Genomic DNA, 69,619 nt, shown 5'->3' with positions numbered 1-69,619 from the left:
GCACCAGCAAGTGCCGCATGGCGCTTTGCAGGCTGAGAGCAGCCACAAAGACTTTGTCACACCCTATTTGTGAATTATGCTGGCCGTGGGGAGAAACTGGGAAAGGAAAAAGATGCCAGGGTCGGTCGGAGGATGCTAAACAGTGAGTCTCTGCACTTTGGCACGTGTTTCAGCCCTCCTCACCCTCACCCACCATCAAGCGAGAGGAGCACCAGGTGTTGCCCAGCTCGCAGGCTTCTCTGCCCAGCTTTGAAGTTCTTTGGATCATTCTGATTTCCATTCAGTTTACAAATAAAGCTGGCTGTGCAAAGGCAAATAGGCTAATGGCTGCAGAAAGCAGACCCTTCTGATTGCCACTGCTTTTGGGATGGAGATGTGAGCGAGCCGGGGGCCTCGCTCAGCAGTGTTTTGGTGGATGGGCAGCCTGCTGCTGGACAGAGATATCCCCTGCACTGCCTTGTGTGGGGTGGGATGGGATGGGATGGGACGAGACGGGATGGGACGGGACAGGACAGGACAGTAGGCATGCCTCCGGAGTGACTCATTGCTTCTCACACTGGAGGCTACAGAAAGATTTTGCATAAAACACCAGGACTAGGCATAAAGACCCTTTTCCTTCACTCCTGCGAAGACAGCACTCTCCAAGCACCTCCACGCCACTACAGGCAATGTGAGGCCACCTGGCCTCTGCTTGTGTCCAGCTGGTGCTGAGTCCCCAACATTTCCCATGGGAAACCAAACAGATCCTCCAAAAAAGAGCTCAACCCCAGCACCCTGAGCTGCAGGGCTTTGCTGACGGGCCATACGCAGGCCCCTTCACTCTCCCTGGCCTTCTGCATGAGTCAAGCTGGTGAGGACCTGATGCTGATGCTGTGGTGCACGGCCCCATGCTGCAGAGCTGATAGCAGTAGGAAGGGGCTGATAGCAACAGGAAGGTGGCGGAAAGCGAGGACCCTGGGGCTGCTGGAAATGCTGCATCCTCAGACCTGATGAGGAGCCAGCCCTCTGCATTCCTTTCTGCTGGAAAACATTTGCTGTACCACAGCTACATTCGTCAGGGCAAGTCTTAAAGCTGCCAGATTATTCATTGAAGTGATTCAATACTCGTAATATTAATAAATACCACTCCGAGACCCAGCTAACAAACTTCCGTCGAGGCAGGCTGGCAGCTGTCGCTTTCATAACCTCGTCACCTCCTGCTCCTTTGAAGCAACGTGCTGGAGGATGTTGGGGGCAGTTCCCAAACGTGGATTAAAGCCCTAAAATCCCATCTGCACAGGAAAATTACAGTAGCAGAGTCATTCAGCAGTCAGTGAGCTACACTAGCTTGTGACAAGCATCACCTCCTTATTTCGCCAACAGCAGTGAAGAGGTGCTGAGGCTGGTGTGAGCGAGTTGCCCACTTGTCTGTCCATGACGACATGGAGCAGAGCACAGCCAGGCTGGCCGCAGGACATGGGAAGAGCTTGCCTTGCTTCCCCAAACCAGAGCAAAGCTCTTCTTTCTCTAAATCCTGCAGAAAAAGCTCCACCATGATGGGAGACCTGCTGGTTCCTGCAACCTGCCCCAGCTCTGTGCCCCACAAGGCAGGGGGGAATCCGAGGGGTCCACACAATAAAAATTCAAAGCATCCCAATCCAATAACCAGATGGAGCTGCAGGTGCTAATGAGATTGCGCATTGTCTGTCGTTCCCCAGCTTGCATCTGTCAAGAGCTTTCTATGCCCCACCATGGCAACATTTTCTTTAATTAAAGAATCTCCACGCTGTACCAGAGGGCAGATTCACCCCAGCCAGGATTTGCTGCACTCGCCGAGCCGCTAGACAGTCTGTCTCTCGCTAGGGATTAGGCTCCAGGAAACTCCCAGGCTGCTTGGCATATAAAAACAGGACAGTTTCTGTGGGAGTTTGAAGACCAGAGTTCAATTAACTTTTCTCACTCTCCCTTTGGGCCAGACGTGGGGTATGTCTGGTGGCTCGCACCCCCGGCAGGTGACAAGGCTGGGGATTAATTACGGAGCTGACATTCCCGGGGCCATGCTCTCCCAGGAAAGCTGCCTGGCGCTAAGATCTGCTGGTTCCCAGCCACCTCCAGCTCCTTCTCCCATCATCGCCTGCCTCCGTCTCCATCACAGTGCTGGAAAATCTCATCCATCATCAGGCTTGCTGGCACAGCTGGAGAAAGCAGGCATGCTGCAGGTCAAAGAGATCCTGCTCACTCCAGGTCTCTGCTGCCAGAAAATACTAGAATAAATTATAAATAAAATACTGGAATAAAGATAGAAATGGGGAACATGTCTGCCTATATCTTGCATGTGGTTCTTCCAAAATCACTGTCCCCTGGCACCTTTGGGAGTGAGGGAGGGGGACAGGCTCTGCCCTGAGTACCCAGCTGGGGATTCCTCAGCTCCCCAAAACCTACAGCTTATCCTTTACCCACCCAAAGCTGTCTCCTGCCAGGGCTCCATCACCTGCAGCCCCCAGGGAGTGCCAGGACCTTGATAAATACCAAGGGAAAAGGCCCAAAGCCCCAGGGAGAGCCTGGGTCTGTGCCCAGCCTCCCCATGTGAACTTCTGGAGGCAGTTAGCTCCAGGGCAGGAGGTGGCGGACCCACCCGTGGGCACCCTCGGAGCCTGTCACCTGCTCTTTGGCTGCAGCATGAACAGCTTTCTCTGCGCCATCAGGACACGGCTCCTGCAGTTCATCGTTTTTGGTAGTCTCTGCTGTAATTGGCCTTGTAAAAATAGGATGTGGCTTTTACTGTGTGCTGGAAACCGGCCTCCAGCTCATCCATCACCTCTCCTTGGCAGGTTTGCCAGGCGAGCGCAGCGCTGAGCGACCCTCCTGCACCATCCAGCGATGCTATTTATCGGTGCTGCATCAGTGATGCTGCTCCTGGGGCATCCCGCCGGCCTGCAGGGCTACCCTTATCCCCCAGCCCTTTGCAATAGCAGCGTGGGAGAGTGCAGAGGGTCCAGGTCCTGGTGAGCAAGGTGCTGGGAATTGGAGGAGCTGGGGGATAAGACAGGCAAAGCAAGAGCCCGAGCTCTTCGGAGGCTGCTGGGTTTGGGCAACGATGGGGAGATTCGCTTGGATTTTTGGGGAGCAGTATTTTGAGTGTCTGCCCTCAGCTTGGCTTCCCCACTCAGCTTTTAGGATGCGAGGTGTTACGGTCAGAGCCCGCTCAGCAGCGAGTCTTAATGAGTGTTGGAAGAAAATATTGGAACAGGCACAGCAGTGGGAAATGTGTCTGCCCATATTCTGCCAGAGCACGCAGCCTGGCTTCCAAAATCACAGCACCTTGTGCAACCTGGTCAATATAACCAAAATGTCTTTCGAAAGAAATCTAGAAATAGCCTGTTGATGCTATCAAAACATCCTGTTTTGACATTTTCTGAATGAATCACTTTGATTTTTTTATTCAAAATGACCTCACTGCCTTTTTTTTTTTTTTTTTTTTTTTTTTGGTGGAGTGGAATAGATTTTAGCTATTGAAAAGTTGCAACCAAACCAAACTGATTGATCTGAGCCTCAGTGAAGTGTTTGGTCACCCCTCCCTCACAATTTCCTTCCAGGTTTTATTTCCTGCAGTGAGAATTTCTAAATATTTGAGTTTCGTTCCAACTTCAAGCCAAACTTTGCAGTCTCGGGATGAACCCATCGCTTCGGACACCCAGTTCCTGATCCGGCATCTGGTGGCTCAGCACCGGCAGGGTTTGTCCCCTCCTGTCCCCAGGGACCCCGCGTGGGGTGGCTGGGGAGTGAACGGCCACGGGCAGCCCCAACCTGGCTGGGTTGACCTGGTGATTAGTGCTATCTGACAACATGTTAGAATTAGAAAGCTCATCATAAAAATCTCCAAAATGAATGCTTTTTGGTGTGTGTGCGAGTTAAGCTTCTCTGCCCCAACCAGGAACAGATGTCTGAACTGGTTGATGAATTGGAAACATCTGAAACAACTTTCCAAGCTGAAGTACAATAAATATACCTTTCATCACAATCCCTGCAAGAGGGTTTTAGAGGCAAAAATCACTGAAGTGTTTAATATGGCCCACGGTGAAGAATCATTATAACAAATGAACCAAATTAAATGAGCATTTCTCCCCTTCTTAGTGACTTGCCTGGGACTCCAGGTGTCACCTTCTGAGCTCTGTCCTGCCGGCCTTGCCCAGGTTGCTCCTTGTTTGCTTTACACCATCCTCCTCCGTGGGCAAGGGAGCGCACCTCAAGGTGCTCCCAGGGACTTTGGGTGTTTCTGCGCCGAGTCAGGCAGCTCTCCTCTCCTGGGAAATCTGGATCTGCACCCACCAACAAAGGGAGGTGAGTGTAGGACAGGTGGCACAAGCCCTGGGTGCATTTGCAGTGCTCCGCTGGCTGCTGGTGAAGCTGGAGCTCCGCAGAGCCATCTGTGTCCTGCTGCCCATCACCTCCACACCGGGTGGGACACTCGGACATCTGCCCCCTGGGTGATGCCCAGGGCGATGCTCTTAGCAAAACTGGTGCCTGCCAAAAGGATGGAGCGCTCTGAAGGCTGTGACTGCATCCTGCACCCCACGGCCTTGGTCCTTGCACGCTGGGGCTTGCTTTCTGTCCAGGAGCAAGCGCTGTCAGGACCAGAAGCAATCAGCAAAGCATCCTCATGGGTTCATGCCAGAAACATCTGTCAAAGCCATGGAGGGCTTTCTGCCAAAGTTCAAGTGGCTGCCATTCTTGCTGTTGATCCCATGACCTGGATAGATGAGAATCTTTCAGCAGGAGTTGTCAGAAAGAGTTTATTTTTCCATGTCTCCACTTGGCTTATTCCACTGAGCAAAGTCATGTTCTATTGATTTATTCTGAAATCACATTTATTTTCCTTCAAGAAATAAAACCCAATATTTCTCCCTTCAAAATTCATGTGCCTTGCATGGGATTTGAGGGTCAAATTTTCAAGCGTGAGTACATCCATAAAAAGCTCATCCACTGGCAGGTAGCGTCATTTACACTTAGGAGCCTGATACTGAGAACATGTGCTCAGGGAGCAAAGCGAGTTACGGCCTTGCAGCAGCTCTGCATGGAGGAGAATTCGCTCCTGTTTGTGTCCTGCCGCACCTCGGGGCTTTGCACAGTGGTGGGCACCCACCCGTGGTGGGGACACACCAGTGATGGGACACACCAGAGATGGGACAAACCAGTAATGGGGTCGCCCCAGTGATGGGATACGCCAGTGATGGGGACACACAAGAGATGGGACACACCAGCCCCTGTTGTCACCTCCTCACAGACTCTACTGCCCTGGAGCACAGCTGTAGCAACCCTGCTGATGCCACCATCCCTGCCCGTGCCACCCTCCCTGTCCTGACAAGAGCAGGGGACATACGGTGCTAGATAACAGCCGGGTACTGCTTTTACACAAATACATTACCAGAAGGGCTAAAACATCCCCCAACACGTGCTCTGACCAGAATGAGTCACTCGAACATGACTCATAAATAAAGCAGACACCTTTGATGTCTCCATTTTCAAACGTGCAGCGAGCTGGCCGGCACGGCGAGGGCTGGGGAGCGCCGGGGCTATCGCGCAGATGTCCGTAATGGGATACCGATGCTCACACATCGCTTCCACGCCGTAAAACGATGGTGCCCCTTCTGGAAAGGAAGCATGTGCAGGGATTCATTTCCTCCAACTTGCTTGGCTAAAACTTCTCCGGGGCTGCTTGCTAATCCCCGGCAGCGCTCAGGGAGCAGCGTTTGCTGTTGCTGGGGATTAGGAGCGGCTCCCTGCTGGGGGCAGGACGGTGAGATGTGTGCGCAGCCGGGGTCTGGCAGGTGTTGCTGGCACATCCACGTGCTGGCCAGGCAGGGCTGCTCGGCTCTGGCTCCCTTCGTACCCCTGAATCTCTTATAACAACACTGCGATGTCCCAGCAGGAGTTTGTGAGCCAATTGGTGGGAGCTGGGCTTTAGTAGCGCATGGGGCAGGTTGCTGCTGGCACCATCTCCTGTTCCTGCACACCGACCATGGCCCTGTGCACAGCAGCAGGTCTCCGGGGCTCCATTCCCAGAGCCAAAGGATTGACCGACCAAAGCCCATCCCCACTAATCACCTGCCAGCTCCCCAGCTGCCGCAGCCCGCGGTTTGCTTTCAGGAGCCGCGCATCCCTCCCAGCCCGGCCCCTCCTGTGCCAGCAGCTGGGCTCTGGGGACACGGCGGTGACAATGCGCAGGCTGTGGTGGTGCTGGATGAAAACTAGATTTACTTCTTTTTAATTTTTCTGCTATTCTGTGTTCTATTTTTTTCTATTCTGTTTCTACATCTAGAGAACTCAAAACCCTTCCCTGTCCCTTATAATAAAAAGCCAGCAGCAGAGAGGCCATTCCAAGGCTGCCAGGCACCTTGCACTACAAGCACCCACATGCAGTTGCTTTGAAATTTGCAAAACGCAGCTCAACTGGGCAGACATTTGCTCGACTGCATGCCTGCCTAGGGATTCGTTTTCTATTTCATTGCATTTTGCTTTGTTTTCTGGAAGGTTGCACCTGAAATGGTTCAGTTGCATCTAAGAATGATACTAATGGAATAATTTTTACAATGCCTTCAAAAAAAATATTCTGGCAACCCCTTTCTTGAGAAGCTCTCATACTTCCATGCCCTGAACCGGAGGACTGAAATTTGGCAGAGAGCAGACTTCATGTCAGGGATGCAGTTTTTGCTGTCCTTTTGGAAAATAAAACAACACCCGTATTAGGCCAAAGCATAAACCTTTGAAAATATCCGCACACGCTCATCGGAGAGATGTTGTCTGCTGCACTGATCTGCTACAAACTCCGCTCCTTCGCCCATCTGCACCGACAGCATCGTGCAGCTCCTGGGCAGCACTGGGCATTGCTGGGGGGAAGCGGGGCAGGGGAGAAGCTCCTGGTCTTCCCAGTGCCTGCAAGGGCTCTGGGGGCTTCGGTCAGCACCCAGCCCCTTCCAGCACCTGCAGGGTGATGGCTGCTGCCCTGATGGGTGCTGCTGGGGCCTGGTGCTGGTTGCTTGGAGCACAGTGACCTGTCTGGGTTCAGTTTGCTGCCTGCTGGGTTCCAGGCAGGGCTGTGCAAAACCGAGCTCCTCCCCGCATGTGCTGAGCCAATTTCTCCATCGCCCCTGACCCCAGGCAGCCAGGAGGAATGGGATGGCAATGCCTGGAGCACTGTACCCTGAATCCTACACCCTAAACTCTGCATCCTGCACCCTACACTCCATACCCTGCAACCTGTATCCTGCACCTCATACCCTGCTCCCCGTATCCTGCATCCAGCACCCTGCACCTTGCACCCTACACCCTGCACTCTTTATCCTGCACTCTGCACCTTGCGCAAAGCACAACGCACAATGCACACCAAACCCTGCATCTTCCTGCCCCCTGCACCCCGCATCCTGCACCCCACGACCCTCATCCTGCCCCCTGCACCTTGCAGCCCTGCGTCCTACACCCTACACCTCTCACCCCACACAGGGACAGTCCCCTACCCCAGGCGACGAAGCCTGGGCTGCTCCCCACGTCTACCCCCCGGTGTCCCCAGCTCCCCAGTGCTCCCAGTTCCCCAGCAAGCCGGCACTGCTGGGCTGTGCTGGCTGCGGCGGAGGGCAGCGTGGCTCCTGCTGCGAGCACGGTGAGCTCAGCCCGCGGCCCAGCCTTTGTTTTCCTTCGCCTGTTCCCGTTCAGATGCAGCTCGGCCCCAGCCCAGCGCGCCTGCATGAGAACCCGCTCCATCTGAAGCCGCTTTCTCATTCAAGGAAAAAAAAATGTTTTGGAAGCCGCCACCTCCTTCCCCTTGCCAGCGAGTTTAGGGTTTCATAAAGCCCATGTGGTAATAGGTTACAAATGTACCTATCAGATTTACATTTGTTTTCATTCAGGCCTCGTGAACGCCCTGCAAACCCCGGCCGAGGCAGGGAAAGGCCGGCCCTGCCCTGCCCGCTCCTTCCCTCGCTCCTCTCAAAACAAGGCCACGAGTGAATTGTTCTTCCATAATCTAAACCAACACTCCTCCCCGGCAAATTGGATTTGGGTTAAACCCTGTGACTTATGTGCAAATCCTCGCAGCCGATCGCCTTGCGCAAAGCTCCCCGCGGGGCACGTGGGGAGATGACGGGCACGCGGAGCCGGGGCCTGCCCAGCTGCCGGCAGGCCTGCAGGTATCGCACCCCAGGGCGCTGGGCACTGCACCCATGGGTGCTGGGCACTGCAACCCCACGTCCGGCCACTGAAACCCCCAGGTCATGGGCATTGAGCTCCTGGTCCTTGGCATTGTGCCCCAGGGCCTGGGCATCGCACCCCTGGCTCAGGGGCATCGCACGCCCAGGCTGTGGGCATCGCCTCTCTGATAAGAAAAGGAAAAATAATCCTAGCGATGAGATAAATGGCAAAGTCGGAGTTCAAAGAGCCTCATTTTGATGTCAGAAATTCAAAATATTAAACTTATCACGGTAAAAATCTCAGCTCCAGCATGGCAGGCACTAGCTAGATATCATAAAAGATATCTTTCTGCTGAACGTTATTGAACTTTTGAAGATATAATAAAGTGCAGCTCCCAGATGAGTCAACCAAACAGGTCTTGTTTGGATCATGTGAAATTGAAACTAAGCAAAGTCACCCATTTCTAATTTAGTTACATGGTGATTACATGGGTTCTCGGCTGAAAAGCAACAAGGACTTTTATTTTCTATGATGAATGAACATTTTTAGTGTCTGGAGTAGCAGCTGTCACACAGCTTGTTTTTTCGCCAAGAAAGTAACTCCGAGGGGAAACATTCATTTTGGCTCTTTTTTTCTTTTTTTTTTTTTTTTTTTTTTTTTCTTCCTGATTTTCAGATTTGGGACAGGAATGTGACCGAATGAACCAGCTCTGGGTCGTGCCTTCAGAGCTGTTGCGACGTGAGCTGAGCTCGGCGCGAGCACCAGCACTTGCAGCCCTGGGAGGGGGCGTTAAAAGCGATGCAGTGCAGCTCTCTTGGGGCGTTAAAAGCCATGCAGTGCAGCCCTCTCGGGGTGTTATAAGCCATGCAGTGCAGCCCTTTTGGGGCATTACAAGCAATGCAGCGCCTGCACCATACCCCTGAGCACCACGTGTGGAAGCAGCGGGGAAGGAGCCCGTGGATGCTCAGGTAGGGACCACGGCACAGCCGGGATGTGCGAGCTCAGTGCCCGGCCACAGTTTTGGGTCTTTCTGTTTGTCACAGCTCTGCAACGCTGGGGCAAAAGCAGCAGCAATTAGTGAGACCCACTTCCTGCACAATTCTTCGGAGATATTATCGGGTCCTCCGTGATTGACTCTGCTGCGGAGAGTTCTCAGATGGAAAAAATCTATTTAATTTTGTGGTCTGTTAGCAATTTAAGTTGAAGAAGTGGTGTTCGGTTCTATTGTTTTCAGGCTGCGATGTTCGTGTGAAAGATTTCTTTGATTCGGGGTGCTGCAATATACGAAGGAAACTCCGCGCTATACAGTAACAGCACATTTGTAAAAACACAGATAATTGATCAGGGGCTGATTGGTAGCAAGATACCAATGTTGTTGTTTTTTTAAAGGGATGTCATCAACTTAAAAACCATGTTTAATTTATAAGTCACTTCGCATGCTAAGATTGGAGAGATCTTGGAGCGCTCTTACAATGACTAAATGAATGAGATCAGAAACTGGTATTTTTCTCTCTTTCACCCATCTTCTGGTGTGCTTTGCGCTGCATCTTGGCCATGCCCCGCGTTCCCCTAGCGTGCAGGCTGACACGCACAGACCTCAGGGGAAAGCCTCACCGTTGTAAAACCAAACACATGTGTGCAGCCCTGCCAGAGCGGGGCCCGTGTGCCCGGGCAGCTCCGAGGGCTTGTCCCTCACCTTGTGCCTCGCCTTTCCCTTGGGGGCACAAGGGGGGCACGCTGCTGCAGGTCTCCCAGCCTCCCCGCAAGGCTTCCAGAGGGCCACGCAGTTTAATCCCACCCCTGCCTCCTCTTTTCCCAATCCCGTATCTGGTTTGCATTAATCAGCTCCATTGTTTTAATCAGAATATCTCAAAGACGAGCAGCAGCGGCTGCAGTTGTTTCTCCGGAGCCGCTTCCCGGGTGTGGGAACGCTGGTGCTGGGCTGCTGTGGGGTCCTGTGCCCATCCTGCTGTGGGGTCCTGTGCCCGTCCTGCTGTGGGGTCCTGTGCCTGTCCCGCCATGGGAACAAACCCAGTGGGGGGCTCGTGGGGAAGCAGCAGGGCAGCAGCAGGGCTGCGGGCGGGAGCGGGCGAGCTGGGCAGGTAGAAGGAAGAAAGGCAGTGCTGCTCTGGGACGGGGCTCCCGTCCCCTGGTCCCATTCACACCAGCCCCTTGCTCCTTAACCTGGGGGTGCACAGGGCAAATTATTTCCATACTCTTCAAAATTGCGGATTTGAGGGACATCCATTGCATCTGCCCCACCCCAGACCGAACAAGCTGGGTCCTTCTCCCAGTCTCCAGACCCCGAACACTTTTCCCAGCTGGATCCATCTCATGCTGCTCCCCAGCACCCAGGCAGGGTGGGCGATGCGCTGGGACCCCCGGCTTTGTGCAAGGCGATGGGCAGCCGAGCCCCAATTCCCAGGGCTGCAATCACAGCCGCGCTGACGGGCTGTCCAGCGCACTCTGCTTTTATGAATTTGATTGAAGCAGGGAAAGATCTCACTTCATCCAGCCCCTGGTTGAATTACGAGCAGCAGTCCTGGGGCTCTACTCTCGTAAATGAAATACATGCTGCGATGACTGCTCCATTTGCCAAGAGGCTGTTAATCGGTGACCCAGCGCAGTGCTTATAATCTGGTGTTTTCCTGATTTCACCAACCTCCTCCGGCAGTTTATGAGTACCAAGCGGGACCAGAAGAGCCCCGCTAGGGGTAACCTCGCTGCTGACACGTGGTAACACAGAAAAGGCTTTTTTGTACACAGGCAGGCTCAGCTTTCACAGATCGCTCGTTGGTTTGGCTGCTCTTAGATCCCATGGCAGAAACACAGCGAAACTTCTCCCTGCTCCACCAGCCACAGACGCCACCAGGGTCCGCGTCCTGGTGACTGTGACCTGTGCCACCAGGGCTGGGGACCACACAGGGACTGCAGCCAGGACAGTCAACCCGCCAGGGAAGCACTGAGACCTGCCCAAGGATGAAATGACCGAAGTACAAACAGGACTGGGCCAAAACATCCTGGCTGCAATTTTACCTGCTCTGACAGCATCGCATCCCCGGCATTCACTAACAATTAGCATTTATTATGCTTTATTAGCATAGATGCTGATGTAGCACAGAAGGCAAATTGAACTTGGCCCACTAGCTCCACAGTGACATTAAGCAAATCTGCTTTTTATTATTATTTATTTGATTCCTTTAATGAAGCAACAGGGACAGCTGCATAATTAAGGTCAAGCTGGGTTTTGCACTCAAAGTAAAACTCTCATTGCAAACTCTCCCTGAAACTCCACCACTTTAGAAAAGAAAAGAATGCTGCTTCTGAGATTTTTACAAGCGAGCCTCTTAGGTCAGTAATTTCAGTGGGAATTCTCCTGAAGGGGAAGATTTTATATATACCAGGATCAAAGGAAAGAAAACCTCTCAAGTTGTGAAGAATAATGACTAAAAGTGTCTGTTAATGCTGAATAATAAAAATGGCTTTTTTTTTTTTTTTTTTAAGTAGTCATTCTGCTAGCTGGGGAAGCAGAGCAGGGGGTAGAGGTGAGGTGCACGTGTGTGCAAAGGCACGTGGAAGCAGAAAGGCAACGTCCAGCTCTTCCTGCATCGTCCTCCTGGCTGCGAGGAGGGGCTGAGCTGGGCTGTTGACCCCGGCCACATCACCTCAGTGTGAGTGGGTGCAGCACCTTCCACCAGGGCTTTCCAAAATGATGGGATTTGACCCAGGCCAAGCATAATCTTGATTTAATCCTTAGGAAAGGTCAGAAGAGCAGGAGGACTGCAGCACACCAGGTCCGCAGCAGGGGGTTGGACCAGGTGATTTGAAGGCCCCTTCCCACCCAAAACACGGGTGTCCCACGTCAATAAACGCAGGGAAAGAAAAGTACATTCCCTCGCCAAGCTAAATAAACGCTACCTTCTTGGTTAGGGCTGCAGCATCCCTGTGAAGCCAGCACCAAGGGGCACGGTGCTGCTGCCAGCCCCTGGTCCACCTGTGCTCCCCCATGTGCCCCATGGCAGGGATGTCACCAATGTCACCGCTGTTCTTCAGGACCATGCTGGTGCCACCACTGCCAGACCCCACGACTGTGCCAGACACCTTGCAGCAAAAAGGGAAAGGAATGGGGGAATGAACCATTTAACGACACCTTTATTAATAAAAAAAGAGCATTATATTGGCCTGAAGTCCTCCTGAAACTTTAATAAAAGCTGAATAATATTTTTTTTCTTTTCTTTTCCATTTATTTCTAATGCAGGCCGGCAATGAGGACAGACCACGACTACTTTTAACCTGGCTGGAGGCACACCAGGTGCACAGGAGGTGGCCCCAAGCTGCCTTCTGCAGCACGTGGGGATGTCCCCATGCACAGCCCCGTCACGTAGTGATGGCCCACCGGCCCCACCGGGTCCCACCACGCCGTGTCCGTGCTGCTCCTTTCAGCATGTGGCAGTGTAGCAATGGGGATGTCCCTGTGAAAGCAGCATTTTTTTCTTCTTCTTGGAATTCTGATTAGCTGCGCTTGGTAGAGATGATGAGATTTAGCACAATGCAGTTTTGTAACTTTAATGAATCACAAAGATCCACCAGCATTCTGGAAACAGATATCCAGCAATCGGCTCGGAGACTTTCAACAAGGACACACACACACACACAGCCTGGCCTCGCTCACAGCTCTGCCCTCAAGTCCAGCGCTAATTCTCCTGCCTTTCATCAAGCCCTTTTGCAACACCAGCTCCTTTTCCCTGCCTCGCTCCCCATGCCGCCACCAGACGTGTCGCAGGGCTCCCTGCTACCGCGAGCCCCGCACCGCGCCGTCCCGCTCCCGAGCAGGCGGCGCTGCCAGGAAACAATTGCATTTCGGCTTCAGATGGGATTAATCGTAATCTGTTTGCATTGGCCTTAAATTCTCTTGAGGAGCTTTAGCCCTAAATGCAAGCCAGGCGGGGGCTGCGCTGCAGACCTCTGCGGGGCCCCCCCTGCCCGGCCAGCAGCGTGGCTGCAGGAGGACCTGGCTTAGAAAGATGCTAAGGAAACGTATGCCTAAAGTACAAGGAAAAGAGTGATTTAGGCTTAGAATTGCCTGAAATTCTTTGTCACTGGGTTTCTTAAAATTCAAGTGTGCAGCTAAGCCTGCAGTCCCCAGACCTCGGGGAGTTTTCCACAAGCTTCTTTTGCCTGCCTCATCGGGTGCGCCCTGGCTCTCTGATTTATCCGACGAGAAAAAAATTTGAGCTGTCATATTAAGATAAAGAGATTTATTTTTTCCTCATATCATAGCACCTCTGTGTTTTTTCTCTCTGTCTGAGGACTGCTCTGCTCCTCCTGCCTGTGGTGTGCTGAGTGTGCTCGGGCCCCTGCTGCGCTCAGCCCTCTGGGGCTGTCACGGTTGTGTCCGACAAGCTGGGATTGTTGAGGAAAACCTCTGGGTTTTGCAGTGTGAGATCTGAGAGCAGGGAATAATGCTGCTAGGTGAGCAGGCTTCACTGAACCCTTCCTGAGGCTGTGCAGGGCTGCATCTGCTCAAGATAAGAAAAAATTCCTTAAAGTGGTTTAATAATCCACCTCACCTGCTGTGGTTGGGCAGCAGGTGAGAAGCCCTGGTCAGGAAGGAGCTTTCCTTTCCCAGAGACACGTTAAAGCTAAAATCTTGCAGCTAATTTTGAATCCAGCCTTCAGAGAGGTGTTATTTTCATACAGAGATGTCAAGAAAGTGGGACAGTCATTATTAGCAGGATGCAAAGACACTCCATTGTGCTTTTCAGATTTTTCTTTTCCATTTCACAGCACCATACTGAAGTTGCCAAAGCAAAGCATCGTTTGTAATCCTAATATCTTTTTCCCAGTGTGGGACCCTCCTCAGATGGGCCAGATCCTCAGCTGGTGTTAAAGGTGCCTTTCTGCTAAGGCCAAGAGCTTCACATCGGCACACATCGACAGCTTGTCTGGCTCAAAAATTAGGTCCTTGCAAATATCAGATTGTGCAAACCAGGAGAGGGGAGGGACAGATGCAGGCGAAGGCAGGGGAAGCTGAATGAGGCCGGGATTAGTGCATTTCTCCATGCTCTGTTCTTTTTAAGACTTAATGCCCTCAAAGCCTGGCCATGCAGCTGCATGCAGACTTCCAGATCAAATTCCACACTTACTTGGTGGAAACAGCTTGATTTGCCAAAGGATAAAGGAAAATGTTTTCCATTAACACATCTAACACCCCCATTAGTGCATTCTTGGTTGTACTCAAGTGCTAATGAGATTTCGCTCTTACACCAGAGGAGGAGAGGCAGTAATTGGGGCACGTTTCATTTGCACGGCTGGAGAGGCTGAATTAATTGACTGAGATTAACCCTTCTGCATGAGACAGCAGCTATCCTGGATGGTAGCAAGGAGGAAATTAGTGACTACTGCAGCGATTATTAGATGACTAATAACAGGTGCAAAAACAGGTGAAAATGAGCAGTTTTGCAGCAGCAGTGCTAGTTTGTGCACCCCACCAGGGAGAGGGGCACAGAGACCAGAGGTGCATGCAGGGGTGTTAAAGCAATTTTATTTCATTCTCTACAAATTTTGCACGTGCTGTGCCCTTTACCTAGGGGTAGTTTAGGGAATTTCTCTCCTAGGGCAGCTCTTCCACTGCCCAGGAATGCACCGGGAAGCTTCCCTGGTCGGATGCAGCTCTGGAGAGAGACGCGTCCCATCTTAGCAAATGAGAAAAAGGCAAAATAAGGTGAGCAAATGTTTTATTTAATGGAGGGATTAATTGCTGGCATCTGTGATAAAAGCTCAGGGTTTCTTTTGTTTTGTTTTTTGCTTTCCAAAGTGGAATTTGTTTCTATCTCAGGATGAAGCAGGGATGTGGGGGCAAATTCTTTGGAGAGTCCCTTTGAGTCCCATCCAAGGAGGATAGCGAATAAAATGTGGCACATGTTAAACATGTAAATGAGGTACTGATTTACTGATTTATCTGTTTCTCGCATGAGATCTTCTTTGGCTGCATCAAAATTACTGTATTATTTATAAGCCTTAAACATTTAAAATTAGATGTGTGGTTTTAAAACAAAACATCAAAACCTTCATGCAAACCACATTGTTTCAATAAGAAATTAGATTAAAAAAAGCAAATTCAGAATGTTTCTGTGCTGGATCAAACCTGCACCTCATGTGGTTCACATCCACGTTGGATCCATTCTGCAGGACTGGGTTCTCTTTGCAATGATTTGCAACAGTGAACTCAAAATAAACAGATCTGGTTTCATTCAGGAATATTTCCTTGTTATTGAAAAGCATCGTTTTCTACACTGTCCCCTGACATTTCACGGGGAAATACTGGAGACTCGTAACCCGTCTGAGACACCGGGACACCCCGCTGGAGCCAGCAGCGCTGCAGCTGCTGCTCGCCCCGATGTGCAGCAGAGTGCTTGGGAGCCGTGGTCGGTGTTGCTCTGTGCTGGAGCAGAGCTGCCATGGGGATGAATTTTTGCAGTGTCTCTGCTTGTTTCTTGGTACAGCATCGTCTGTGCTATCAGCTGGGTCACGGCTTGCCAGCTCCTGTTTTAGGTTGTACAGCCACCAAGAGCTGATGGTGCCAGTGTGTTGTTGGCTTTGCTGTGAAAGTCTGCTGAAGGTAAGGTGTGTTTCTGAAAGGAGCTGGTCCTTGTGGAGCTAGCTGACCAAGGATTTGGAGGAAACTGCAAACCAGGGCTTGCCATTTCCATTTCATCCCGCAGAGCATGGTCCTCACCGACCTTCTCCAAAAAAAGATGCTCTGAGCTAATGAGCCTGGCCCTGTGCTGGGGCTGGGGTCCCCTCTGGCTGTAGGAGAGCCTGTGGGGGCCACCCCATGAGGGCTCCCATGGCCATACAGAGCTGGTGGGCTCAGAGGGATGACGTGCACTGAGCTCAGCATCCATCAGCTCGAGGTTCTGATGTGCTGGTGTATGGCACCCTGAGGCTGCGTGAGAGATGTGCTGCAGCACGTACTCAGCAGACACCGTACCTGACACCATGTCTCATCCACCACATTGCACAAGCAGACGCTTGGACATCTACGTCATGGCTGGAATTGTTCACCAGAGGTGAAATAAGTCTGTGCTGGGAGGGTGAACCACGGAGCTGCGTGCTGGAACGTGAATGTGGGCAGCCTCCCAGCCCCTCTGCACGCCCCTAGGTCCGGAGGAGAGGCGTGGATGCTCGCAGTCCAGCTTAACTCTCATCTCAGTCCCCACCATCATCCCTTCCCTTTCCAAAAACAAGAGGAAGAGTAACTATTGCAAATACCTTGCTGATTTGCTTGCTTGTAAGGGGTTGGCTGTTGCATACTTCTCCCAAGCCAGGCTAGATCTGCACCTTGGTGATCAGAAGAGCGGGGCTGGGGCTGCCGTGGCCTCAGACCTTTCAGTGGAGCTGTGAGAATCACGCCTTGGAGCATCGCAGGGTCCTGGATTCACTCATAGCACAACTTCCAGCTTCTGGCTGTTCCTGCAACTTGTGCGTTCTTCAAACGGGGGGGAAACGCCGATGTCTCTCGCTTACCATCACGGGCCGTTGCCCCAGCATCATCACCCCATAAACATGTCAACAGTGAAATGCAAACCAAATTACACTGGAGAAGCACAGCCATAGTCAGAGCCACGTTAGCCGGGTTGCTGCTCAGCCTGTAATTGAAACTGCAACGAGCAAATGGTCGAGAGAGGCTGAAGGACTCCAGGGCTCCTCGTCATGGGGTGAGATGCAGCTCAGGGTGTGCTGGGACCTGTGCTGCACCTCTTCGTGGGCTTGGGTCCCATGGTAGTGATTGGTGTTCCCAGCTCATGGGGGGAAAAAGTTACTAATTTTGGGACAGACCAACACCCCCACCCAACCACGAGGCCAAGCAGCCTGGTGGCAGGCACAGAAGCGGCATGGTGCACTGCTGGCCGGGCAGCCCCTTGGCTATGGCAGCGGCAGCACTCAGCTGTCAAGACGAAGTGCCAACCCATAAAAAAAACGTCAAGCGAAGAGCCAGGCTGCTCTCCAGGCTGCCCTCTGCATACTAGTGGGTCCCGCGTGCCGCTGCCCATTGTCATCGTGGGGTCTATGTCATCCTTTCTTCGCTGACCCTGATGTATCTCCTCCACTCCGAGCCCCGCGGTGGCCGGCAGCATGAGTCACGGCTGCCCTCCGCGGCCCTTCCCCTCCATCCTTCTCAGCACCCAGAAAACCAGAAATCTTACTGGAGGACAGGAAGCATTTGCTAACACCCCATTTAATGCATTTTTTTTTTTTTTTGAAGAGCAATGGAGGAGTTGAGGGGAAAAGCAAGAATTGCAGGAATTGCTCATTCCATTTCCTGTGGTTTCATAATTTTGTTGCTTACCAATTTTGAATTTCACGAAGCTTGTGGTTTCCCAACAGCCTTCGTCTGTGGGGAGGATACATTTCAGTAGCATACTGAACTGACATGAAATTCCAAACAAAAATAATATGACAGCAATTGGCATTCTAAACTATGTGAAAAAGAAATACAAATACCCCGCTGGCTGAGTTTGGCCCAGACGAAGGAAGCAAAGCAAAACATCCCAATGTCAGCAGGTTGCTTCTGAGCCCTCAGAAACTGAGATTGTCTGAGATCCTTGGTCCCCTTCTACGTGTGAATTATGGCCAAGGGTGGGCTGGGGGCGTTGTAGCCACTCTGCCCCACAACTGAGCGCTGGCTCCCGGGAGCGGAAAGCGCCCGATTGCATGTTGGAAAACCACCGTGTGTTTCCACTGACCGTGGGTGCTGGCAGCAGCCAGGTTGCAGTGGGTGGCAGGAAGGAAGTGGAGGGGGCTTTGGTGTGGTTTTTGCCCCCCAAATGAAAAAGAAGAGGTTTGCACTTGGCATCCTCTGGCTGTGTTTCTCTGCCCTTGGGGTGCACCCACAGCCCGGGGCATGGCTCTGTGCTCACCGTGCTGGGTTGTTGCTCCACGGTGATCACAGGCACAACGATGAAAGGCAACCAGGAAAGAGAAACATGTCCTGCTAAATAAACAGAGGAGCAGGAGCATGCTGTGATGATGCTTTACATCAGCCTGGGCACAGGCAGAGACATCACGATGAGCAGTGCTGCTGAGCCAGGCCGGGGATCCTCTGCACTGGGAGCTTGTGTGGAGGAGCCAGGTGGGTGCTCCAGGGAAGCTCCATCCTGCTGCAGCCCAAGTGGGGCTTGGGGATGCCAACAGAGGGAGTCCTGGTGGCCTTGGACCAGATCTGTAATGAATGAGACCCTCTGCGATGTTCCCTGCTGACCTCAGAAGCTGTAAGGTGAGCCTCGTGTGATCCCGTAGTGCTGGGACAGAATTAAAATCTGTTCTAAGTGTCCTGCTGGAACAGTCCGCAGATCGCAGTTGATTCGATACAGTAATAGCTGCTAACATCCTCCCCTGGAAACTGCTGGAGATTTAGCTTGTGTTTATTGAAAATAAACTCAGAGGTGAAGAGAAGCCTATTGGTGACATGAACTTGCAGCGAAGAAAATACATTTGTGAGCTCAGAATTTATAGCCTGCCTCCATAAAGCTGTCCAGAATCTGTGGATCTTTGCTTTAGATACTCATGTTAAAATAATTTTCATTCTGTTAAATGAAAAGTGCTTTAAGTTTGGCAGGCCTGTGCTGCTCATGCTCTCACCACTTCATAAATAATTCTTTATAATAACAGCTCAGAATAAAACAAAAAAAAAAAATGGGGGGGGGAAAGGGGGGCCAAGGTCTGCTCCAAGCTCTCCTTGTCGGCTGTAAATACCTCTCGCTATGATGTCAGCGTCGCTCTGACAGCATATCTGCCCAAATCACTACCACATGTGTAGCCAGGGGATGTGTTTTACCTGGACTTTCCACTTATTCAGTAATGTGGCTCGCAGTCCTGGCAGCCCTCTGACGTGGCTCGTGGTTCCAGGCTCCCCTCGATTTTCCTGTTAATCAGTTACTAATAATGGACCAGGCTGTTTCATCGGATCATCTTCTTTCTGCTCTCCCACCGCTTTTTCATCCTCTAAATAAAAATTGCTTCACACTTTCCCGAGTGCCTCAGATATGACTTAATTCAAAACATGCCGTCGCAGGAATGGGACGAGGATGAGTGCTCCCCGTTTGGACAGAAACCAGAGCCCACGTAAGGACAGAGAGTAGAACAGCCCTCCTCTGCGAGGGCAGGGAAGCAAGTGTCAAGAAACCAACTCCTCCTCGCTGCCAAAGATGTGTCCAGCCCTTTGAGGCTTTCCTACGACGTTACAGGATCAGCCTGGGTCGAACCTGTGGCCAGAGACACCCAGCTCATGTCCCGTGGACTGCTAAGAGGCACCAGATGCGACCTGGGGAGGCTGGGAACACTCAATCCTTCCCTCCCTGCAGGCCAGCGGGCACAGGCAGCATCCTACCAGCATCTCAAAATGTTCGAGGATGTGCAAAAGGAGCCAGAGGCAGAGGAAGCCGCAGCCTCCCATCACATCCACCGGCAGCGTCCTGCTCTGCCACGTGCCCCGGCTCCTGCTGGCTTGCAGGCAGCCCAAGCGCACTGGTCTTACCGGCAACCCAGGGATTTTAGGTTCAGTAACACTTCTAATGACCCTTGAAAATTGTTTACCAGCCCTTGGAGGGGCTGAATTAATGAAATCTGCCCGGATTTCGCATGGGTGTGACTGAGACCAGGGAGGAACCCGTCGGTCACCCTGCAGAGTAGCCTGTGGGCTGAACGTGATCCCCTCACTCTTTGGATGCCTTAAAGAGGGCTTTTTCTCCCCGCATGGCTTTGTACCCATGATTTTAATTAGTCTGCTCTGTGAAGTGGTTTGGGGATGCAGCTTGTATGAAAGACACAGTAAAAAAGAGCACAGTCTGGTACTAAATAGCAGGAGGACGTGTCCACATGTGGCAGATGTTAGTCACATTGCCGAGCCCATTGTCTGCAAGGGCTCGGTCACATACTGCCTGGCTCTGCGACCACGAAAGGACAGGAGACAGCTTGTGAACTGAGCAGGCGCTAAAAAAGTTGAGTGTTTCAGCCAAAAACCTTGAGAAATACGTGTATAATAGCCCTTCACTAGTGTCTAAAGGCAGCAAGGCATTTCTTAGCGCGTGCTTGCCTTGAATCCTGAGTTCTCTCTTGCTTGCACCTCCTCATCCACGCCGAGCTGATGCTCCAGGGTCGTGAACTCCAATTTGGTTGATGTGGGTGCTTAAACTTAATGGTATGGGTTGGTGTTTCCCAGGGCAGGACGAGGAGACCCGGGGGGCTTGGGATGCTCGGGGGCAGGCTGGCCCCCAGCCACGAGCTTCGTTATCCAGCCCCGCCACAGCTCAGCCGGCTTTTGTGTTAGTGGGAGGGAGATCTCTGAGGATTTGGCTCAGAGCAGACAATGATGCCATGAGCGCAGAGTTTTTCTCCGTGCCAACTAGTCTAACCTAATAAAAGGGGGAAATTTCCACTGACCCCAGGGGAGCAGGATGGTTGAGACAGAAAAAAGAGGTGGAAAATTATTTATGACAGTGTAATTGCATTTGAGACAACTTGTGTCCAGCCAAGATTCCACAAGAAATTTAGGAAAGAACAACTTTAGGTCAATCTGATTTGTTGTCCTGTGCGTGGGGGGGGGGGAGGGCAAATTTCCCTTGTGAAAATTGGGCTTCGTAACCATATAAGAACTCATAATCAAAATTAATGTGGAAAATAAATTGCTGGCTGGCATCCCTGTCAGCGATGGACACTCACTTTAACTCTGCTGTCCTGAGACTGCTGCGTGTCTCAGCCTACCCAGCCCCGCCGAGATGACATTTTCCTTTGGTTCCTTTAAAATCTTGTTTTATTGTCCCTGGGGCTGGAGGGAGGAACAAAAGGATGCCAGCGCTCGGGGCAGGGTGGCAGGAGCTGCGTAATCCCAGCTGGGAGAGGAGGGGACGGCTCACAGCCCGGGCACCGCTGCTCCCGGCTGCCTGCCCCGACAGGGTGATGCGTGGCACAGCATGGGTGCACCAGGGCTGCACCACAACTTCTAGCTGTGGCAGATGCTGGCCACTTTTTCCTGACCGTGCTAAACTCTGCTTGGGTTTCTCAAGCACATCGAGCCTGGCTGGTGCTCCTTCTCCAGTGCTCAGAACCCCGCTTTCGAAAAATGAATATTTGCTTCTCCTTAGCTCCAGTTGCAATTTTAAGTCTTTTTGGGTGTCATGTTTTCAAGCTTTTTCTTCCATTTCCAAGGAAGCTAGAAACCTTCATTTTTTTTTTTTGCAAATAAAGCTAAAAGTTTCATTGATTCTTCAATCTCCCTGTCTCTGGATGCATTCACTTGAGTCCAGAAGTTGGAGCTTTAAGGAAAAAAACATGGGTTATTGCAAAAATTTGCATCCTTGTAAGGTCAAAGGCTATTTGCTCTCTCTCCCAACAGAGAAAGGATAATTCAGAGAGTCCCGGGTCATGCTCAGAGACGCAGTGCTTGGGCACTGGAGGTGCAGTAGAGAGGTTACGAGGATGTGACCCAGGGATTTTAACCTGGCTCCATTAAAGAATGTGCTGCTAATTCCAGTGGTTAATTTTATTATGTGTCATTTCCCTCCATTATTTGGTTCAAAAGATGAAGACTAAACGTAGATCTTAAAATTGTCCAGATTTCAGATATTGCCCTTGGGAAAGCTTCAATCTCATCTTTTGTTTTCGTTTAGTTTTTTTGCAGGTCTGCAAATGTGTTTGTTTTAATAATACAGCTGCAGGACAGATTAAAAAAAGCAAGTATCGCTGGCATTTAATATCTCTAATCCAGCAGTAAGACAAGCCTGCCGACTGTTTGCTTAATGTTTAACATCCCTTTCTGATTAAGCAAAAGGTTTGAAGTGATTATAGTTTATTTACAACAAAAGTGGACTTAAATGAGAGTTAATTCCTCCCCCTCCTCCCTCATTGGGCCCTTTGCCAGTTACCATGTGTCTGCTCAGCTCCCTTTTCAAGAGCATCCACAGAAGCCAGGGCAGATGTTTCCACCAGCGCCCTCCACGAAGGGCTTCTCCCCTGGGTGCTGGGGGTGCTGGCTGCCCCCCAGCACGTCCCGTGTGCCTCCGTGCCCAGCCACGGAGAAAGGCTGGTAGGGACAGGAGAAATTCCCTGCAGCTGAGCACCTTCCCAGCTGAGCAGGAGCAGGATTCTGCCCTGCTCCCGGGGGACAGGCGGTGCTGCTCCCCCCAGGCCCAGTTTGGCCCAGCTCCACTGGGCTTTCAAGCCACTGGTGTGCCAAGCAGGGAGACCCAGCTCGTGCTGCCGTCAACCTTTCCGTGCCCTGTTCCACCTCCTGCCTTTCTGCCTAGCTCTCAGAAATGTCTTATTTGGAGACATCAGCTCTCAAAATGTCTCATCACAGCTGCACAGATCACTGTTATCTAAAAAACTAAACAGAGCTTGATTTCTATTTTTTTTTTTTTCCAACAGAAATCAACATTTGCCAGAATAAAAATAAACAAAAAATAGCCAGAGGAGCATCATTTGGGGGCTGTTTTCCAGTACCACGCCTGGGACTGTCTGATACCACCCGGCTCCGCTGCAGCTCACGGCCACATCCTCGCCCAGCGCGCTCATGCCAGGGTCTGGTGCAAGTCCCAGCCACGGGGCCGTAACGAGATAATTATTCAGCATCCTAATTGCATCCAGTCAGCACAGAGCTCTGGGTACCCGACAGGTAACCACATCACTGGTATCTCTCTTTGCAGCCTCCTGCAAGGTCGTTGCAGAGGAGGCGATGCTCGCGAGGGGGAGGAGGCAGGGAGGCAGCACCCGCTGACCTCGGTGCTTTCCTCCCCGAGGGGCAGGTGCAGTTTCTGTGCTGCCAGGAATCTGGTGGGTCTCGGACCTCTTTGAGGAGCAGGAGGGTCAGGGCAGAGGACAGCGGTACCACTTACTGCCCGGGGGCTTCGGCTTTGCCCCTACTGCACGAGCGCAGCTGGAGACCTTCGCTGTCCCCATCGGATAACTCATCATCCCCGAGCGCGGAAAGCCTTATTTGCAACTTCCAAAGGCCTCATCTCTTTGCTAATTGGAAGTAATTTTCCTATAAAAATGTAAAATTGCTTCTCCAAACAAAACGTCCGGCACACGCTGCACGCTGACGTGGTGAAATGCTGCGAGCGTGGCGCTGGCCCGAGCCGGCGTAGGGGTCGGGTGCTGTGGGGCAGGGCTCTGCTCGCCAGAGGCTCCCGCAAGCCCCAGCTCCGTGCACACAATAAAGCCCCACGGGAGCCCCGGGGGAGGCTCGCCGACATTGCCCGTATTACTACCTAGAGGATCAATGGAGGCCCCAGCTCTCACCGGCAGGGAGTGCGAGGAAGAAAGGCACAAAAGCTGCCGAGAGTGAATAAACTCAATTAGATCGCTGTAATTGCAACAAGAATTAGTGTGGGGGTCGGGCACATGTGCCGTCTCGGAGCAGTAATTAAAAGCGCAGTGTTTGCCGTGCTGGGGAGGTGGCCTGCTGGGTCCCAGCAGTGCCCTTTGAAAAGCTCCATGATGGAGCTTCTAGGCTGGATAAATACAAATGTCAGTGCCTCGCAGCCCGTGGGGGGACTCTCAATCCACAGCCCAGTGGGAGAATCCCCTGCTTTACATTCCCAACAGTTGGGCTAATTTCAGAGTCAGGCTTTGATGTGCTTTGGGGAGCCCTGTGTGCTACACACTTTCCCAGCGAGGCGCCCCCTCCCTTTCTCAAATGCTTTATTAATTTTCTCCTGTGGTTTTTTTTATCCTCCCTTTCTCTTGGGCCCGCCTGCAACTTCTCCTTTGTGCTCACACAGCAGGGTTCATAGCGGAGAATTTATATCATTCTGAAATATATATAAAGAAGGGATAAAAGAGAAGATGTAGGAACCTGCGGAGACTTTAGCAATAATCGGTCCTGGGAGCCAGGGTTCCCTTCCTCCTGCCACCTCCCCGTGCGGCTCTGCTAACACCAGGCTTCCCGGCAGTGGCAGCGCCGGCTGCAGCAGGGCTGCTCCTCCCCTGTCTCCTCCATCAGCAGGGAGACGGGGCTGACTGATGCCCAGGGGACACAGAAGTGACACGGCTGTTAATAACCAGGGCTGCTGGAACACCAGGCCGGCCGTGCAGTGAGCAGGAAGGCGCAACTGAGTCTTCCCAAAATGGTTTCTATGAAAAGCCACACCAGGGGTCCCTTGGGGAGCAGCCCACAGCCAGCAAAAAGCGCAGGGGAATGGGGCAGGGGGGGTATGTGGAGTTGATAAAACCCATGGGGCTGCCTCTGCCTGCACGGGCAGGTGCACATGTGGTGGCCACAGCCAAGGGGAGAAGTAGCCAAGGGGCTGCTGCACCCACGGCATCCGCCGGCTGTTGGTGGGGCTGCTGGTGGGCAGGCAGTAGTCATGCAGCCACAACTCCTGATGCACCAGGGCAGGGAGTGCCCAGCACAGCTCCCTGCCCACGCTGGTCCCGTGTGGTCCTCGTGCTCCTGGTGCTCTCCAGGAGCAGCTCATGCCTGCTGGGCACCGTGGCCATCGGGAGCATCACTGCCGGCATGTGCAGACTCACGGTGCTTGATTTCACCGGGGCCAAAGCCCCCCTGTGCTGCCCCAACCCTCTCCCCTCGTCTCCCCCCCGCATCCCACCCTGCTGCTGGGCGATGGCGACATCCGCATGCCGCAGCGAGCAGCCCAGTGCTGCTCGGCTCTTGCGAAGCTGGCATCAAGCTCCTTTCCTGTTTCTTATTATCAACTGAATTTGGCATGGAGGGGATTCTCTCCCCACATCCCGTTGGCACACAAAAGGCTCAAAAACCAGCAAAACCATTGTTTGTACTTGAAGGGCGGAGACCAGGGTGAAAAGAACAGCATGTTTTAGAGCCCAGAGCTAGGAACCATTAGAGCATCTGGAACAGTTAGTGGGACAGGGGCGTTACAATTAAATAAAAATGGGTGATTACAGAACCATTCCCTCGCTCTGACATACACAAGGGAAGCAGCGGCACATGCCTGAGCACGCACTTAAGGGGATTCCTCTCCTACAGGCCCGGAATAAATGGGGTTTTTCATCTGGAAGGCTTGAGGTCAGTGCGACTGCCTCGCGAAGGATGGAGGAGTCGCTGCTGCCTTTCGCCAGCTGCGGCCAGGACACCGTGCAGAGGCGTTTGCCGCTGGAGGAGACAAAAACGGGTGCAGGGAAAGGAGCCGCGATCCTCGGGGCCAGAGAGGCACAGGAGCCTTGGAGCAGGAGCATCGGCTCACGCTCAGCCACGGCTGCAGCCGCTCACTCCTCCACACAAGCCAATGGAGAGGCTCTCGCGGCTGCCAGGCTCCCCCACCTCTCAGCCAGCCTCCGAGAGCGCGGGGCGTTCAGCCTTGGCTGTCAGCTCGCAGCTGGGATGGAGCTCCTCGGCCAGAAATTGAGCTTTCTCTTTTAACAAGTCCCTTAGGAGCGTTCATGCCCCGTCCCTCCAGTTTCTGCTATTCAGAGGGAACTGGCAGGACTGGACAGCTCAGCTTTTGCAAAGATCTACAAGTCCTGCAGAAAAATAATAATAATAATAAAAATCCTACTGTTCAAGGACCTCAGCCCTGTCCCCTAAAATATGCTGTTTTCATTAAAGCAGTGAAATCGGATTTCAAAAAAAACAGGATTTGGATAGCGGCCCTTGATTTGGGCCTGATGAACAAGATCCAGAAGCAAAACAAAGGCTGTTTCCACAATGGTTGGAGGGAAAGGGAACCAGTCCAATTGCAAAACTTGGATCCTGGCACCGAGGGAGTCTTTGTGTGCAAGACCTGTGGCAATGGATGGCAATGACTTCGGGAAATTCAATACTCACCCAGCTCATAAACAGAAAACAAGGAAAATAAACTTGGGCAGATGGGAGGAAGCAGAGAGCCAAGCCGTGGATTTCTGCGAGGTTGGACAAGAGCCCGGCCGGCCGGGGCAGCGGGTCCGGGCTGCGCAGTGCCGGACGCAGTGCGGGGCTGGGGGCATGGGGAGCAGCTCCTGCCTGGGAGCCTCAGCAGAGCTCCACTGTGGTCCTGAGCTGCGAGATGAAGCAGAGGGGGCACGGCTGCAGCCCCCACCATGGGATGGAGCAGGGATGGTGTCCGTGGCCAAGGGACAGCCGTGGCTCAGCCCCTGTGGAGCACGGTGCTCACCCTGGGGTGCAGTGCAAGGCGAGATCGCCTTGTGCTGTTTCATGTCGAAGCCCGGGAACGCTTGGCTGCCACAGCGGCAAGGGTGGGATGACAATTGGAATAGAAAAGAAAAGAAATTTCTCTGCCAGCCCCTTCCTCGCTCTCTTTGGTGCATCGTGCAGCTGGACTTCTCTCATAAACTCCCGCGATTGTGCAACTTCCCCGTGCAATGCCTCGCCTCCGCACTGCTACCTCATCCTCTGCCTGCTCGCAGCCTTTCAGCGGAGGAGATCAAAGATTTATCTGTAGGGTGCCTGCAGGTGGGAAGTTATTCCTCTTCAGGTGAAACCGTTCGTTTTATTCACTGCCAGAAGAACAACCCTCGCAGCGCACACGAGACGGAGACGTGACAGCTGAGGATGCAACACAAGCAGGGAAGGGCTGTGACGGGATGAGGGCAGAGACCAAAGGTTCGGTGCAAGAAATGACTTTGGAAAAAAAGTTCTGAGAAACAGAAACGATGACTCCATAAAGCCTCAAACGCCCTGCCAGATGATGCTGCCTTGTTCAGAAACACAAGAACTGACTGTTCCCTTTTGGCCACGGACAAGAGGAGTCAGTATTTAGACCATTTATGGGCCATAGAGGGTCAGCAGAGATATGAAGTCTGCGGGTTCGTTGAATTCCCTCATTGCCACAGCCCCACATTTGCAATTACAGATTCATGAGGCTCCGCTCCCCGCCTGCCGTGGAGCGCTGCCTGCAAACACGTGGCAGGAGGAGAGCCGCTCGCCCTCCTGTGCCACGCCGGGCACTGGGGACTGGTGCTTGTGACAACGGGACACCAGAAATCAGCCCAAATCCAGTGCTGGAAGCTGCAATCATCACAAAACTTTAACACACGCCTCCCCGGGCGAGCCGCCACAGAAGCAGTTTGCGTGTAGGGAAAGCCTATGGTATTTTTATGTCCTGACAAATTTTCATTCCTTTGGCACAGAAAGAGAAACAGCGTCCTCCCCTCAAATTAGGCAATTATCATTGTTTATTTCAAGTTTTAAACTACTGGCTCATAAAAGCAAAGCAACCAAGAGCGGAGAGGCACGTCTGAGCTGAGCGCGCTGCAACCGCCAGCTGCAGCAGCTGGAGAGCTGGGGCTGTGGGTGTCCCCATGCCCCCCACCACTGCCTGGGCCTGGATGCTCTCCCATGGGGCCGGCAGATGTGGGGGCTCCTCGCAGCAGCCTGGTGGCAGCCCCCGGTGTGCCCATCACAGGAGGGTCCTGCTGCCCATGAGGACTGGCCACCCAGCCATCCCAAATCAGGGTCTGTGTTGCCACCTCCTACATGGCAGCAGGGACCTGCTGGCATCTCTGTGACAAAGGAATTGATATCGGGGTCTCCTCCTCATCGCCCTGAACAAACCTCAGCTTCCCAGAAGCTTCCTCAGGTCCCTTGTCCAGTCTAAGCAGCATCCTCAGGGCTCTGCCCTGCTCCACCTGCCAACATCCACACAGGAGACATCCAAAATTCTGCTCACGTCTGTACTACCCCAGCAACTTCAGCACTTAGGTCAAGGAACAGAACTTGGCTCGCCCTAGACCTTTTATAATCCATGCCATGATGAAGGCTTTGCCTGCCTGAACCAGAAAAATTAGACTAAAGAAATCCAAGCCAGCCACCTACTGCTCCTCCTTGGAAATTCATAGAAGGATCTTTGGTCTGATCTTTGCTTCTGACAAAAAAATGGCATGAGAAATACTAGTGATAAAATACAGTGGATACTTCGTTAGAGAAAAAAAACATAAATCAGTATGAGAAGCACACTTGAAGCAGTATTTTAGAGGAATATGTCAGATACACTGGCCAACCATTAAATTTCACAGGTTCAGTTTAAGAACTTCAGGAGATTGCTGGCATTGCCTGAAAGGGAGAGGAAAATCATAAACACATGTTTCGGGCTCCAAGTGAGATGCAGAAATCTGGAGGATAATCCTTATCGCTATTCAAGATAGAACCGAAGAGCCACAATAAAGAATTCCCTTCACCTGCCCGTGGAATGACTGACTGTAATCTTTAATGCCAGCGAGATGAAAACCGTTTCTTTCGGGTGAGCGGACCTGATAGTTTATGACGACGTGGGTATTGCTCAGACTGCATCTGGCCTTCTTCAGCCCACACTCCCAGCCGATCTCCTCCTGCACCGCTAGTCTGCAATGTTGCATAATTGATCCCGTGGCTGCGAAGGCAGATCCCGCACCCCGAGGGATCCCTGGTGGGAGACGTGTGCTGTGGGGGGACACCTGGCGCTGCCTCTCCTCCAGGAGGAACGGGGCATGGTGTGGTGTCGGTGGGCAGGAGGCTGCTTTGGGGGGCAGCAGAGATGCTTCCTGTGGGATGCAGAGGAGATGGAGTCTTTGGAAAGCTCTGGAAGTGAAATCAGGCAGGGGAAGGCGGAACCCAGGCTGGATGGGGTCATTTTGGCTGCTGGGACAGGCTCACATCCAGATTAAATTGAGGGAGGCCAGGATGTGGTCCCAAAACCCGCCCGGAGCCCCGGAGCTCTGCTTGGAAATCAGCATCTTGCCCGGGCTGCGCAGAAGCAAAGCGCTCGGAGCCCGAGAGCGGCCGTGTAGACACAGTGGAAAAGCCAAGGAGCACCGTCTGCACGGGCTGCGGAGCTGGGAGCCTCTGGATCCAGGCAGATTGTTACTATACTTCAGATTATATAAATAACTCTCTGAATAAAACCACATGTGACCACATTCTGTTCTCCATCCCTCAGTGCTCTGCCGACAGCACACAGGCTTTTGCAACACTTGTTTACTAGGGAGACTGTATATAAAGTGAAAATAATTTGCTAGGTCTTATGTTTCCACTTTAATTCTCAGTGTATAAAAAAAACCTGTGAATTTGCTAATGGGCTTTGAAAATGTATTTTTAAAGCTAGGGCAGCATGAGTCGGTGAGTTGTTACAAAGGATTACAGAAGGAACAAGGTTTGCTAAAAAAATTATTCCCTTGAGAAAATCTGTAACAGCTGAAAGGCCAGGGCCAGTTTCTTTCCAAGAAAATAAACACACTTCTGCAACCAAAATCAAGTTTCGTTTCAGGTATGAAGCAAGCTTGTTTGTTCTTTAGTGTTTATGTACTCCCCATAGGCTTTGGTGTTTAGTTTAACGTGTTTGAAGGCCAAACACACACTCACAAATTCCCTCTACAAAGGAAGATTCCTGTTGCATCTTTAAAGCACACTTTTGGACAGAGATAAATGGCTACGAGCTTTGGGAACGTTAGAGCCAGATGGTCAATTGAGATCTCTTTGTACGTTTCTGTATTTCACTCCAGAGTTGATCTTGCATAAAAAATATTTTTTTAGCATTTGCTATGACTTGCAGACCTGGGGAAACCTGGAGCAGAAGGATTTGCAAATGCTCCGTGCTGAGGGGTCACAAACCTTCAGCTCACTTTTTCCTGGCCATTAAAGTCTACACACTTTGGGGGTTTTCCTACCGGGGTAATTGAGAGCTTTTGATTTGTGCAGTTGATATGTTCAGTTAAACGATGCCCACGCGCACTGAGAATAGGTGAACCTGGTGTGAGCACTGCACTTCTCCAGATAGTCTGTGATGATTTCATATTCCCAGCCTAAGCCTTCTGCGAGCTGGTGAACACGTTCTGAAATTCTCAGCAAATTTTCGCAGACTCTTCATCCAACAGACAGGAATACGAGTGGGAAGGCAAGAAGAGATGATCAGAATCACCATTTTACAAGTTAATTGTACAAGAAGCGAAGCACAGGGCGGACTTGCAGCCGCACTGAGTTGGCATGTCTCCTGGCTTCGCAGGGTTTTACCAGCTTCCCCCTTTCAGTGGCCACCTCTATGTCTGGTCTGGGGAATGCCCTTGATTTTCTGCACTGCTTTAATTACAAATAGCTTGATTTGCTTTGGAAAGGAGTTCACCAGTCCAGCAGATGGGGGCTGTGGTTGGCACTAACTGTGGCTAAGATTAATGTTTTTTTTTAGGACTGCCAACTCCGAAGGGACGCAGTGAAGACCAGCAACAAGCACCGACTTCTAACAACCAGCGACCAGTGGCGGGAGGACATATGGAGGCAGCGTGGCTCAGCTTGAAATAAACCCTGGAGGTGTCGGGGCAGAGGGATAAGGACTGTGCTGGCAGCGGGAAGGTGGAAAAGATGAAATTGTGGATGTTGGGGAAACAAACAACGCTGCCAGCCTGGATGTGCGTGTGAGCCTCGTGTCTCTATTCCAGCCTAAGGACCCTAAAACACTGCATGCTAGTTGACTAACAGATGCTGGCTTGTTTTGAAAAGGCCAACCCGTGTTGCTGCAAAACAGCTGCTGGCTGCATGGCTCCCAGGAGGGCCACATCTCCAGCAGGGAGCCAGGCTCCTTTGAACCCAGCTGCAGGAGCCAGGGTGAGAAGCAGAGGACAAAACCAAGAATCCAGGCGTGGGGTTTGAATCCCGGGGGACAGCAAGGCTGCACGTCCAGCAGGAGAGCGGAGGGACCCACGGGACGCGCCAGCAGCCGGGCACTTGGCCGGGCACAGCCACCTCCCCGGGGAACACGGTTTTATAAAATACTTCCCGCAAGGCAGCGTGGTTTCCTGGCCGGGGACTGTGCTGCTCCCAGGGCTGTGCCTTGTCCTGTCCCTCCTGCGAGACGTGGCTGGGGTCACGGGGGGACTGTGCTGCCCGTCCCCAGCCCCGCCACCACGTCTCCGCCGGGTCTTGTGGCCCCGGGGAATGCGGGGCACTCGCTGTGGCATCTGCCCTGCCTCGGAGCAGCTTTTGGAGACCCAAGCAGCAGTGGACATGTTTAAAGCGTTGTAAATTATCTTGCAAACAGTTCCATTGAGCATGGGCAGTGGTGCTCGCATGGAGGAGCAATGGCTAAGTTTAAACATCTGGTTCTGTGAATTCCTATATTGTAATAAAATAAGTCTTCCCACAGATTTCACGTCATCTTTGTCTGGGCATCACTGAACTGTGAAGGGAGAAACTTTTTTGTGGTTTTCAGAGGAACAAAGAGACAATATGCATCTGGTGAGGTGTCTTGGCAGCCTCCTACACCGAGCCTGCATCTTGAGCTGGCAGCGTGGCCCCATGTCATGGGATGATAACTGCTGACCCGCAGCACCAAAACAGCACAGCCTGGAGGGATCCTGGGTCTCAAGGGCTGCGGAGTGCCAGCTGACCTCGCTGCAGCCCACAGAGACCGAGAACAGCAGCCCTTGCCCAGCGAGATGCACCAGGACAATGCCTGCAATCTGGAGCCCACCTTTTTGGCCCCTGTTCAAATGCAAGGGCAATGAAGAACATCCAACAAACTGGGTAAAAACTCTCAGGCTTTAATCAAGTCCAGAAAGGACCGTTCCCTTCTGCTCACCCAACGCCCTGCCTGTCGCAGCCTCCAGCCCCTCGTGGCAGCACTGAGGCTGGCAGCGAGGGCACACGGAGTTCCACCAGCACCCCGCCTCTCCTGCAGGTATTTCTGCCTTGGCAGAACTATTGATTTCTCATCCAGATGGTCTTCAGCTTTTCCCTTTGGCACCAGAGCAGCTAGGAGCATCTGATGGCTTTCAGTGGATGGAAGATGGGTGGATTTGGGGGTGATGCTCAGCCTCCCATTGCCAGTGCTTGCCTTCACCCAGGGGAGGACAGCTGCTGAATGTCCCCGAGGCTTCCAAAGAGCAGCTACCCACAGGCTTGGTCCAGATGCTCATCGTTTTTTGAAGATCTTTCCTACTAAATAGGAATCTGGTGGAGCAGGTGGTTAAGCAGAGGGAGCGGGCACAGAAACCTGTTGGGAGATGAGCAGTGCAAGCTGCATTGCATCAGGTTTTGCATCAAACCTCAGGCTGTCTTCATCCCATGGGAACAGACCCGGAGCTGTGCACTGCCAGAACTGGGGAGCATCTCGTGCATGCCCTGGGCTGCTCCCTGTGCCCATCCCAATCCGATGCTCTTTGCCTTTGATCATTGCCTCCAGACATCATGATGGCCAAGCTGGCTGGCAGGTTTCCCAGCCTGACGACCTCCTTTGCAGACAGGTGACTCTCCAGCATCAGCAAAATACAAAGAGAGCCCCCTTCTCTTCCTCAGCTGGACGATTCTCAGAAATGCAGCCTGTAACACATCACACCCGCTCTGTTTACTCAGAGGCAGGCGTGTTTAAGAGACCCCGGGCTTATCTTAAGTCCACCACTTATGCGGAGAAGAAAGGCCCCCGAGCCTGCTGAAAGCCAGCAGGGACATTTGGCTGCAGCCACCCCTTGTGGGTGATTAATGCCTGATGGGGGAACACAATTGCAAATGGGATGAACTCAGCCATAAACGAACTTGGATGAAGTTGGTTTGATGAAGCCTGAGCATTTCAAGGAGGGGAATGTGACCCCGCTCCCCAGCCTCGCCCTGCCCAAAGCCTCCCTGCCCCTCTTGCCTGGTAAATGCTCGCACGCGTCGCCCCTGGGGAGAGCAGAGAGACCACAACCATCAATCTTCAGGAGCCATTTTTCAGTGGGACGAGGTTCCATTTAGTCCACCAACTTGCCAGTCTGTTTGGGAAAAGGGATTTCATTCCTTTGCTTCTTTTTGTCAGGACGGATTTACTGATCCCAAGCATGTTCCTCACACTTTATTTAGGGCTTAATGTGCATCATTTACATCGCCGAGCTGTCACCAGCCTGTCTGAGCTATATAGGCAGACAGGCAATGCATTTCCCTTGCCCCATTGCTCTCCCTGCCAGATGTGGAGTCTGTGAGGATAAAGCAGCAAGGAGATCCCTCGAGAGATAAAATTTGCCTCTTGGGGAACTCTTGCTTATTCCCCTCTGTACAGGGGACAGGCTCAGCATGAACGGATATTTTCCTACATTCCCACCAACAGGTCACCTGTAACCTGCAGTGCTGCAGGAGAGAACTCGATATTCTCGTTAACGGGTGCCAAGCAATGGCTGATGAGCCTAACGAAAGCTCGCCTCTTCCTGCATCTTTACAGAAGATCCCAGATGCTGATACGTGCTCACTGGATAGCTCACATCTGCATACAATTTAAGAATTCTTTCCCAAATTACAGGAGTTACAGAAATTCCAAGTAATTAGAGAGGGTGCTTAGAAAAATAAGATTGGCATCTAATATGTGAGCTCGTGAGGCTCTGGAAACCCTCTTATAAAAGCTAAAAAATGATCAAATCTGATGAGGACCCAGCTTCACCCGTGGGCCTCCTCTCCCTTCACCCCCGATGAGGGATCTGCTCTCCTGTCTTCTCCAGCACTGGCTGATGGAGGCAGCTGATGGAGCCTTTCCCTGGCTGTGTGTGCAGACACAGGTGTTTGACACCTGTTTCTCACTGGAAAAGAAAAAAAAAATAAAAAGAAAAGAAAAAAAGCATCATTTTTTCTAGCCTCATCCCAATGGGATGTCTACTTTTAGACACGCAGCTCTACAGCAGGGCTCCTCGTGTCGGAGCAGTTTGCAGGCTGCCTGTGGCAGTGCCCCAGATGAGGCAGGAGCTTGCTTTCGGCACCCTGGCTCCTGATGTTCCAGATTTACAAGTGAGACAGATGCGTGGGAGCACCCTGCAGATGGCACAACTGTCTTCGCCAGGGCTGACAAGAATTATGCGTTTTGTTGGTTGTTTCCTATGAGAAAAGCTTCCTTGTCTTCTTCAGGAATCAGTCCTTGCTCAGGACCTTCCTTGCTCTTGCACCTTTGCTAATAGCAGCATCTTCACTTGCTCCAAGGCAAATATCTTCCTCTGCAGCCACAAGCCATGCTAACTCAGCAGCTTGCTTCACCACCTTGTGCACAGCATGATGAACAGAGCCAGAAATCCCATATCTCTCCATCTCCACTCTCCATCCTTATGGAATCTGCAGCTTCTCCCAGGTCTTCCAGAACGGAGCTGCCAACCTCTGGGAGCTTTGAATGCAAAACGAACAAGCACCACTAGCGTGATCAATCCCTGATGATAGCACAGAAGGGAAATCAGGCAGGATTTAGATTCTGTCCCTTACGAATGGTTTGGCTGATATATTAGAAGCCAGATGGAGCATTAAAATGGAATTTATTCAAATTAAATGCTTGCAAATGTCATACTAGGTTGAGCCAGAAAGTCTTCCTACACGCAACAAACTGAATTTCTGCTTCTAGAAGGCATGCAATTTACCTGCCACTTCCGACAAATGGCATCCTTGTCCTGGACTTCTGATTGCAAAAATAAAGAACAAACAGCACCGTCTTGTCGCGGTGCCAGGATCTATCCAGAAAGATTTAAGAAAGGCAACATATATTTCTCAAATTAATTGAATGAACACTGTTTCTTTCCAGGTGAATAGCAAAATTATCTGCAGATGTGACTTTAACAGCAGTTGCTAACATATAACATTTGCCCCGCAGCTCAAAATCACTAACTCATGAAGTGAAAGGGAAGTCATGCCGTTTTAGAGGAGGTCGGTGACTAGTGGGTGCTGACACGGGCATGCCTCAGCAAGAACAGATTACAACGTGGAGGATCTCCCTTCCAGAAGGCAGATCCCTTCCAAGGCTTTTTGGAAAAGCAGCTCGAATCAGAGATGCCTGCAGAGCCTCAGGGCCGCAGAAGAGGTGATGTACTGAGTGCTGCTCCCAGGCACAAGCGGGCTGTGCTGACCCGACCCAGCCATGTCGCTCGTACCCCAGCTCCCCACCACGATCAGCACCTTCCCAGCCCTGGCTCAAGGGTGCTCAGCGCATTTTCCTTTCATCTGATGACGAGAGGGAAAAAAAATCGCATTGCTTCAGAGAGCATTATAACTGCGAACTACTCATTCATGGTTTTAAGTGTGTTCATAGGGCAGATACAAGCTGGAAATTCTTAACAAATGACAAAACCACCAAGATCAAACAAGCAAAGACAGAGGATGCAGTTTTCATGGACTGGGAGCACAGTGAGGGGTGCACAGGAGTGTGCTGAGCCCACCAAACCCATTCTGCCCATGGCTGCTCCCCCAGCCCCCAGCAGGGTCAGCTCTGCACCGACAGCAATCAGCACAGCCCCTGGCATCCTCGCACCCTGCCCTTCTTCAGACAGCATCCCCTGCAGCCCCGAAGATGCTGCGCAGTGGCCAGCTCATATTTCTGAGGCTTTCCAGTGTGGAGAGCAGAGCTTAGCACCCCAGGCCTGATCAGTCCCTTGAGCCCAGCTAGGGTGATGGCTCCCATCCAAGAAGGACTTACTTTAAGCACATGACCGGCCTGACTCGAGATAACTGGATTATCTTTCTGCCTGCTGCTAAATATATATTAACATTAAGCATTTTGGGGCTTGGGCATGGCACTCAGCACCTTGGTTGCGCTCACCGTGGGAGGTGCATGGGCTGGGGCTCAGGTGGACACTGGGGCACCCGGCAGCTATCATCGCACGTTCCCCTACATGCTGGGCCTGCTTAAATCAATGGCTTGTAAACGCAAAGCTCCATCTCTAGTTACCGTTCCTCTGAATCTGCCAGTCCCCTGCTGTACATGAGATATGTTTCGAATGATAGCATTTGTCTTTAATAAATGGTCACTCCATAAACTGCCTCCTATGGGAAACCTGGGATTTATAAGTAAAACCTGATGTTCCCATTTCATTATAATGCATTCACTCTAAGATGAATACCAACTCATCCTCTGTTTAATATCAGCCTAAGGTGTGCAGTGGTTTTGTATTACTATTTATGAAATTCATATAGCTGGCCTTAATCTGTTTCAGATCCCACAGCTGTATCTGTCTCAGCACCAGCTTCACCTGAAACAGGGATGTTCATCTTTGCCCATGGCATCACTAACATTCAGAGGGGATAAGGAGCCAAGCCCTCTGCAACACCACAGAAAGTCCAACGGTAGGATTTAAGTTCTTCAGCCAAATGTTTGCCTCTGAGTTCCTTCTGGGATGCTTTATTTTCAAGGCCAAATCTGTCTGTTCTTGTCCATGCTCTAAAAAGGAATCTGCGATGCATAAACAGCTTTCATACTACTTTTAACAGTAACTCTGCGTGCCATACTCACGCATGTACCATAATCCCATAACCAGACTACCACACTGCAGGCAGCAACGCTCAGATTCTCCCTGCTTTCCTATATGCTAGTGCTAAACACACCGTGCTGTACACATACAGCTTGTATCTTGGCACTTCAACAGCAAAAATCTTCGTAAGTAAACGACAGAGTTTCTCACGTCATGTTAAAATATTGCTCATCAAGTACAAAACTCATCCAGAGGATAACAAAGTGGCACAGGTAGTCAGCATATTCGCATCCTTCTTTGGCTTAAACAAATGTAAAGCACGCGCTAAGCCGTCCCTCAGATCCAAGCTTCTTGTTTCATAGCCATCAGTCATGTTGCAGTGCTGCATCACTCAGATATTTCCAACAAAAGCAATGAGATAATCTCTGTCCCATGAGAACTGCCTCGCTGGTATCTCCTGTGGCTTAAAAGGGGAAGCAGAACTCGAGTTAATCCCCTGCTAATCTGTGCAGGGGCTTTTCTGACTCAGTCTCACTGAGGTCTGAAGGTCCCTCCAATAACCTCGTAAGGTTGAGAAATTAGGTTCAGGGAGTCACTGCCGATTCGTGCCACTGCTGGAGAACAAAACGGATGAGAAGAAATATATATTTAAGCTGGATTGCTTCTCTTCCCCTTTTTTCCAGGGCTATATAGACAAGTATCACCACAGCAGAGTAAATGAATGAAACCACAGAGCAATTAGTTGAATTTTCCAGCCCTGAAGATGTCCAGATTGGGTTTAGGCCAGCTTTAGCAAGACCTCAGATTCAGCAGCATGCTCGAGCAGACAGATTCGCATCTGTGGGGGGTGACGCTGTCGTGCTGGATCCCTAGAGACCCCAGGGCTCTCAGCCCCTTTACCCCTCAGCTCCTGGTCCTGAGGTCCCCTGGCGAGGACGAGCTCTCCCCACCAGCAGCCTCGGGTGCTGGGCAGATCTGCTGCGAGCCAGAAGATGGCTGCTCAGCAGTTCCTCGGCAGAGAAAGTTGTTTGAAGCTTCGACGTCGTTACTCACAGGACTGGCTTGTTTCACGCTGCCACGATCGGAACCTATAGTTTACAAGTTCATAGCAAATGCCCTTTCAGGATGGAAAAAAAAAAAGAAAAAAAGAAAAAAAAAAAGAAAAAAAAAAGGACTGACCCATTTGAGTTCCATCTGTTGGAGTTTATAACTGTTCTCCTTATAATTGCCAACAGACAATGTGAATTGCAATTAGCTAATTGCTTGCTAACTTTCCGTTCTAATAATAGTCATGTTCCAGAGTTATACAAGCTTGGAGACTGCTGCTGTTCCCTTGCAACTGGCAATAATAAATAATACCGTATTCCCTCAGCATTGCCCTTTCTTCCAAGTTTCATCCCCATGCAAATTGCTCCAGCATGTACTAATCCCTGACGGGATGGCAGAGGCATCAACAGCATTTATTTGGAGTTCATTGCGCTCGGCGTGTTCAACACTTGCGCGATGATGTGGCACCGGGAAGCTGCCGCTCCTGTGCTCCACTTGTCCCTTGCACATGGCAAACGCGGCGGGCTGGGGAGGTGCCACTCCATGGAGGGTGCTCCACGTCCCTGGAACCCCAGCCCTCTTGTCAATATGTGTCTGGTTTCTTTGTGTGTGTGTGTGTGTGTTGGGTTTGGGTTTGTTTTTGTTTGGTTGGTTTTGTTTTTTTGGATTTTTTTTTTCTTTCCCTTTGCAGGATCAGATGTGGCCCTGGCCCCTGTAGTGACATGCTTTATTACCAGTAGCTTCAATAATGTCAGCACAGACCTAAACTGGAGCTTTTAGAGAACACACGCTCCCCAGCAACAGAACAAGCTGTACAATGTCACTGCTGCGAGCTGCAGCGATAAGGAGGGGCTTGGATCCCAGCAGGGTTTCTGATGGGGACAGAAGTCAGGTTGGGTGCTGAGCCCAAGCCTTCCCAAGGCGCCGGGAGGGGGGATGCAGGGAACTCCCTTCCGAATGGCTGAACTCTTTTGCACCCTCCTCCAGGCTTTCTAATCTCCAGCGTGTTACTGTTGTGCAGATGCGGCTAATTGAGAAGCAAAGCAACAGCCTGATCCAGTGAAATCAAGGCAAGCCAATGAAATGAGCAATAGCATTCCCTGGCGCTCAGGAAACTACTGAACGCAAACCTGCCAGCAAAATGACATCTCCAGAGCTTACAGACTAATCTTATTAAACTCAACCAAAAAGCCTTTTAGAGTTGGGGGAGCAGTGTCCAGCAAAAGCTGGTCTGGATTATTCCCCTGGTGCCTCTGCATTTTTTCCACGCTGTTGGCTCTCCATTGCCTCGGGTCGGGGACGCAAGATCCCCCGGCCACGATGTCGTACACAGCACATGGGGAAGGGGCACTGTCTGACCAAGACCCTCTGCTCTGAGGGGCTCTGCTCTCCAGAAGTTGTGCGTGCCACAGATGTGATGAGCATGCATGGTAGCCTTGGATGGTTTCAGGTTCCTCATTAGCAGAACAGCTCGGTCTCTGTCTTCGATGTTTTCCCAGCCTCCTGCTCCAGGCACATCAGCTGCAGGCTCTATGGGTTCCAGAATTCCTTTGGATTCCTCCTCTTTTGTGCACAACAATCTGGACTTTTCCATCCCTTACTTCTCTCCTCCCTTGCTTCTGACATTTGACTCACGGATAGATTTATTAAGTTTAAAAGCAGTCCTTGTGCAAGCCACAAGAGCATGTTCCCCACTCCACAGCCTCATCTCCTCTTTTCCACTTGCACAACCTGCTCTGACCCTCTTCCCAGTGTTTTGCTATGGAGGTATCAAAATCATGCCATGAAACAGAGTTATCCCAGGCGATCTCTGCTTTGCTCCACACCAGGAGATCTCTGCTCCACACCAGGCGATCTCTGCTTTGCTTTCCGTAACAACATGGTGATTTCTCGGGGGAGGAAAACTCTGCGTACTGGTCCAGACAACCCAGGATTCCTCTTTCCCCTTTCTCAGCCTTGTCCCCAGCAGATATTTCTGTATTTTTTTTCAGTTTCTTACTCCCCTGTGCACCATACCTGCAGGTACACAGCTTCACCCACCACAACTCTGCACCTTTCTCTCAGTGAAACTCTTCTATTTCCCTGCCCTCCAAAAATTGCTGCTAAACAGAGGCTGATTCGCAATGCCCAGAAATGAGTGAAAATTGCAAGGTTCCTCAGGCAAGAAATGTCATAGAGCCAACTACAACTTGTTGCAAAAAAAAAAAAAGGTCATACATGGCAAATCAGCCCCATTTATGAATGGCAGGGATAATCTCTTACTGCAACAGAGGGAAAGTCAGACCATTTTTATCTTCAGAGTGTGTCAATCAGTGATGCCTTTACGAGTCTTGATGGGCCAGCCTCTGATTTTCTGTTTTGTTTTCAGCTCTATTTAAATTTCTTAGCCATTTCAGTTTCTCTGTGAGGAGAGAAAGACGATCGAACTGCTCTCGAGGGTAATGTATAAAGGACGTAAATGAACGATGTTATTTCTCAGACACCCAAAAGAAAGAAAATCATAGGATTTATTCCAGAATTCCAATTCCTCCTGCACTGAATGGAACCACCCTTTCATTTCTGAAACAGGGATGCACCATTTCTGCCAGTGAAGGCAAGAAATAAAGCTGTGGTCGTTGCTGTCCTCTCCCCCTAGTTCAGGTGAACAAAGCAGGAGCAGCCTTCCCTTCCTCAAACTAAGTAGCAGGACGCAACGAGCTGGAGGAATCCAGCCAAAGGAACAGCTTTGCTTACTTCTGCTTTGGCTTCTTCCTTGAATGTTTTTTTCCTCAGCACTGGCTGATGGATTTCAGACCGAGGGAACATTAGGAAACGAAACGGAGAAGGCTGTGACACACTGCGCGCGGTGCCAAGGAATGGCAGTGACGCACGGCAGCTGGTGGGGTCCCTGGCACGCACCTCGCCACGGGACCCCAGCCGGTCCCAAGCCACTTTCAGTCTCTGTCTTCCAACCCCAGCAGCGGCTTCTCCGTGCACATCAGCAGCTGGGGCACTGGCAGCTGAGGACAATCACCTGCTGCTGCTCCACACCTCCCGCGGATGTGCCACGGCCCCGGGTTATGTCAAGAGGACTCTGGCAGGGTTTGCGGCGTCTTCAGAAATCTTCCCCTTGAAAGCCAAGGTAAAAAAAGGGGATCAACAGGAAAACGGTCGGGGCCTTGCACAGCACAGTTTGTTCCCGGAGCTGGCGGCGCTTTGCGGAGAAGAGCATTACTTTTGGAGCAGAGCAGCAGGCAGGATCACAGAGTCAGGAAGGAATGAGGCATTATCAGACCCTGCCGATAGCATCCCCTCTGCTGCGCCACGGAGGTCACATCGGTTTCTCCCCGCAGTCACTGCCAGGTACCCTCCGAAATGAGGCCCTAAGGTTTGACCAGCTTGAATTCATCTCCTAACCTCAAGAGGAAAGAGAAGAGGTCCTATTACACTCAGTGCAAAGTTGAATCTGGTCTCTGGCTGACAAGTGGCTATGGACCATACACAAAAATGCTCTAAAGCTGACTGCACCAAATGTTTCTTCTCCACCTAACGCAGTTGTTTGGGATTCGGTTAGAAACAAAACTGCATCTTGTAGTTTTTAATAAAGCTCTTGGCGAACAGTTCAAACACTGGAGGGAGGAAGCAGGAGAGAGAGGTTGAATTTATGGGAGCGGGAGGAGATCATTTGCTTTCTTAGGATTGGAAAAGATTAATAGTCTGCAAAGGCACTTGGATTCATTCCTCACATAGCAGAATGGTTAGGAGACTTACCGGACTGATATTCTTCATTCTCCCTTCCCCAGGTGGCCTAGAGACTGTCTGGACTGCAGGAAAAAAGGAACAGGGAGCCATCCCGTATCAGCTCCCAGTGAGGAAGTAGCTGTGGTACGGTAGGGAAGGAGGAAAACCAGGCCTCACAGGGCTTGCTTTGCTGTTAAACTAAAGACCTGCTTACTATTCTGTAAGTTCAGGTCGAGGGGAGAGGCAATGGTGACTGTGGAGGTGGCAGGGAGCATAGCACAACAAAGCAGATTCATCCTACCAACACTTACCCATACCAGGGCCCCAGACCACCGATGGCACCAACCGATTCATAACAAGAATCTGAATTTATAGAAGCTCTCTCTCTCCTACCCCCAGTATTTTGCAATTGATACATAACACGCCGAGGTGAATCCCAAAGCAAAGAAAAATTTGAAGGAAAGAGTCAGGAATTTCCCAAGTCCCACTGAACAGCCTAAAGCTTTCCAATATCCCCAAACCAACCGAGTGCAGCAGAGTGAAAAACAGATGAAAAACACAGTGGAAAAGAGATGAAAAGCCATTGGACGCACATGGGGAACCGCAGGACGTGACTTCAAGGCAAGCCAGAGGCTGTGTTGAAGAGGCAGTCTTCAGGATTGTAAACTGACTTATTCATTACTTCCAGTCTTACAAATCTCGTCAACCCTCTGGACCTTGGGATGACAGACAGTCCTTTCCTCCCTGAGGCCCACGTCGAATGCGGCTGTTATGCACCGACCATGAGGTTCCATGCAGCTTGATATACTCAACAGCAAAGACAGGAGACCGCAAATAGAAGCCACTGGCCCTCTCCCCATGTCTGAAGTAACAGACACCTCCCCAAAACCAAAGTTATTCTGGAAACTAGATGAGAGGACAGGCAGGGAAACTTGTTTTCCGCTCTTGGCTCGCTGTTGTCCCAGTAACATCGGACAGATCTCCTAATTTCTCCATGCTGCTGCAACTGGGAAATTGGAAGCTAACACCCCTGTCTCTTGGCTGGGTACAAGTCCAGCACTGAGCACTTTCAAAATGTCACAGAAAGCCATGGACTGTAGTCGGATACAGAAAATTAAACTTGTAATGATATTTGTGAATGTCTGTTGAGCTCCAGTTTGGGAGCAGGAGACTGCAATGGTGCTTATAATGCTGGATTTTGAGGTGACAACTGCTTCCTAGAAGGCCAAGAACAGCCTTATTTTTCAAATAATATTAGGAAATATAATGTTTGCTCTTTCTGAGAATGAATGAGGAACTTGAGCAGAACTGCTAAACATAAAAGTTCCTGGACATCTGGAAAGGATTAGTCAGGAAGGTGCTTGGGACAAGGAGTTCAGGCCAGTTCAAGAGACACCTACTGTAGATTTGTTTCCACAGAAGGAGGGAGGAGGAGTGAAAGGGCTGAGGGGAAAAGCAGGAAGGGAGGATTGAAATAAAACCTACACAGGACTGGCAGATAAAGCGTGGGAGATGAGAACAGTCTGCACGTCACTGAAGCGTGAAGTGCCGAACAGCCAGCCTTTGAGGGTCTCCTGAGCAGAAAGGGCAGGATGTAGCAACATGGAATAAACCACAGTGGCAAAGAACTGGCCAAAGAAATGTTTGTGCCCATCTTTGCAAGGCCAGACAATGGTCCCTGAGCTGAGCACTTCCTCGCTGCGGGAAAGCACATCCCTGCTTCACAGCCAGATGTGTTCCCATTCAACTCACGTCGATAGGATTAGCAGATTTTGCTCCCCTTAGAGCCTACGAACAACTCAACAGGGCAAATGCTGTGATAAAGTCAAGAGCACTAGAGAAACATTAAAGCATAGACAGCCGAGTGCTAGGAACGAGAGCTGCACATTCAATTAATGTAGATGGGAGAATGTTTGTTTTATTTCTGAGTGGATAAGCACTCAAGCAGCCTCTGGGGCCCTGCAAAATCACAAAGGAGTTCTGCTCCAGGCCAAGATGAAAGTCACAAAGAATAAGCATGAAAACCACAGGGGCTTGTGAAACTCATGCTTGGTTTATTAAATGACTCACGAAGCTTTTTATCGCATATTTCTGCCTCCAAGTAAAATCAAACTTAAATTCAGGTGCCAAATTCTTTACCTTTTTTCTAAATATGGAAATTCAGTTTTGAAATCTGTCTGAAAACACAAGAGCTTAGGCTGGAGCAAAGCTTTCGGGTTTCTTTAGAAGTCTGAAGTTCTGAACCTGGCACTAAAAGTCCATATATTTGGTTCCAGCATGACCCTGGGCAAAGATGGTGGGAACCTGGAAAATCCAGATGGGCACTAACTGTTACCAATGTCTGGAGGATCGGGAGGGATATGATGAATGAGAGCTTTTTATTGTCAGAATGATGGCAAGCTGGTCAGAATCATGAGAAGACAGTCAGAAAGCACAACTGTATTCTGTTGCACAGTGGGAGAATGGGGTGATATAAATGTGTCAAAAATAAAATTACCCGTAATTGCTCTCATTTCTAAAGCAGAAATATGTAGAGACATCACTGCATAAGAAGCTAACTTGCACCCTACATGAAAAAACAAACTAACCAGATAGAAGTCAGATGCTTCCCATAAATGTTTGTGGGTATTTAAATTTAGTAACTGATTTTAGTTTGTGCTTTCGCTGTAAGTTAAGAATAACTATTTTCAAACTACGTTAGTAGGAGGTAAAGCTGAAAATCAAAGCACGAGCTTTGTGTTTCCTGAAAATTTTACTTCAACAAGGTAGCTCCAGCTGCTACCTTTGTTTTATTGCATTCCTAAAAGACAGATCTCCATGCAGGAATCCTTTAAGAGCTTTGTTCCAAAAATAAAGGCACTCAGATTTATTTTTACGGTTAGGTATATTTTATCAGTCAGTCTCAGAGCTAGCAATGTCCTTGGCATTGCCGTTACCCACTGGCCTCACTGAGGCATGGCACAGGCCTCTGTCCGCGCACACAGCTTCCTCCAGCCCCTCTGTCTGCCAGGTGAACGTCGCTGCTGTCCCAGCACTAAAACTCCACAATTTTTCAGTTATGAGAGCAGGCAGACCTGACTTGCTAATGGTGGGCCACGTCACAACTCCGTTTTGGAAAGCTCAGTCACAGAAACAAATCCTGAGCGAGCCAGGGACCTTCAGGACAAGGAAGAGAGATGTGGGGAGGAAGAGCAGCACCTACCTCAGTCTGTCCTGGCTTCTTGGAGCTGCAGGCTGGGACAGCACTGCAAAATGACATCCAAACCGCCTGACCGCAGGTGTCTAACTCAGTGGGGCAGGTCCAAGTATCTGAGGAGGAGGAGCGGCCTTCTCACTCGAGTGCTCTGAAGTTAAGCACTTGGATACGAAATATCCCACCTGGACTGTCATCACAGTGGGACGCTTTGAACCTGCAGAGGTTCTCCAGCAAATACAGGCTGAAGGGAGGCTCGCACACACAAGGAGTGACATTCTTGTTAACAACTGGGGATCTTGGCAGCCTTCCTGAACTGCAACGTACAGATCTTGAAACTGAGCAAAACTCACAGTTGTATCCAATTAGAGAGCCGTGATGCAGAGGTTCGTTTGTGCCCTTTCAGAACACTGCAGACAAACGCAGTCGATGACATGGCCTATCAGCCATAAACAGTCCTTCATAATTAATCACACCAAAACTTCAATGAGTACCTCCGTCACCCCATATCAGTGAGAGTTGGAGTCAGGTCGTGGCAAGTTTTAATTCAGAAATCTCTCAGCACTCTTAACAGGGCTGTTGTTAACCCAGAAGACAGATACTAGAGGGCCGAACTCCCAGTAAAAGCAGAGAGACCACTACTGAACTGTTCTGAAGACCTTCCAAAATTTAAATCTTCTTTAAATATTCTTTATGCAGCTCTAAGAAAGACTGACAGAGAAGTGGGGTGTTGAAGGGCTGTATATTGTGTGTATATGTAAACACAATTTTGCATCCACAAACACCACCATTTACTGTTTTCTGGTGATGATACCTCAAGGCCCAAAGAGGACGATACCCCAAGATTCACTCTACAGTCATCTGTCTTTCCCCCCTTCCTGCCATACATAATGAACATAAGTCTATACAGCTGTTCCCTGTTAGTCTGCCTGCCCTCCCCTCTAGCTTTACACTCTGCCATTTTACAGTACAGTTTTTTTGCATCCTATCTTCACTAAAATATATCGGCAAGGGGTTTAGCTCAAATCATGGCAAAGGGACTAAGTTCAGAATACGTCACTGTGCTTCAGAAGTGGCAGTAAGAAATGCAAACTAGCATCCACACAACTCCTATTGAATTTCAGCCCTTTTCCTCAAACCATTTTATGGATTTGGGTAACCTGCATTTTACTTTTTTTCATCTACTTTGTTATCTGGCAATGTGGGATGGGTTTGTTGGGAAGACAGATCACCTTGGCCCATCCTTGTGTCATTAAGAAACTCAGGATGTTTATGGATGGCAGTCATAAGCTGAGAGTGCCCTCAGACAGCAAACCAAAGACAAACTATCAGGAGTGGTGATGATGACTGCAGCAGTACACACTAATCACATGTGGAGTCAGGCAGCGAGCAGATCTGCCGCTCCTGTCTGCCTGGTGGAGATGTGCGAAACAGAGGCGAGAAGAAAAATGCAGCAGCACGCACTGAAAGAATGTCAACAGACATGAAAACTGAAGTTTCTTTCTTCTCATCAAAATGCTTCCTATAAGGCAGCAAATCACATAGCTTGGCAGCACAGTCCCAGCACAGGCAATACATCTTCACTTCTGCCACAGGTTCTTAACTATGAGAAAAGGGGCAGGGAGATGGATGGGAGAGATTGTTATTATCTTTGCTCTCTTCTGTATCACAACACACAGCCTCGTTTGTCAGATGCATTTCAGACTGACAGCCTCTGCAGACACTGGCAGTCAGCTGTCACAGAAACAGCTAGGAGGTAACCTACATAAATCCACTGCAGTCTCTGTCATCCCACAGCAGACACTCACCCTTTCCTTAAAATCAGAAGTCGGTGATGTCCCTAAGGAAGACGCATGGGCTGAATGCTAACAGCAGGCACTAGTTAATAAAGTTTACCTATGGTACTTCACTGACTGGAACCTAAATGCTGGGAAAGTGAATTTGAATTTAAATAATCCAAAGGTAGAAAGTGAGTATCTGGAGTTGAGAGAGGAATTTGTGGCTGGGAGCAAAGTTCTGGAAAGGGAAATTACATGAAATCACTCACTGTGCTGTGAACATGGAAACAAATGCCTTGTACTGAACCGATACCATGATGCAACCCACTGCACCAGAAGCACACTGGCAAAATGAGTCAGTGACAGGTCATGGTGAGACAGCTACTTGAAGATGGGAAATGCTTTGCATGCAGAAGCAGCTGCATCGAGACTGCTGTACATTTGCTAAATAAACTGCATTCTTGGCTCATCTGCCAAACCAGTATCTTAACTGCATCATCTGCTTTATCTTAAACCGAGGCAGGAGGAGCCCATTTCTCACTTTCCTAGCAAGGAGATGGCCAAGTGAAAAGCTCCAGAACAGTGGCACGTTGACTCACAGCAGTTAAGCTGCACTCTTGCACAAGGTCTGTAGGGGATGCGAAGAGCAGAAGCCGCTCATCGAGCCACAAGAGCCACTCTCGCAGCAGGCTGGATGGCAGAATCAGCACCAGCAGCACTCCAGGGCCCTGAAGCAATGTGGGGCATGCAGACACAAAGAGGAGCTGCTTACAGCCATGCCAGCAAACCAGCTGAGCACCCCACCAGCCCCCGTAAGCAGCAGCTGCCTGGAACACCAGCCCAGTATGCACGCTCAGGGCAGAACCTGCCTCGCTTTCCCTCTGCTTAATGCCATTCCTTTGACAAACGCTGATTTCATCAGCCGTGACACCCTGAAGCCATACCAAAGCCAAGAGGGTGATGTTATTTTTCTTTGCAATTAAAACTGCATATTAAGTACCATTCCACAAACAGTTGTCAGCTGATGGGGAAGAACTGGCAGCACCAGTCCTGCACAGTCAGCCGCCTCCAAAGGCCCTCTGAACGCAGCTCTCTGTAGGTTGAGCAGTGCCCTCCGGTGGTCAAATGGATTCCCCAGGGTTTGAGACAGATTGTGCCCCCTCCCCAAAAAAAGAGGAAGAAAAATGTACTCAAGCACCTCTACAGTCCATCTGCTGGCACAATTTTTTTATTTGACCTTCTCTGACAAGTTACTGCTCTTACCAGGTAAGTTACAGACATGAATCCCATCACTTCCCGTGAACATTACAGAGGATCAGTTTCACGGCCAGAAGAGGACCCTAACTGACAGCAGCTGCTGCTGCCAGAGCATGAAGTTTTAATGCTGAATTAAACACACCCATATTTGTTACAAGCGATTTTAACTGGTACAGACATATCTTTCTCAGAAGCATACTTTAACACACTCAGAAACCGCCCATATCAGATGTCAGGTGTTTGTGCTCGATCTGTGTACCACTGTAACTACATTTTCAAGCCAAATTTGTTCCTTCCTCTTCAATGTACAGGTGGATTGGAAGCAAACACATTGCTCAGAAGCACAACTTACAAACTGTTTTTAATTCCTGACTTGACATCTTTATTTATTTTTCAGGATGGTACCTAAAAATCTTTATGTGGAACCATCCTGCTGGACCTCATGTTACATTTATTTATTTGCAGTGCACTTCACCATTTGTTTACAAGTCAGTAAGTTTCAGTATTTATTTTTTTTATACAAAACACCCGTAACAGGAAAAAGAAAGGATGAATTCCGTAATTGAAGATGCTGACTCCCTTCTATTGTTGACTTGTTCAGCTCAACCTCTTTTTCAGACGCTGTCCATCTCCCTTTGAAAATGGAACAGTCCAAGCATCTCCTACCAAGGCCAACTCATTCAGCTCCCAGAACACACCAGTAAAGCTTCCTCAACTCATCTTCCTCTTTGTGGCTATCTTGGAATATACCAGGCACTCATAGAAGCTGGTCAACATCAGTCCGCCTTGGATTTTCCATCTGGAACCTGGTTAGCACGGCAGCTGTCACTGGTTGTCCAAAAAGAGAGAGACCTTCAGAAGAACATCTGAGTTGGGGAAAAAAAACAACAAGCCATTAGATTAAAATGTTTTACCTGTATTCTGTACCAGAAAAAAATTAACTTGAAACAATGAAGAAAGATATAACGAAGACCAATTTCATATAGCTAGTGAAATGGATCACCAAGCCCCCATAGGAGGAAAGACATCGCTCCCAGCTGAACCTTAGGTGCAAAGGCTACTATTTACCACCAAATCATTCACGAGATCTGAGCACAGACTGCAAAGAACCAGCAGAAAGAAAGCAAGTTCACCCACTGCTACTGAGCCCAACACAGGAGCTGGGTGGTAGGCAGGCCTTCAGCCTCCAGGGCTGAGAGAGACACTCTTTGGGTCTACCCCAAAGATACATGTGAAGAGCTACCTTGAACAGTGTCTTCCTCATACCGCTCCAAAATCCTCTTCCAGGTCTGAGGGAGGGCTTCCATATCTTCTGGGCTGTCACAACTGATGCGCTGCAGGAACAGCTTGCTCTCCAGGTACCTGCGGGCTCCGTAAGGCCAACACACGTGCAAAGCAGCACCCGCCACCCCCCATGGAGAACCCCACCACCACAAGGATACAGGTGCCGGTAGTACCGCTCCACATCCTGCAGCCCTTCCAGCACATCAGCCAGCGATGGGCGGCGAGGCCCACGCCGCAGAGTTTCGGCCAGGCCCAGCTCCGCCGCTCTTTCCTCGTAGACCCGCAGCACGGCGGCGGCGCCGGTCCCGACGGCGTCCCTCAGGGCACGGAGCTCCTCCCTGCGGGGCACAGCTCAGCCGAGCCTCGCACCCCGGCACCCAGCCCGGCCCCAGAGCCTCCCCCCCTCACCGCCGCCGGCCGAGCTCCTCCAGCAGCGCCTCAGCCGCGCCGCGCTGCTTCCTCCACAGCCGCTCCCGCAGCTCCTCGAAGGCCCCGAGCGGCGAGGAGCCCCACGCCAGCCTCCGCGCCGCACGCAGCTGCTCCGCCAGCCCGGACAGAGACACCAGCAGCGGCTCCCAGGAGGCCAGCACCTCCCTCCGGGTCGCCTCCTGCCGCACCGCCGCCGCCTCCCACTCCCGCAGCGCCGCTGCCATCACGCCCCCCGCCGCCGCCGCCATCTTGGCATCTTCCCGGAAGCGTTCCCGGCGTTTACGTCATCAAGCCACGCCGCGCTCGGATAGCGGCTCCGCCGCAGGACTCGGCTCTGATTGGCCGCACGGCTCTCGCCGGGTTCTGATTGGGCGGCGGGTGGGCGGGGCTTGCGTTTAAACGCGGCGCGGGAGGCGGCGGCGGCCGTGCTGGGGGGGGGGGGGGGCCGGGGCTGGGCAGGCCCCGTACGGCGGCAGCGGCACTTCCAGGCCCTGCGGCCCCGCCATGGCGCCCTCGCGCAAGAAGGCGGCCGGGGGGGCCCGCGGCAGGAAGCTGGCTGCTTTCCTCAAGGACTTCGACCGCGAGGGTGAGGGGCCGGGAACGGTTTTGGGGGGGATCTGGGACCGGTTTTTAAGGGGGAGCGTCGGTACCGGGACTGGTTTTGGGGGGTGGGGGCGCGGTACCGGGATCGGTTTTTCTCAGGGAGGCGGCCCCAGGCCCGGTTTTGGGTTGGGGGTGGCAGCCAGTGGCGCGCCCGCGCGCCCGCGCCCGCCCGGGGGCCGGCGGCCGGGCCTGGTTGGGGAAGGCGACGGGGGCGGCAGTTGAGCCTGGTTCTTGGGGAAGAGGGGCGATGGTGGCCCTAGGACCGGTTTATTGGGGGGGGGGGATGGTCTTGGGATGCTTTTTTTGGGTTGGGAGTGGGGGGTCCTGGGCCCAGAGCTGAGTGTGACCCTGTGCCCATGTTCCCACAGTGAAGAGTCGGGTTGAGCAGCTGCAGACGAATGGGCAGCGCCTGGTCAAGGAGGCAGAGAACCTGTACAACATTGAAATCCTTCGGCTGCCTGTGGCGCTCCGCGAGATGAACTGGCTCGAGTACTTTGGTATGGGGGCGCTGGGCTGGTGGAGGTGTTCCTTTCTTTAAATGGTGCTGAAAGGGCTATGGAAGCTTGAGGCAAGTGCACTCACACAAGCAGAATGCCTGTAGGTGTCTGGGAGTGCTGGTATCCATCTGAGTTTGCTCACTCACTGCTAGGAAAACCGTTTTGTGCTGCTTCTTGTTCTTGTGTTAAAATATAGCTTGTGTTAAAATATAGCTGTGTATATTGTAGGAGCTGTTGTGGATCACTTCTGAAAAAGAAATGTTTTCTTTCTAGCTAAAGGCGGGAGTAAAAAGGTCTTGGAAGCAGCAGCGAGAGTAAGTATTCCACACAAATATTGAACTTGCTTCATGGTGTTGTATAGCCCTGTAGAAAACAAAGGGGTTCTTGAATCTGTAGGAGTGTTGCAGTAATAAGGGGTTAAATAAATAATTGCACTTACACTGCTTTTAAGACTTCTCAGTAAGAGATGCTTCTTGTATTCAGTATAAGATTTGCTTGCTCATTGCCTGGCCTGCTTGACTTCACTCTTAGCTTCACTCTTAGGTACCTAGAGGAACACACAGTCTTCAATACACCAAAGCATTTCTGAATTGGTTAAGCAGTGGGAAGATCTGATACATTGTGACATCCCTAATAATAGAGATGGTCCCCGTTTGAGCTCAACAGAAGAATACGAAGGTGTTTTTGCTGTAGCATCCTTAAGGATTTGGTCAATGACTCTTGTTTATTAGCAATCTATCCTACTGATAATCCTAACAGTATGTTGACTTCTTAATTTTAGGCAGACTTGGAAATAACAGAAATAAACAAGTTAACAGCAGAAGTTATCCAGACTCCTTTAAAAGTCATCAAGAAAGGTCAGTTTGTTTCTAAGCATTGTGATGAGCTCAGAGGAAAGCATGTCATGGATAGCATACTGTGAATTCAGTTCTTAAAAGCTTTCAATATGTTTAAAGACATGGAAGTAATTCTACCTTTACTCCTGCTATCTGAAGTAGCTTTACTTCTATCAAAATAAAGTTCTGTCCACCATTTTCATTGGAGTGCAGATTTTAGAAGCAACTCGTTGCCAGAAATACATGTACTAGCTTATTTTTTACCTTAGCTGGTAGTCAATAATGTAAGATTACTGTGTGTTCTCAACTTGGATCATGCTTTCTCCTTCTAGCAGAAAAATCTAAACAGGTAGTTGAAGCCATTGAAGAAGAAGCAGAGTCTCCTTCGCTTCCTGTAGCAAAGAAAGCAAAACACGATAGCCAAGTTCTTCCAACGCTAGAAATTGAAAATACTAATCCAAGGACAGGAAAGGTAAATAGCTACTCTTTGTGATTACTTTATTCCCAAGATGTAAGCTACTTACTGAGATGATGCTTTTACCCATAATAATATGTAACTTTTTAACATGAGATTAAAAGTTTACATATCCTCTTTAAGTTCTACAGCTGAACTTTAGGGAAAGAATGTAAAACTAATACTTGGATGGGAATGGTCTCAGAAGTTTTTATGGACTTTGTTTTGGACTCTTGTGATTTAAAAAGGAGCCCATTGAGTCAAATGTTTTGTATGGAAGCCTTTGTTCCATATTTAGAACTCAGCTGCCATGTGAGAGGGCATTAACTGATTTGGGAAGTAATGTGTTTCAGGTGAGGGCATCTATTAAAAAAGTACCAGTATCCAGGAGCAGAAGAGCTCCCTCTACAAGAGTGAAACGCATGAGTAAAAGGTAAGAAAAGATATCCCTTATTACAGGATTTCAAAAATGGAGACCAAGTGTAGATTGCTTATTTATCTTTTAAATGTAATGGAGTGTGGCTTAGTAGGCTGGCTGATGTAGACATACCATGCTGGGCACAGGGTGGGGAGGCAGTGGAAATGATGTGAAAGTGATGGAAAGGGGTCAACTTCTTCTCTTGTAATGTCCAGCTATCCCTAGTTTTGGGTTTACCCTGGATTAGTAAGAATGTCTGGTCATATCACCTAACACTTTGATAAGACACCACTTGTACATCTGTTAAAATGATCCTTTTCTGAGCAGTAGGGCTTTACTTATTTTCTATTAAACAGGTCAAGCAAAAACAACTTCATCACTCCAGCTACTGGTCGAATTGTTGATCTCTGTGTACAGGGAGGTACTTCCATTGTCACACCCAGGTTTGATTCCAGGTCTGTGTTCTATTAATTCACTCTGTTAATCTGTTACATAGATGAGTGCCTTGCTGCTTGCTTTCTGTATCAGTCATCTTTATACAGAACATTCCCCAGTGTCTCTCTAAACTTGAAATAAGACTTTGACTCAGTGTTTTAAGCAATTGCAGTAAAACTATTTACCTATAACCTCTATAACTTCTGTTGCAGAATTTTCAAGACCCCGGGTTTGCGCACACCTGCAATAAATGAACGTGTTTATACCATCTCTGCCAACGGCAGCCCCCTCGCTGATGGCAATGATATCTTCATTACAGTCCCTGTCGGAGGAGGGGAGGTAAAGTCAGGAATTTTAATCTGTCCAATCTGTGTTGAAAGGATAGCCTGTAAAATCGTGGGTGTTTTATCAGTTTCTGACTCTTGGTCATCCATTCTTGTCTGTTTACTTGTGCCACTACAGGTTATCAGGGAACAGTTGTAAATTAAAAAGAACCTTAAAAACTGTCAGTCAGAAGTGGGGGCTGGCCTAAGAAGAACATAGTGTGATGTTTTTCTGTGCATTTATGTATAATTAAAAATAGCTTCAGCTGGCAGTTAAGTTCATAATGCTGAAATGAGATGAGCTTCTGGTCAAACTGGATGTAGATCTTTTCCTGTACATGGTCTTCTAGTGTGCATGGATTTCTTTATTTTTTTGGCCTTCTAGCTACTACAGCTACCCAAACAGGAAACCTAAGATTTGGTTTTGGTGTTTTTACAGAGCATTCGTTTAACAGCGAGTGACTTGACCAAGAAGAATCTTCTTCATTTGAATCCGGAGGCACAAGGAATTATGAAGAAGCTATCAGTAAGTCTACTTTTTCTGATCAAGACGTGAAGTTATAATGCAGTACTGTCTCTGTCATTAGGGACTATTGAACAGTAATAGCTCCTTATTTCTTTTTCCCCCTTGCCTTGTATCTTGGCTTATGTCACTGATCAAGAGAAAGCATGAACGGAGAAGGGAAGGATGGGAATACCTTTACTTCACATTTAGCTTATTCTAAACAATGGATTAAACCATGCAGTTGTTGGAAAACTATTATTGATGTTTTGAAAAACAAAGTGTCTTCCACTTCAGGCAGAAATTGGAAGTGGCTGTGGGATATAATAGTATCTCTAAGACTGCTGATGACTTCATCTTTCTTTCTAGGTTCGTCTCGCACAAGCTTGCAGTGGTGCAAAAACCCATAGATGAAACTTGATGAATGTTGGCAACCCTCTGTAACCCTCTGTAAATACGGAACTTTATATTTAGGACTACTGTCTTTAGTTCTGCTAATCTGTCTCCCTTCTATTAGCTTACAGAATGGAAGTTAGGAATTTTTTTCTACCTATAATATGTACTGGGATTAGAATGCATTTTTACTTAATTAAAAAACAACCTGAATACTTTATTTCCTGTTTACTGTAAGGTGGAGACCAAGGCACACTTATCTTGAGGTTGCAGACTGTTAAGCTGAGTAGAAAGGCTATTTGGTATCTTGCAAGAGACATAAGCAGTGGACGCAAGTGACTGGAGTTCACTTCTGACTGGGGAAAGAAACCAACAGATCAGATTTGTTGCACTTCCTTCCAGGCGTGGCCTTTCCCTGCTGATGGCTTTAAAAGTGTTGACTATCTCAGTATAGTATCTGAGATACCTCAAGGCAAGTTGCAGGTGCCCGGGATTAAATGAAAAGCTTCTTATTGTTTATGGTGCTGCCATGAATTTTAAACATTTTTGGTTTTGAAGTTTTATAGTGGACATATTCATTTTATTTGTTTAAAAGAAATAAAAATCACTGGTTTAACAAAGTCTATCAGACTTCTGGCTAATCAGATCCAGTAGCTGTAAGGTTATTCAGTGATGTCTATAATGCAAGAGAACTTTGCTTTTCCTATATACTTTTCAAAAGCTTTAGGAGAAGACATTCTCCTGAAATTGAATGTAGACAGGGAAGAAGGAAGTTAAGACTAGTCAAACGTTGTTTTTCCAGTCTACTCATTTAAATTGAATTGATTCACTGCATTTTCTTAAAGAGATGAATCCAACAAATAGTACTTAAACTGAATAAAATAACTTCAGTTGTTAATAATGGTATTTTTCATCATTGCTTATAGGAAAAAAATCTTGCTTCATTCCAGCTTCATTCCAAATTCAGGAAAGCTCACCTTTAACACTTCCCCAAGAAGCTAGATTTAATGTATTTATATTAAAATGTAACGGGAACTCTTATCTGGCTTAACACTTTGTGAAATGAGGCCGGAGAGAGAAGTCTTGTATCTGCTTTCCTGTAACAGTGGTCTCTTTTTAACAGCGTAGAACGGGCAGAGCTCCCTATGAAGCACTAGCTATCTATGGCAAGATGGCATGATGTCTTAGAGCACAAAAGATGCCTCTCAAAACCCAGGGCTTCATTTTCATTGTGAATCTTTGTGGGAGAGGACATGTATCTTGTCTATGAAATAAAGATATGTAATTTCTTAACAGTGTCATTAGCTTCGATCCCCAAAGTGTTATTCTCTACTAATCAAAGTCAGAGGTGTAAAATGGCATCTGCAAGGGACAGCCTGATAATCCCCCTGCTTTCCACTGGGGGAGTTAACACAAAGATAAGGATTTGGCTTTGCTTACTTTGTCTGAGAACTTTATTTCTAAAAATAAGCCTATTTCTTCCTTAGCTAGCTCTTTACAAAGATGCCTTTTCACCCTTGATTCAAGGCACTTTGGAGGGACTATGGAGTTAAACAAGGATATTTGTTGTGACTTTGGTTTTTTTTTCTAGGTTTGGAGTTCTGCTTTCACCAAAGCCAAGCTTGCAGCATGATTTTGAAAAAAGAGACTGGGAAATGCTGCTATTGGAGGCAACTTATTGTGTTGGTGTAAATCTTTATAGCCAAGGAGCTAGAGAAAAATTTATAGAACAGCATTTGTGTATGAATTTAATTTAAAAAGCAAACGTTGCTGTAATGCAAGCCTCAGCTACACACTACGCGTTTGGAAATCAGTTTATCATGTTTTGGCAGCTTCCAAATCTTAACTGCAGGTGGCAATATTGTAAACTACTAGGCTACAAGTGTATTTCATTTACTGTCTTTGAATTCTGCTACTATTCATTTTAAACTACTTGAGCAGTTGCATTTTGTTTAACAAAACTGGAACCTCCCCCTTCTATTCAATTCAAGGGTTCCTGGGGCAATACAGGGAACCTGCTTGACTTTGTGTGTACTGGGGGGAGGTTTTGTTTTATTTGTATATGACTTGTAAAGCTAGGCTAGCACACTCTAAATTGAGTGGTGGGAAACAAAAAGCAATGCAGCAACACTGTCAGGTTGGAAGAGGCTGCATTTCTCACTGGCAGGAGCAGTTCAGCCTACAGAAAGACTGGCATTGGTTTGTCATCCGAGCTGCTGCTAGGTCTGGTGCTAAGGGCATGGCTTCAGAGACTGCCCTCAGAATAGAGCCAGTCTTGAAGGGAGAGCTAGAGGACATTGAGGCTTTCTCAGGATATCTTTATTTTCCTCCCAAGAACCAAACTGATGGAGTGTTTGTGCCTCTTCTTAGTAGGTGAGGCTCTGCAGAAGGAATTAAGGTCCCTGTGTTTTGCATCTGGTTCTGTAAGAAACTGTTTTCCTGGTTGTAATTTTCGCTATAGATCCCTGTGTAGTATTCATCATGGCTTTCCTGTGGGAAGGGTGGTTTGGGGAGTAATGGCCAAGGTTTGATAAAAGATTGCTGAACACTGACGTCTAGATCAAAACCACTGACCTGAACTAGTTCTCTTTGAAAGCAAGTCTCCTTTGTGACAAAGCAAGCTGGAAAAGGAGAGCTTGTGGAGCTTCCAGTGGGGAGCAAACAAGCAGCATGGAGTTTCTGTTTGGTGAACAACTACAGTCTTGCAGGGGGAATAACACTGTGTCTTCCCTGGCTGGCTGAGATGTCTCCCTCCAGACAGGAGCTCCTGCGTGCCCCAAGCAGTAAGTCGTGCTTGGAGGCTTCCCGCAAGTGTCTGCTTTCACCCCAGCTTTGCTCTGGGCACGCAACTCCAAAGTTCAGCCCAATTTCATAATGAAAATGTGAGCCTATTAATCTAGAGAAATAATGAGCAGAATAGGTACCCGGTGAGGTGCCTTCCCCAGGATTCGCTGACATTGAACTCCCTCAAAGGGACGGTGTTAGATAATGATCCTAATAGGTGGCTCCTCCAGGCAATTTGATAGATGTGCACTATCAAGCATTGTCAGAAATAGCTCCGTATACAAAGCAAGCGTTTATCATCATGGACACCTTGCAGGTGGTCACTGATTCGGTGACATTGTAAGAAATAAATAGATAACAATTCCCTGCTCACTGATGGAAGGGACGATAGTTTAGAACAAATTAGAGCTGTCTCTAGGCAATTTTTTCATAGAGGAGTTTTTGATTTGAAGGTGCAGGACAGTAGCTCCTCTGGGTGACCTGTGTAATTCCACCTAAACCCCATGTTCCCTTGGCCAGTTTCAGGCATAAGAAGTGGAAAAAATCCTTAGCACCGTTAAAAGAAGGCACCATTAAAAGAAGCATGGAAGAGCTGACTTCTAATTTGTTGTTATTCTCTGAATAAGTGATTGTGAGAACTGCAGATTCAACGGTGAAATGCCTGTCTGGAAACACCTGCTGTTTTGGTGACTTGGGTTGAACAGACAGTTCAGCCTCTCTGAACTTGAGATTTAATGGCAGGGTCTGCAGCTAGCAGTTCAGATATTCTGCAGACCAAAAATTCACTCATTTATGGGATTTAAGTCATTTGGGGAGAATCAGCACACAGATCGCAACCTCAGGGATCAGGGGAATAACAAGGAAAATGTATTTTCAAAAAAAAAAAAAAGGCACTTGTTTAATCAATAAGATGGCTTGTCCTCGTCAGGGTGTTCCTGGAGTGACTTGTTGGGTGCGTTCTGCTCCCACCCCAGTGTTTTTTCCATGCCTGCTGAACTCCAGTCTGCAGCGGCGGTGTCACCCCAGCTCTGATCCAACTTGAATCCTTCCAGCAGCACTCACAGCTGAGCAACAAGCAGCTTTTAATGAGGCAAAAAGATCATCTCCATTAAGGAAATGAGGCCCTGTGTTGTTCTGACAGTGTTTATTTTTTTCTGGATCCCAGGCTCTCTGCAGTAACCCTGCTGCAGCAGGCTCCAGCCAGCATCCCTCGTGTGCTCATTGTGTTCAGCCCCTGCCTCTTTCCCACCAGGCTCTCTTCATTCTGGGCAAAGTCCTGCTGGAAGCACTCAGCTGGGGGCCAGGGGCAGCTTCCAGCAGCTCATTGTGACTGCTGAGATGCTTCGATATTAAATTCAGCCCAGGTCTTGTGCTTTACAGTGCAAAGCCGGGGTTGTCCAAGGATGGAGTGTTAACCCAGATGTTGTGGCTTGCTGAGGGGCCTGAATGCTGAGCCTTAAGTTTGGCTTTTAATGTGTGGGTGGTGGAGGGTGGGAGGTGAAAACAATTACTCAAATTAACAGGCTTGTAAGTGTTTTGCAATTTAAGCTTCTGTAACTTTGCTTTTTTCTTTCTGTTTCCCCCCCCCCCCCTCCTAACTGAGAAAGATTTAACATTTAATTAACCTGACATCATTTAGCAGTTGGGCACGCAATTAGGTAACATATATTAATTAGGAGATGCGACTGGTGGTGGCTTTCCTGAGCTGGCGTCTTGCTGCACAGAGGCTGTGTGGTGCTGAGCGGTGCCTCGGAGGGGCTGTGCAGCCAGGCACCGTACAGCAACGGTCCCCTGGGACCCTGCAGCCTTTTATCGCATCCTGTATCGTGTGTCACAGGCGGCGGGGACTTCAGAAAACAAATCAAACATCGGTGTTTGCTATGGATTTAGCTGCAGCTTCTTCTCCTCTAATTGATTGTACTGCGGGGCTCCGGAGGAGCGCTGGAGCTGCCTGGTGAGCCTTGCTCTGATGCTCGCTCATCTCCTCCGTGTGTGCGTGCTCAGGAGCAGGGCAGGTGCTCTCTTCTGGCACACACCCGGTGGCTTTGCATATGGTTTAAGAGAGATGCCTTCTTCCATCTTTCCTGAAGGAAAATCCACTTTCCTGCAGTGGGAACCGCTCCCCGCCTGGCGTTAAGGAAGGCAAAAGCCTCACAAGGAACACAGCTGGCCTTGGGGCTTGGTTTGGGTGACAGCTCGGTCTCTGGGGGTCCAGGGAGCGGTGCTGCAAGGCACAAAGGCAGGGTGGGTGTTGGGGGTGCTTGGTGGGAAGGGTCCCTGGCAGGGGAGCCGCTGAGATAGCAGCAAAGGCAGTTGGTGCAGCGTTGTTTTCCCTTTATTTGCAAGGTGGGTGGCATCTCTGTCCCGCGCTGTTTTGTGGCTTCCATCAAGGGACCAGCAGCTCAGCATCGCTGTGAGTTTTTTTGCAGGACTCCGATATGAGGGAGCTGTGTAAGGAGCCAGAGGGGCTGCAGCTTAGCTCCTAGGTAGGAAGGGCTGACAGGTGAATTCCTGGGAAGCTGCCTCGCTCTGCGAGGTCTGTAGGTGCACAGCACGCTGGTGCATCGCTGCTGATCCCATGCTGGCCACCGCAAGGAGGATGGCATGCAGTCACAGCCTGTCTATACGAGCTGCCCGTGGCCGCCTGGCAGAACAAGAAGGGCTTTGCCCTCCCTGTGCTGCCTGCCTCGAAGTGCCAGAACACTTCAAAGGATCGAGGGAGGAGTCCCTTGCCCAAATAGCCAAGTTCTCTGGAAAGGAAGCCATGAGCACAGCTTCTGTCCAGCTGCACAACTGTCCTGTGGGGGCAGGCAGAGAGTTAAGAGGGATAAAACCAGCTGCGCTGAGCCCCCTCCAGCAAGACAAATGCTTGTGTTGCCATATTGCAAGCCCTTTCTTATAATATAAATCCAATATTGCCTTCTGTGAGAGGTGAACACAAGGCAGGAGGGGTCCTTTCCTTGCACAGCCTCGCACCTGGAAGGTTGAGCTGTCAGGAGCCCAAAATGAGTATATCCAATTTATTCATAGACAGCAGCTTTCTTAAAGGCAGGCCTTCTTCCACAGCTGTGGTGCAAATCAGATCCATATTGTCCAGTGAATCTCATTTACAGCAAGATAATATGAAAACTGGTGTGGCTGGGCCTCGCTGTGGGATTGCAGGGTGCCGCGGCTCTGCTGTCACATCTGAGCTGGGGGAAAGCATAAATGTCCTCTTAAAATACAGGAGTGGGAACCAGAGCTTACAGGGTGCAGACTTCAGAGCGATTTCATCCCTGGCTCTGATGGGAGTGGGGATGAAATTCTCTCTTTTTCCCAGAAAATCGGTGCCCATAAGCCATGGAACTTTACCCACCCCTCGCCCAGAAGCGTTATTACGCTGAAAAATTGGATTAGACAGAATCGCTAATTTGGACATCACACACAGCGACCAAAATCCCAAGCACCCTCCCTGGCTCTCCAGGGAAAGATTTATTGCCTGCTACAGTGTAATTAATCTAATTTCCCTTAATAAGGGTGAGCCAGTTAATAGGAAAGTCATGTCCTCAAAGCTGGGTGCCACCTCTCAGCCCGGCTGTGCCCAGGAGTGCAGCCAGGGGAGAGCTGTGGTTATCTTCGGGGAGGAAAAGGCGCTCTTGCAGCACGATGTTCTCACGGCGCCGTCGTCGGCCGCGCCACTCGCATTGCGCAGCCTTGCAGCAACTGCCTGAGAGCAGCTTTCAAGGGAAAAATCGATATTTACTAGTTATGGGTCAATCTTCCTTCCAAAGTACAAAGCCTGCTGATTTCGCGCAGTTCGGAGCCGCGCTGAGCCGGGAAGCCGACGCGTTTCGTACATGATTTGCACTTAATTCCTTTGCTGCGAAGCAGGGAGTGGAAATGTTAATAAGGTGTAGCTGCTGTCGGGGGCTTGGCTGCCCCAAACGCCAGCGGGTCCCTGCTCCAGGGAGGAGATGGGGTGGGGGAGGCGATGGTACGTCCTCGGGGCAGGGCACAAGGCTGGTGGAAAAGAAAAGGGCGATTTATCCTTGTCTGCATCCCTCGTATAAATAGCAGCGAGGGGGTTTGTGTGCTAATTGCAGCCTGACATGGCCAGTTTAGCAGATTACAGGCAGCATCTGCTGGAGGGCTCATGCAGAGGGAGGGTGGGCAGCCAGGGAGCTCCTCAAGGGTCTCGGCAGCTGGGGGAATCGCTGGGTTTTAAAAAGAGCCAGCACGTCGGTAAGCATCGCTCCTCCCGGGGAGGCAGGCAGGAAGACACTTGTGGAAAGGAGAGAAGCAGGAGCACAGCCGGGTGCTTCCTCCAGGCAAGCAAACATCAGCGAGCTGGGTTTCTGGGTTTCTGGGCTTTTGCTCATCCCTGCTTGCATGCCCAGAGCCCAATGTGTGCCCCCCGTCCCGCTGTCAGCCCCACCAACCCTTGCCTGCACGTCCAGCTCCCATCGCTGCAGCCGTGCGTTAGGGCTGGAGGCGTACCTCCTGCAGCTCGGCCATCCTAAATGTGGAAATGATCAGGGGAGAGCTGGCTGGCACCATCCCGTGTCTGCCTCTCCCCCCTGTCAGGTGGCTTTGACTCATTGGTACGGTGAAGGTCGGATCCGGATCACTGGCAGGGTTCGTGTTTCCCAAGCGCCGTGACTTTGTGAGCAGCCACGCGGTTTGTTTGAAAGGGCTGTAGTCAGAAGAAGCAGTTTTGGGGCAGCAAGAAGAAAGCAAAGCGCCGCAGCTGGACATTGCTCCCAGCACTGGGGAGCTCGGCTCTGCACTGCTGGGGGGAGCAGGGGTGCCGTGCACCCCCCACGAGATAAATGCACGAAACAGGGAGCTTTAAATCCCACCCAAAGCAAGCGATGGCCCGAATTCATCCCTAGGGGCAGGGGCCACAAGCGCTGGACGTTCCTCCGCATAGCCCCACCATTTCCTGCCAATAAATGGTAAATTTTCCTCCCGGTTATCCATGAAATGGTCCAGCTGAGGGTCCAGAAGCAGGAGGTGGGGGGGACAGTGACTAATGGCAGCTTGTGTACCGGTGGCCCTCTCGCCGCCGCCGCGCAGCGCAGCTGGGATGCGGTGGGAGAGGGGCGCGAGGCGGACGGAAAGCTCATTTCCCACCGAGGGTGACCTTGTGGCCCGCGAGGCTGGGAAGCTGAGGCCTGATGGCACTTGATTGATGGCATGCGAGGAGTCGTTCTCCCTCAATGTCAGTCAGCTCGCCTCCGCTGACTGCAAATGAAGGCACGAGAAATTGGAGAGTAATCAATGCCAGATGGAAAGTGCAATTGGAAATGCTTCTGTCTGGGCTGTGCGGCCCGGGAGGAGAGCTCGGCTGGGCAGCGCAGAGCCCGGCTCGTGCAGGCTCATGAACGCTCTCGCTTTCCCTTTCTGTTGTTCAATTATCGCACACAAAGATGACAGGAGCTGCATCTCCATAGGAACCTGCCGAAGGAGGAAAGCACTCTCCAAGAGCTGCCAGCTCCGGGTCCTGCCAGCTCCGAGCAGCTCTCGCAGATAAGAGAGGCGACGCCGTCATCCCGCCAGCCAGCCAGGGGCACGGCTTTGGAAACCAAAAGCTTCGCGTTTTGTGAGAGCAATGGCTTCGGGCTTTGCACACCACAGAGCAGAGAGAAGGAACCAGGCAGCTGTGAGAGCTCCTGGGGAGCGGAGCTGCTGAGAAACCACCTGAGCATCCCCAGGGAGCTGGGCAGCAGCGAGGCTTTCGGAGCATCCCTCGTGGCTGAGCATCACCCACGCATGGTGCAGGAACCTGCTGCTGTCTGTGGCCAGGGCTGCAGACATGGGAGAAAACCCTCGGGAAAGCCGTATTTCCTAGGGAAACAAGGGCATTTAAAAGAGGAATTCAGTGATTTTAACTATAACTGAGAGAAAGAGACTGGGGCATAGCATATGTCAGCAGAAAAATAGTGCCGTAAGTGATGCTATTCAAGCGCTGCATTTGAAACACTTGTTAAAATTAAAGGCCTGCATTAGTTTGTTATAGGGAATTGCCTCAGGCACATTCAAACGCATTAGCTCCTGGAGCTCTGCTGATGGAAAAGGCCATCAGAGAGCGCCGGTGCCATGAAATGCATTAGAGGCACCCGGTGGGACGGAAGCTGGGGCTGTCAGGAGCGGGGTTTCTCCAGCCACGCAGATCCATCACTGGTGATGGAGAGCACTTTGCAAGGCAGAGCTGTGAGGAGCCTTCAAAGAGGAAAAAAAAAAAATCCTTTGGGATAATGGGAGCGCATCCTCTCCTGCACGGCCGGCACGGCTCAGCCCTGACAGAAGAGCAAAAAATGAAGGGAAAGCCAGGCAGTGCTGAGTGGCCACAAAGAAGAGGCAGAATGGGGCTGCAGAAGGGTTGCCCATTTTTCCGTGGGGCCCTTCTGCTGCAGCTGGGATCTCCCAGCTCAGCATTTCAGCAGCAGGGGAGCTCAGGCAGAAGCCGTAAATTTTATTTGGAGTAGATAAATGTCATTTTCCAGCACGCAGATCAGCTTGGTCCGTTAGGCTGAGGCAGCTCAGCCCATGCAGGGCAGCGCTGGCAGTCCCAGGGATCCCTCTCCAGCAGCAGCCACCTCATCTGATGGGATTAATGCTGGGAAGCAGCAAGAGGGGCTCTGCTGTGTGGTAATCACAGCTGTTAAACGGCGTGGTTAGGAAATAGGGTGATTAACAGGAACCCAGCAGCAGCCAGCACGGGGCTGCTCCATCCCATGTTTGTGCAGCCCTGGACAAGGGCAGGAGGCAGCGAGAAGGACAGAGGATGCTCCTGCTGGTGCCACCTCCTGTCCCCAGAAGGACGTGTCCCCGTCCCGTGCCAGCACGGTATAAAACAGCGACAAGGCTCTGCTTGCTCGCTATAAATAAAAGCCCTTGCAAGGTAGAACCAATTTCCCTTTCCCCTTGGGACAGTGCCGACTGAGAGTAATCCCATTCTTTTTGGCAAATTAGACTCCTGGCGTGGATTTTTTGGTTTTGTTTTTTGCCCTTTTTTTTTTTTTTTGCGTGTTTGATGAACAAGGCACCTCGCTGCCCATCAATTACGGGTTCACTTTCTCACCCAATACCCAGCTCACCTGGAAACAAGGAAGCCCGATGGTAATGGGAGGAAACTTTGGAGGCAAAGTTTGATGATGCTAATAGCCCGAGTTAATTGCCAATTGTTGGGAGCCGGGCTTATTGGAGCCTGCAGCTCGCTCCACATCCTGACATCTCCCTCCTTCGTTCTCACCCATCTGGCACTTGCCATCTGCTCTGCACCACGCTCCCCGCCTTACCGGAGGGCTGCTGCAGGAATTTGCTCTGTGCTGAGCGTTGGAGCCCCGGGAAGGGCAGGGGCAGCCCCAGCATTGGTGCCATGCAGGCACGAGCTGAGGATTTCATTAAGTAATTGGTGCGGGCGGGGGCTTGCAGGCTGCGGGGAAGGTCTCTGCTCAGTTTTCTCCTCTACCTCCATTTGCTAATGACCTGGCTTTACCTTCCCACCTCCTTTTCTGGCTTGATGCCGCAGTCAGTTTCTGCTCTTTGTATCTATTATTGTCCTAAAAACAAACAAACAAAAAAAAATATTTTATTTCGGGTAGAAGTAGAAATACTGTTTTAATGCAGAACCGCCGCATTGCTTTTCCTGCTTCCCAAAATCACCTCCTGCAGACAATATCCTCTTCCTCTTTGGAGGCTGAAACTATTTGCTACAGTCATAATTTCCTTTCAGCTCCAAAGATTACTTCTGAATATTGCTCTGTGGGTATTCAATAGCGATGCTCTTCTGGCCGTAGAGGAGGTTTCAAGAGAGCTGCGAGGTGTTTCCCTTCCCGACAGAGCGGGTATAATCCATTCGGGGCTAGCTCCTGCGTGACCACGAGAGTGCTCCGAGCACCCACAGCTTAAAGCAATGCTTAAAAGCTCTCTCTCTGCAGTTCAGCAGTAATAAGATGCTCGGTGAAGACCCACTGGGGCTTGGGACAAGGCCACATGCAGAAGGGAAGGGAGGTGAAGGCAAACTGCAGGGCCCTGCCGTCCGTCTCTGCCCGCAGGAGCTCTCCGAGAGAGAAGCAGCAGTGAAGCTGCTCGTGATGTTTTTAATCAGCCCGGGCAGTAAAAGGAAATCAGTCATGTTAAAGGAGAATCGTAAAACAGCTTTGAAAACCACAGAGCCGTGCAGAAGTGTTCAGCTTTGTTTGTTTAGAGCCCAGCCATTTTACGGTGCCATAAACCTCCCGGCACGTAGGCTGCAGAGCGTAAATCCTGCTCCAGCTCTTTTATGTGCTGCCTAATGATAGGGGCAATGTGTGGACTCAGACGAGTGGTACAGGGAGCCGGGGCACTGTGTCTCTGCGTCCTTGGTATCTCCCAGCTAGCCTGGCTGCATTTATTTTTTGCCCAGCAGACAACTCCGCGCTCCCAGGACACGACAGATGCTGCAGCTTCACCCTCCCTGCGCCGCTCATTTCGATGCAACTCGCTGAGCTCCTGGGCTTTGGTGATTTTCCACTTTGTCACCATTCTCTTGGTTAGGTAGCTTCCCATTCTTGCTCTCCGCTCTGGCCCAAAAAGAGCATCGTGGCTCCTTATCTGCTTATCTCCTCATCTCCCAGAGAGGTTTCCTGCAGGACTGGGGCTGGTTGTGCTGGAGGAGGCAGTGATGCAGTGGGCTCTGCCGGCACTCATCTCCACTGGGATCTGGGATCCTTGAGCTGAGGGGCATGGAGAGGACTCCCACTTCTTCTCCAGGCTGCTCTCCATCTCTCCTGGTTAGGTCCAGCCAGGGTTTGCTGCAGCACCGGCCGGGGCGGGTGACAAATGGCACGTGAAGGTGTCACGGGAAATATGCACACCCAGTGATAGAGACGTAATGAATTAAATGTTGGTGAAATTGATGTGGGGCTGCTGTAATGAATGTACACGTGTTGTGAGGATTAGGACACGGGTGTGATGAATATTGTCTATCAGCTGTGATAAAAAGCCTATCATCCCCAATACATATTTTCAAAAACTAATTTAAGGCTGAACGAGATTATTAAAAACGAGGAGAGGAAATTGTCTGGGATATATTTAGAGTCCCTTGGTAGGTAGGAAGTGGAAATACAGCCTGTGGGGTGAAAAGGAAAGATGTGGGCATCTTTCCTGTTTCCCTCTGGTAACGGGACAGGGCTGAGCTGGTCTGGAGGAGAGCGGCTGGAGGGGGGATTGGAGCTCGTCTGGGGTCTTGGTGCTGCATGCAGGGACCGACCCCACTGGGGCTCAGCGGAGAATCACACTTCTGCCAGCAACATGCATCTGTCCCTGAGCTCAGTGCCCCCAGTGTTTCTTTCTTACCTTGGTTCCTTTCCTGAATCTTTGCCTGGTTTGGGGCTGAGCAGAGAAAAACGGAGAAGTTGCAAGCTTTGTTCCCTTAGGGGACAGCAGCTTCTGCAAGACGAGGGCTAAGTAAGTGCCACCTCTGCTGGAGCTGGCAGGGAGAGAAGCCCCAGCCCTGCTGCTGACGGGTGGGTAACGGGGACTGCGGGCACCCCAGGACCCCAACCCGTGGGGCTGGGACTGTGCTGGTGCTTCCCAGCAGGGCATCCCTCGGCAGAAAAGTCCAGAGCAGCCATGCACACGTGGCTGGGAAGGCTTGAGAGAAGCAAGCATAAAAAAGTGGGGTGGCATATAGGCCATCCATTGCCGAGAACACTAATGTATGGCAGTATTAGCTGATACCCAGGGGACAAGAGGAAAAAAGCCAATGCTGTCCAAAAAGCTTTAACACTTTATCTCCAGCACTCGATTTTTGTGCTTGGCCAGACTTGTCTGTTGCCTGTCCTGGTGAGCTTTGCAGCAGCCAAATCCCCACGGGGGGCTACTGTGCAGGTGCCAAATGCATGAGATCCCTGCAATGCAGTTACATTTAAATATATATATATATATGGCAAGGTTTTGTGGCAGGTAACAAGCTACAAAATGTTCCAACACACATGTTGCCAGGGGCATTTCTTTACCAAGAGCTGAGTGGGTCTGGCAGTCCTGGCGCAGTCCTGTGCCTGCCCCGCAGCTATGGGTTTTCCCTTGCTGCACTTTGCTTTTCCCCATGGGGTTCCTGGCCCTCCAGTTGGGTTCCTGGGGCCAGGACTTTCCTGCAGACACTTGGTGGCACTGGCCCGTGGCTCCGGCCAGCTGAGGAGCTGAGTTTTGCTCTTGAGCGTTCCCCCGGTCTTTCATTTAATCTCGCTGTGGTGTTCACTATGACAAGATCATTAGAAACCGAGTTAATGTTGCAGAGCTCTTCCTCCCAAGCAGTGTGTAACCACACAGACGATGCCTGCAAGACAAGAGACTTAATTGTGTTCTGTCGGTATCCAGGGGGATGTCAGCCAGCCGAATTTAAAGCCAGGCTGGATGGGGGTGGGAAATGCACCTCCATTACTCACCCAGGCTGAATGAGGTTTCGGTTTTATTATCTCCTGAAATAGCCAGTGCCTGGGAGGTGCTGATTGAAGCCATTTGAAAACATGACAACATCCTCGGGACAATAGGTGTCTAATCTAATGAAGCCAGAATGCATTAGCTAAGAGCTGCGTAAAGCGAAGAAAATGCAATTAAAGCATTCCTGAGGACAGATGTCGACCTACGTAGGGGACACTGATATGAAGACGTCGACAGAAGTCTAATGAAAATAAATGATCTGTTTGAAGCATTCCTCAAATCAATAACGGAGTCCGAGGCACCGCTGCTCCGCCTCGGCTCCCGGCACTGTCACCCCGGTCCCTGCTGGCTGCCCCTGGTGACATCTGTCCTGGGCAGAGGGCAGCCTGGGGACAGCAACGAGGATGGGCTGTCCCTGCCAGCCCATTTCCCCGATCTGTGCTCTTCTCTCACCTGAGCTTTGCTGTTAGGAAAGCTGTTTTTTTTTTCCCAGCTGTGCAGGGGAGCCGTGCCCAGCAGGGCTGAGGTCCCGCATCGAGCCCTTCGAAATGCGACAAGCAGGGCGGAGGTGGCAGTGGACAAGACATGAACGGTTCTCTCTCTTCAGAACCGTGTTGTTTTTGTCTCTAAATAACCTCCATCCCATTAAAATACCCCAGACTGCTGAACTGAAGTCTCCTCTTGCCCTTTGAAAGGCCAAATCAAAGAGCAGCCACGGCCATCCTCCAGCACAGCTAGCCGTAGGTGCACGGAGCCAAATTTCAGATTCCAGCAGCAGCAATGCCTTGCTGTGCCTTGTATTTTAGGATCTCAGCCTTTCTCTGACTGATTTCCTCTTAGTCCCAGCTCCTCGCTGACAAGGGAACCCTGACAACATTTTGACTCCAGCCCATCCATCTCGCTCGCTCTTTTCGTCCCCGCAGTGGTGTAAAAAACCCACGGGCAGCTGCTGCAGCCTTGCCCCCGGCCTCATCCCCGCTGGCTGCTGGGGAAGGTCTGGCCAACGGGACCTCCTCTGCTGGGACCTTGCTACAGAAGGGCTGGGGTTGCTGCCTCTGTGCTTCTCGGGGACAAGGCATTAACCTGGGACGAGTCGTGTTCCCATTGCACCATCACTAACCGAAATGGCTCAGTAAGTCACAACTCTCAACTGACATTAAATAAAACATTAAAATCCCTTTTCAAGCTCCCCAGGTTGCTGAGTGCGAGCTGGCCGCATGCCTGCAGCTCGGGAAGTGGGTGACTTGTGGGGCTGTTGTTCACACTGCTGCATCGACGGTCCTGCCCCACGTTCCTTCATTTTCTGTCTTTCCCCCCCTTTACCCCATCACCCGGGCGCTGCTTTGGGCACAAAACGGGCAAAGAGCAGGAGCAGAGCCTGCCAGGTTTTGCTGCACTTTCACAAAGAGGATTCCAGGGCTTCTGCAGGAGCAGATTAGGGCCGGGCCATCTGCTCCCACCTCCTAATCCCTCCATCCGGCACCCTGCCCGCTGCCTGCCGCAGCCCCCCTGCTGCTGGGGCTTTGGGGCTCGGGGGCTTTGGGGCCAGGAAGCCCCCTGTGCAGGGGACAATGCTCATGGGGGGTACCCGCAGGAGATGCTGCTGTTACCTCCCCGCTTGTTTGGGCAAATGGGAAGGGAGGAAATGTTCCTTCCCTTTATTATTCAACAAAGATTGTGCTCCGCGCACTCTCGAGCTCTGCTATATTAGAGCTACATCAAGGATGTGGGTTTTTCTGTTGTACAGCTACCACACGTTTAGACAGAGACACCTTCCTCTCTCTGTACTCCTACCCACATTATAAATAGTAATTAAAACCACCCACTTCTGCAAATTGCTGGCAAAAGTAACTCGCATCAAATCACGATTCTCTGGCAGGAGTTTAAATTGACAGTGACAAGTTTATTTCTAGAGGAAAGTTTTATTTTTGGCAGTTTGATTCATTGTGCCACGTCACACTCAGATGTGGCGCGATGTGCTACCTGACACGTCGCATTTCCCTGCAAGACAAAGCAGAGATTTATACTTTGCTTTGTGCTGCGAGACAATGCGTCAGCTTCTGAGAGCCACCCTGCTCTTCTTGGGCAAGACAATGCTCTGCTGACAATAATTTTAACAGAGGCAGGGAAACTCAGCCTTTTGTAGGCAAATGTTACAGTCAGAAGCTTCCTTATAAAATAATTCCAGCAGGAATCGGGACCTTCCCCAGCTGCAGGCGTTGTGCACCCCACTCTGCACTTAACGAGGATTAGGAAATCAAAGATGTTGCAGAGCTGATGCAAATGTCCTCCTGCCCAGCTCAGCACAACCAGCTGTCCCAGTAACCCCACCGCTGCCTCTGCTGCGGCTGGAAAGGACACGGGGACGCCTGCGGGGTGACCACGGAGCCTCTCCTGCACGCCTGGTGCCAGTTCAGCTCCCGTCTGGGGAGGAGAGCTGCAAGACGTGTGACCCTGAAGAGAACAAGCACAGAGTAATTGCTTCAGGAATCCTGGTTAGGAAATGATGGAGAGGGAATAAACCTGTTGCTGTGTCTCACACGAACCGCTGTAATAATTCTGCTTCTCCTGCAAAGCTGCATTACATCTTCACTTAATTTAACTTTGCCCAGAAGCAGCCACAGTGAAAGCAGCCTGGGTCCCCGAGCTCGTTCCTCCCCAGAGATGTAAAACATCTCCCATTTACATACCTCTTACCCTGGGAGCCTGTATTTACAGTCACAAACTGCTATTTATCCGGCACGCCAATTGCCATCACCCCAGAGCACCTAAATCTCACAAAAAGCATTTTTATTGCCCTATTAATCTCTCCCTCTCCCGTTGTTTAATAGAATTCACTTAAAAATATTTAACAGCCTAAGCCCCCCACGGCTGAGTGCCATTCCTCTGGCTGCCTTGACGTACTGCCCCGGCTGTCGCCTGCGTCTCAGGGACACCAGGAGCGGGGTGCTTTTAGGGGAAATTTCCCATG

At 50.4% G+C, this 69,619-nt stretch overlaps 2 protein-coding genes and 2 long non-coding RNA genes across 4 annotated transcripts; 3 read left to right on the top strand and 1 right to left on the bottom strand.

Annotated features, from left to right (window-relative positions):
* The first annotated feature begins 14,641 nt into the window (after nucleotides 1-14,641).
* Nucleotides 14,642-19,016, top strand: LOC118177563. The gene is made up of 2 exons (XR_004755861.1): nucleotides 14,642-14,887; nucleotides 16,194-19,016. It is a non-coding gene; the product is annotated as an uncharacterized LOC118177563 (long non-coding RNA).
* Nucleotides 19,017-47,238: 28,222 nt separating this feature from the next.
* Nucleotides 47,239-49,277, bottom strand: C23H1orf109 (chromosome 23 C1orf109 homolog). The gene is made up of 4 exons (XM_035345763.1): nucleotides 48,976-49,277; nucleotides 48,726-48,905; nucleotides 48,527-48,645; nucleotides 47,239-48,149 (listed from the first exon to the last, which is right to left on the bottom strand). The coding sequence occupies exons 1-4, from the start codon at nucleotides 49,242-49,244 to the stop codon at nucleotides 48,109-48,111; spliced, it is 609 nt and encodes a 202-aa protein (XP_035201654.1). The 5' UTR covers nucleotides 49,245-49,277; the 3' UTR covers nucleotides 47,239-48,108.
* A 154-nt stretch (nucleotides 49,278-49,431) lies between these two features.
* CDCA8 (cell division cycle associated 8) lies at nucleotides 49,432-54,758 on the top strand. The gene is made up of 10 exons (XM_035345829.1): nucleotides 49,432-49,582; nucleotides 49,968-50,096; nucleotides 50,370-50,410; nucleotides 50,878-50,953; nucleotides 51,265-51,404; nucleotides 51,740-51,819; nucleotides 52,161-52,259; nucleotides 52,452-52,578; nucleotides 53,002-53,088; nucleotides 53,434-54,758. Exons 1-10 carry the CDS (start codon nucleotides 49,501-49,503, stop codon nucleotides 53,476-53,478), a joined length of 906 nt encoding a protein of 301 aa, XP_035201720.1. The 5' UTR covers nucleotides 49,432-49,500; the 3' UTR covers nucleotides 53,479-54,758.
* Nucleotides 54,759-54,877: 119 nt separating this feature from the next.
* Nucleotides 54,878-64,612, top strand: LOC118177796. Its single transcript, XR_004755922.1, has 3 exons — nucleotides 54,878-55,526; nucleotides 55,681-55,685; nucleotides 64,601-64,612. It is a non-coding gene; the product is annotated as an uncharacterized LOC118177796 (long non-coding RNA).
* Nucleotides 64,613-69,619: the final 5,007 nt, after the last annotated feature.

This window comes from Oxyura jamaicensis, chromosome 23 (genome assembly GCF_011077185.1).
Source record: "Oxyura jamaicensis isolate SHBP4307 breed ruddy duck chromosome 23, BPBGC_Ojam_1.0, whole genome shotgun sequence".
In the NCBI taxonomy this organism is placed as follows: domain Eukaryota; kingdom Metazoa; phylum Chordata; class Aves; order Anseriformes; family Anatidae; genus Oxyura; species Oxyura jamaicensis.
The sequence above is the reverse complement of the archived record's forward strand: the minus strand, read 5'-3'. Positions and strand labels throughout refer to the sequence as shown.

Excerpts from the sequence above, each read along its gene's own strand:
- CDCA8 (XM_035345829.1), top strand. The coding sequence starts at position 49,501 with ATGGCGCCCTCGCGCAAGAAGGCGGCCGGGGGGGCCCGCGGCAGGAAG. Across the intron at positions 51,405-51,739 it reads CTAATCCAAGGACAGGAAAG|GTGAGGGCATCTATTAAAAA; the intron begins GTAAATAGCTAC and ends AATGTGTTTCAG. Across the intron at positions 52,579-53,001 it reads TCCCTGTCGGAGGAGGGGAG|AGCATTCGTTTAACAGCGAG; the intron begins GTAAAGTCAGGA and ends GTGTTTTTACAG.
- C23H1orf109 (XM_035345763.1), bottom strand. The coding sequence starts at position 49,244 with ATGGCGGCGGCGGCGGGGGGCGTGATGGCAGCGGCGCTGCGGGAGTGG. Across the intron at positions 48,906-48,975 it reads GAGGAGCTCGGCCGGCGGCG|GGAGGAGCTCCGTGCCCTGA; the intron begins GTGAGGGGGGGA and ends TGTGCCCCGCAG. Across the intron at positions 48,646-48,725 it reads GAGCGGTACTACCGGCACCT|GTACCTGGAGAGCAAGCTGT; the intron begins GTATCCTTGTGG and ends CGGAGCCCGCAG.